Source organism: Helianthus annuus, chromosome 16, assembly GCF_002127325.2.
Source record: "Helianthus annuus cultivar XRQ/B chromosome 16, HanXRQr2.0-SUNRISE, whole genome shotgun sequence".
Taxonomy (NCBI): Eukaryota; Viridiplantae; Streptophyta; class Magnoliopsida; order Asterales; family Asteraceae; genus Helianthus; species Helianthus annuus.
In genome coordinates this window covers 162003607-162075695 of record NC_035448.2, presented here as the reverse complement: position 1 = coordinate 162075695, position 72089 = coordinate 162003607, and the positions used below count along the sequence as shown (strand labels likewise).

The 72089-nt window shown below is 41.9% G+C and overlaps 4 protein-coding genes and 1 long non-coding RNA gene across 6 annotated transcripts; 3 read left to right on the top strand and 2 right to left on the bottom strand.

Annotated features, from left to right (window-relative positions):
- Positions 1 to 2591: 2591 nt before the first annotated feature.
- Positions 2592 to 3223, bottom strand: LOC110876786. Its single transcript, XM_022124948.1, has 2 exons — positions 2690 to 3223; positions 2592 to 2617 (listed from the first exon to the last, which is right to left on the bottom strand). Exons 1-2 carry the CDS (start codon positions 3171 to 3173, stop codon positions 2592 to 2594), a joined length of 510 nt encoding a protein of 169 aa, XP_021980640.1. The 5' UTR covers positions 3174 to 3223.
- A 17805-nt stretch (positions 3224 to 21028) lies between these two features.
- Positions 21029 to 21724, top strand: LOC118488289. The gene has a single exon (XM_035985616.1). It carries the CDS (start codon positions 21029 to 21031, stop codon positions 21722 to 21724), a length of 696 nt encoding a protein of 231 aa, XP_035841509.1.
- A 25257-nt stretch (positions 21725 to 46981) lies between these two features.
- On the top strand, positions 46982 to 58555 carry LOC110876787. Its single transcript, XM_035985615.1, has 9 exons — positions 46982 to 47711; positions 47782 to 47925; positions 48004 to 48162; positions 48238 to 48365; positions 48708 to 48836; positions 48969 to 49418; positions 49503 to 49667; positions 49736 to 49882; positions 58526 to 58555. Exons 1-9 carry the CDS (start codon positions 47537 to 47539, stop codon positions 58553 to 58555), a joined length of 1527 nt encoding a protein of 508 aa, XP_035841508.1. The 5' UTR covers positions 46982 to 47536.
- Positions 58556 to 59538: 983 nt separating this feature from the next.
- LOC110916875 (RING-H2 finger protein ATL51) lies at positions 59539 to 60763 on the bottom strand. Its single transcript, XM_022161528.2, has one exon. The coding sequence runs from the start codon at positions 60652 to 60654 to the stop codon at positions 59608 to 59610; it is 1047 nt and encodes a 348-aa protein (XP_022017220.1). The 5' UTR covers positions 60655 to 60763; the 3' UTR covers positions 59539 to 59607.
- A 6202-nt stretch (positions 60764 to 66965) lies between these two features.
- On the top strand, positions 66966 to 70898 carry LOC110915970. 2 transcript variants are annotated; one of them, XR_002579396.2, is made up of 9 exons: positions 66966 to 67148; positions 67331 to 67384; positions 67621 to 67739; positions 67884 to 67988; positions 68093 to 68166; positions 68304 to 68361; positions 69960 to 70239; positions 70350 to 70474; positions 70553 to 70898. It is a non-coding gene; the product is annotated as an uncharacterized LOC110915970 (long non-coding RNA). The 2 variants fall into 2 exon arrangements; XR_002579394.2 differs by lacking the exon at positions 70350 to 70474.
- The last annotated feature ends 1191 nt before the right edge of the window (positions 70899 to 72089 follow it).

Sequence of the window (72089 nt, the reverse complement as noted above, 5' to 3'; positions counted from 1 at the left end):
CAGAAATGGTGTCACCTACCGTTGGGTCTCGGGTGTGTATTGATGCAACAGGATAAAGTTATCGCCTACGCTTCGCGGCAACTCAAGAATTCATGAACGGAACTACTCGACGCACGATTTAGAGCTGGGAGCTGTTGTTTTCACGCTTAAGATATGGCGACACTACCTGTACGGTACCAGGTGCACGATTTACACCGATCACAGGAATCTCGAGCATATTCTTAAGCAAAAGGATTTAAACATGCGTCAACGGGGATGGGTTGAACTTCTGAACGACTACGAATGCGCCATCAAGCATCATCCAGGCAAGGCCAATGTTGTGGCCGACGCCCTCAGTCGAAAAGACACTTTACCTAGGCGTGTACGAGCTCTGTAGCTCACTATTCAGTCTGATCTTCCTGCACAGATACGACGACGCTGGGCGGCAGCACGCGACCGTCAGAAAGCCTACGCGGTTAAGCGTAGCAAACCTTCGGAATTTCAGGTCGGGGACCGGGTGTTATTAAAAGTCTCACCCTGGAAGGGTGTGGTTCGATTTGGTAAATGAGGCAAATTCAATCCACGGTATGTTGGACCGTTCGAAATCACTGAAAGGATAAGGCCCAGTAGCCTACAGACTGAACTTACCAGCTGAACTCAGTGCAGTTCACAATGTATTTCACGTGTCGAATCTGAAGAAGTACCTGTCAGATGAGACCCTCACAGTTCCTTTTAAGGAACTCACTATCGACGAGCGGTTGCAGTTCGTCGAGGAGCCAGTTGAAATCACGGACCGGGATGTTAAGGTCCTCAAACACAAGAGAATCCCTCTTGTTCGAGTTCGTTGGAACTCCCGACGTGGCCCAGAGTACACCTAGGAACGCGAAGATCAGATGACAGAAAAGTACCCCCAGTTATTCGAAACCAATGCAACCACTACTGAGGCTGAAGCTACTACTACTGAATTTCGGGACGAAATTCCAAATCAACGGGGGGATGATGTGACACCCCAGGAAAACCAGTGAACGATATAACTTACCTAGCTTCCTCAGTGAGTGCGTACCAAATTTCGGGACGAAATTTCTTCTAAGTTGGGGAAAATGTGACAACTCGAGTTTCCGACATTTCACCTTCGCAATTATTGCGCGTTGACTGGTTAGTTGTTGATTTGTTTCGACCAGTACACCGTTGTAATATGTTAAACCGTATTGCGATTGATATGTTATATACGGTGTGTATTAAGTGTGTTTGTAGATTTGTGGTATGCATGATATCTATATATGTGTTATATATATATTGTGTATTGATAGTATGAGTATGGGAGTAATTATATTCAAAACAAATTTTCAAGTCTTGGCCGAAAACCCTTACCCATGAAATACCCCACCCGAAAACACCCTAGTGGTGAAAACACTAAGTGTTTTCGTCCAAAAAAAAAATGCCCAGCGAAATCAAGTTGGGCTTTGGCCCAATAGCTGTTAGTTTTAAATGTTAGCTTCCAAACTATACGAACAGTTTTGCAATCGGCAAACCCTAGAATCTTGGAACACGACGGCAACAATTCTTTTCGTGAAGCTTTTCCATATTCCTTCTCTATTTTCGGCTACGGATGACTGCTTTGTTGTGAACAAGAAACTTATCATACCGAGCAAACCAAGGTGAGTTCACACAGCCAAGGCATGGGGTTCCCAGGGTGGGAATGGGATTTGATTATTTACTGGTACTTGTCTATAATGGAACGTAGTGATGTAATTTGATGAACTATGGTACATACTCCACTGTTAGAACTACTACTAGACTAGTAACACTTATTGAACTGATCTTCGCACACCTGCCAAGGGTTGGCCGCGATATTATGACTGACTTCGCACACCTGCCTTTGGAAGGCCGCGAACTGTAATTTACTAATCTTCGCACACCTGCCTGGTAGGCCGCGATACAGATAAACCTAGTCTAGAACACTTGGGAGGAACATCCCCTAATATCTTCGCATACATGCCTGGGAGGCCGCGATGGAAACGAATACGATACATGACATAACGAACGAACATACTACTACTCACACTATACTATTACTGAACTGTTAACTGTGAACTCGCTCAACTAGTTGTTGATCCTCTGTTACATGCCTTGCAGGTCGTTAGATACTTATGGAGCTTGCACAGGGAGGAGCAGGTCGTTGTGGAGTAAGGATTATGTTTTGAAACTTATTGAACTTATGTTACACATTTGGGTTTTTGTACTTATGCTTCCGCTATACTTTAAAACTGTGATTATGTTTGAACACTTATCATATTGAATGACTGGTTTACATTTATTACATTTGGTATTAATTACATGTTCGATATGATTGGTGGCTTGATCCTGGTCAGTCACGCTCCCAAGCGGTGACACTCCGCAGGTGAATTTTGGGAGTGTGACAAAAAGAGAGAAGAATAAAGCCTAGGAATAAATCTGAAGATGTTAGTTAATTAAGATGAATGTCTCCGCTTGTATATTAATCTTAATTTTAATGGTCGTGTGGTTGTATCCTTATCAAATAAATAAATGGAATTATGACTTTTGTTTATGTTATCGTTATTGTGACACGTCAGCCCTTCCGGGTTGGGGTGTTACAGCGGTGCTTCTCCCACAGTCCCTAAAAAAAGAGATAAAGACTTATTATTAATCAATAATATAAAAAATTGTATGATTTTTATCATATTTTTACCATCAGCAACTTGTTTCTTCAGACATTCCAACTCAAGCTTCATTCTTTGGACTTCAACATTCTTTCTCATAATCGAATACTCCAAACAACTCTTCGCTTCCTTAAAAACTTTCAACTCTTCAGTTAAGGTCATAACTTTATCTTCAAAGTGTGCCAGCTTCGTCTTCAACTCATAAATCTCAGCTGCAAACTGCTGATTCCGATGTTCCAGCTTCTTATTCAGCTCAGCTTCACAGCCGCCGCCGACTGGAAACTCATTAAAACATCTGATTGCATAGAAATAACTTTCAAGGTAAGCATTTTGTTCATCGACCTCCAAGCACAGCAGCCTACGCCGAACAGTCTCCACATTAGCATAATCTTGAATAGTCCGAAACTTCCTTGCTCCTTGAGGCCCTGCCGGGAAATGCCTTTTGTAGGCACATCCTGGTTTGCAATCTGCCATTAAGACCATGGGGTATGGTGGGCGTGGGGTTTGGGGCATGGGTTGACACGTGTTATTTCAAAACTCAATTCTCAAACCCTCTTTGGATGGGGTATGGTGGGCGTGGCTTGGCTGGCGTGGCCAAGCCACATCAGCTTTATATATATATATATATATATATATATATATATATATATATATATATATATATATATATATATATATATATATATATATATATATATATATATATATATATATATATATATATAACCAAAAACTACATAAATATACAAAATAATTATTAAAATAAACATAGAAAATAATCATTTTTCGTCGCCTTCGTTGGTTTCGAACCCAGGAATCGTTGAAACATGATCCACCAAATCAGATCGAAGGTTGTGATGTATATCTCTTGACTTGATCAAAAATTCATTTGCCGTTTTATCTTCCTCTGTTACGTTACCTGGTTGGGGGTCATCGTCATCATAGTAGGTAACGACCGCTCTATCTTCATCCTCCAAAATCATGTTGTGAAGAATGATACATGCGTACATCACGTTTCCAATCTGATCCTTGTCCCATAGTCGACAAGGCATTGCCAATATTCGCCACCTTTTCTTCAAAACACCGAATGCTCGCTCGATAATCTGCGTGATGTTCCAATATTTGTTGCATGTCGCTGAACGAGGGCTTTCTTAAATATATTTTCCTATAAAGTTCTAGAATACACGAACAAAAGGTGTGAAGACTTTCTCTAGCTACACGTGCAGACATTTTTAAATAGTCATCCATAATGTCCGAACTATTGCCGTACGCTAACTGCCTAAGTGCGGCCGTGACCTTTTGCCACATACTAAATCCTAGTTGGCCGGTTACATCCGGTTTTTGTTGGAAATAAACATACTTCTTCTCAAGATCTCTAGATATCCTTAAAAATAAGTTTCTACTCATACGAAAACGACGCCTAAACATTTTTTCATCATACTTAGGTTCCGCTGAGAAGTAATCGCTTACCAACAAATTGTTAGCGGTGTGCTGTTCACGAGCGATGTACCTTCTCCTTCGTTTAGGTTGTTGAGTCTCTTCCTCATCGTCTTCGTCTTCCACAATAGTTTTCACCACCGCCGCGATCGTTTGTATAAATATTTTCGCACCATCGTCAGATGATCATGATGACGATTCACTATAACTTGAATAACTCATGGCAAGATTGTGTTTTATGTGTTTGATATTGTGTGAAAAAAAATATTAAATATGGTAAGGTATTTATAAAGGAAATTAAAAAAAAAAAGCCCCCAACGGCTACTTTGGTTTGGCCATTCACAGTCCGCCATTTCAGCTTGCTAGACCCGCCCCACGCCCGGCTTGAAACCCAAGCCCCAAGGGCCACACCCTAACCTAAGCCCACCCGAGGTGGTGGCTTGGGCGTTTTCCCCCAACCCACGCCCAAAACCCCGCCCCATACCCCATATTCTAAGGTTGTACAAGCAGCGGATGGTTCTTGAGACATTTTGGGGTTTTTGTGAAATTAGGGTTATGGAATAGGATTGTTGGGGTTGAGAAGGAAATAGGTGCTTTTATAGTGCACTTTGCTTATTCTAGAATCTTCCTCACCCAATGTAAGAAATGTATTTCAAATTGTGTAATAAATAAATAAATGAAAACAATAAACAATGATTAAACGGCTTTGTTAGATAATTTATCTATTTATTCATTAAGTAACCCATTATTTTTATCACATAATCCATTATGGCCCAAATAAAATTGATTTTGTCCAGCAACAACACTACATAAGGAAATTTACGTTCGTAGGCATACAACAACAATTGTCATTCACAATCGGGTATGTTAATTCTTACGTGTAGTGTCATTCACAACAACAAATACTTCTTTCACGACAGTCTCATATATTCATGCAGTCTTGCAAGCGTTGTAAAAGTTTGATTCATCTATTCACAATACGTTTGAGTAGAATAATAATGAAACTAGTTGTCCTAAGAATTCATTGTTGTCACTTTAACCCCATTCAAGCCTAGAAGTCCACCTTTTACTTTGTAGCTCAAACAGCTCGGTATCGGTCCGTCTAGTTAACCACATTGGCACATTGACCGTACCCAAAACCTACCGAAACCTGATTGCACTACTTGGTCTGGTCCTCACATCTAGTTTTAGAGGCTTTCTAGGTTTTGGTCAAGTCCGGTCTATTTTTTGGTCTATGATCACTCCTAACAGAGGCATTTGTGTCCATAGTAGAGGTTAACAGGTTCCTTAAAGCAAGTATGTTAGTGATTTTCTCCAAAGCGTAAGTTTATTTTAAAGGTTAAATCACCAAAGAGACAAAAAAAGTGTTACCTAATTTATATAAGTTCTGCATATATGGCATATAATAAACAAAAAAAGCTACTTATATAATATGGTGGAACCTTTTTATTTATTTTAATACTCATGTACTATTCTGTAATTAAGTTTTTAAAACTACTTAATTATCTAAATAGATAAGTATATCCCTATAAAGGAAGACAAGGTTAAGAGTATATCGTGTAGTTGCTTTATTTAAAACTTCGTTAGTGTCTTGAAAAGCATAGGAATAATTCCGGATGAATTAGAGGAGGTAGAGTTACCGTCAACATGTGATGTGATGCGCCAGCGTGCAGTGTTCTTGCAGAATGCTTGTTGTAGTGTTAGAAAGAATATCATTCCTGTGTTTGGATTCAACGGTCGAAAATGGGTGAGTTTGTGAACAAGTATCCGTAGGTGCTTCACGCTAGTGTGGTTGTGGAGCTTGTGTCACCTGTCGTTAGGTTTCTTCGCGGGTTAGATGTTGAGAAACAGGATATTGGGTATGTGCTAATGAAGTATCCCGAGCTGTCAGGGTTTAAGTTAGAAGGAACGATGAGTACTTTGGTTGCGTATTTGGTGAGCATTGGTTTCAATGCAAGAGATATCGGTCCCATGGTGACACAATATCCGTACTTTTTGGGGATGAGAGTTTCTTCTTGGACGAGGTATATCAGTAGAAGACGTCGCTAAGATGATCGTGAAATGCCCGCATTTACTTGCTTTGATGAAAAATAGTTTTTACTTTTTCAAGAGTGAAATGGGAAGGCCATTGAAAGAATTGGTTGAGTTTCCGGAATATTTCACTTACGGTCTTGAATCAAGAATTAAACCGAAGTACCAGAGATTGCAGCATAAGGGGATTGGGAGTTCGTTATCTTGGTTTCTTAATTGTAGCGATCAAAGATTTGAAGAAAGACTATATGCGGATTATATTGAAATTGAGGTTCAAGGGCAAAAGTACAGGTTCCCAAAAGATGGTCTGCTGTCTCAATATGAATACTACATGGTGGACATAGTACATCGCCGAAAGCAATGCTCCGGGCAGCCAACGCCATCGTTGTCGGAATCTTACCGCTGTAAGCACACCACACAAAACAGTTCACCTTCGAGACAACGATTTTACTTGACTACAACTGAGGTTGCTGCCCAACCTTAACCATCCGATCTTCGATATCAAGTCTGACCTGTTTTGACTGCGAAATTATCATTATTTTTTAAATGTGTTTTATATCCTAATTTATAGGCCAAAAATTAAATATAAGGTTAAAAAGAGAATATGTCATTAGATTATATAATTAAAATGCAAGTATTTTGTATGCATATGTATTTTTGGTTGTAAAATTGTATTATTATGTAAAAAACAATTGGATTAAACATCTGCTGTTCATGTCGATATGTGAATATTCGTGTCGTGTTTGAGTTTATCTGTTTGGGCTCATAAGTGTCAGAGACGGCCCTAAAGGAGGGCAGGGAGGACAACCGAACAGGGCCCGTGATTTCATAGTCCTGGTTTGTTAGAATTTGTTAGAATTTGTAAATGTCCTATTGGGTTTACATCAAGTTTATCATTGATTTCCATTATCTTCTCCATGTAGTCCTGGTTTGTTAGAATTTGTAAATGTCCTATTGGGTTTACATCATCTGCTGATAAACTCTCCTGTTCGGTGTTTATTACGCTGTTTACAAACGTAGATTCCGACGAATCAAATGGCAGTCATAATGTTAGAATTTGGTATCTAAATGCAGATCAAAAGAACAGAAATACAGGGTATGATTGAGCCGAAAGCTTATAACTTTATTGAATAACTGGAACAATAATCATCACAGATTTTACAAGCTTTTTCGACTGATTGAAATTGAGGAAAACTGAATAATAAAAAACAAGATGTCTGCTGCTATAAATACTAGAAAACGAAACTGAATATGCTGAAGAATTGGTCATCAACGTTCACCATAAAAATCTGGGACCCACTTGCTGCAAACGTTTATTATTTTCTTTTTCTCCAACGTTTATTTTCTGAACTGGTCTTCCCTTTTATCTGGTCAAACACTAACCAACATTCACCCCTTTCGTGTTGACCACAGTCTTCAAGTCTTCAACTCCTACGAGCTCTCTCATTTCTGCAAATTTGATCTTTGCCAGTGCCTTAGTAAGCATATCTGCCTTCTGAAGATCTCCACTAACATGTTCAACTCCAATCTGATCCCGTTCCACACATTCGCGTATGAAGTGGAACTTAATATCTATATGCTTACTCCTCCCATGGAACACAGAATTTTTCATCAGTGCAATTGCAGATTCGTTATCCACTAAGAGCTTTACTTTTTGTGCTTTTTCACCACTTAATTCACTGATTAAGCTTCGTAGCCATAAACCTTGACAAGCAGCCGATGTTGCAGCTAGAAATTCAGCCTCACACGAACTCAAAGCGACTGTTTGTTGCTTTTGTGAGGCCCAAGTTATTAACTTTCCAGCGTAGTAGAACACCATACCAGTTGTTCCCCTTCTATCGTCCAAGTCTGTACCATGGCTGCTGTCACTGTAACCAACGAGCTTGCCATCACCACCTCTGTTGTACTTCAAGCCATGACTAACAGTTCCTTTTAGATACCTTAATACTTGTTTAAGTGCAGCATAATGGCTTTCTTTTGGATTCTGCAGGTACTTGCTTAATGCACCCACAGAATAACTTAGATCTGGGCGAGTATTTATCAAATACCTAAGACTTCCAATGATGCTCCTGTACTTAGTTGCATCAGTCGGCTTGCCACTATCATCCTTACACAATTTCAGTTTGAACTCCATAGGACATTTTGCACTGTTACAATTTTGCATTCCAGCAGCTTCAAGAATACGTTTTGCATACCCTTCTTGACATATAATTATCTCATTTTCCTTTTGAGATACTTCAATACCCAGGTAGTACGTCAAAAGGCCCAAATCACTCATTTCAAACAATCTTTTCATCTTTTCCTTAAACTCCAGAATTTCACTTTCGTTTGACCCGGTGACTATAAGGTCATCTACATAAACACCAACTATGAGTACTGAATCAGCGTTATGTACCTTATAGACAGCCTGGTCATGTGAGCATCTAGTGAACCCCATCTTCTTGAGTGACTGATCCAGCTTCAAGTTCCAAGCTCTTGGCGCTTGCCTAAGCCCATAAAGAGCTTTATTCAGTCTGTATACCTGAGTTTCTTTGCCTTTAATCTCGAATCCAGCTGGTTGTTGCACATACACTTCTTCCTTGAGATCGCCATTCAAAAACGCCGACTTGACATCTAAGTGATGTACAAGCCATCGTTCCTTTGCTGCCATAGCCAACAACAATCTAACAGTCTCTAACCTGGCAACTGGTGCGAATGCTTCATCGAAGTCCACCCCTTTCTTCTGAACATATCCTTTCGCCACCAATCGAGCTTTATGCTTCGTGATTGTACCGTTTGGATCCTTTTTCAACTTAAAAACCCATTTCAACCCAATTGCTTTCTGGCCTGCAGGTAAATTAACTAACCTCCAGGTTCTGTTTCTGTTTATTGAATCCAGTTCTTGTTCCATTGCTTTTCGCCAGCACTGGTCTTTTGCAGCTTCATCATAACTCATGGGTTCATTGTTGAGTAATAACAACTCTGGGTTTCTATCATACAGATCTCGAACTTCATCATCAGTCATTGCTGTTGATCTCTGCTCCACGTCATGCATTGATCGAAAACCTTGGGGAGGTGTGTCATCAAATGGAGCCGATGCAGTTTCAGACCTGGTTGAATTATTGCCTTCACAATTTCCTGCAGAATTAAACACAGGTGACACAAAATCTTCATTATTAACTTGTGAATTAGGGCTCGCGTTGTTGTACTGGGAACTTGGGCTAGAAAAGTTATCAGTGTTTAAATGTGGTGTTGAACCCGATTCTTCTCCATCTACAACAAAAGATACACCAGTCCATTTAGCTGCCAGACCTGGTGGTTCTTGTTGAGGGACCGGGTCCCAATTCCAATGTTCAACCTCATCAAACACCACATCCCTTGCAACCACTATCTTGTTCGTTTTAGGGTTCAATAACCGGTACGCCTTACTCCCTTCTTCTATACCCAAATGAACCATAGGCTCGCTTCGATCACTAAGCTTGGTTATTTCGTTTAGCTTCTTGACATAGGCCACACACCCGAAGATTCGAACATGCTCAAGGGTTGGTTTAGAGCTCTTCCAGGCCTCATACGGTGTTCGATTCCTCACTGACTTTGTTCCAATCCGATTGAGCAGAAAAACTGAGTGCCGAACAGCTTCGGCCCAGAGTTCATCAGGTACTTTCATACTCTTCAGTATAGTTCTTGTCATCTCTACAATCGTCCTGTTCCGACGCTCCACTACGCCGTTTTGTTGCGGCGTATACGGAGCCGTCAACTGTCTTCTAATCCCTGCTTCACTACAAAACTCACTGAATTTGTGTGAATTAAATTCACCACCACGGTCAGTTCGTAACATCTTAATCCTGAATGAACTCTCTTTTTCAACTTTAGCTTTGAATTTTTTAAATCTCATCAAGGCTTCGTCTTTGGACTTTAATAAGTAAACCCACATGAATCGAGAATAATCATCAACCAACAAAAAGAAATACTTATTACCTCCCTTTGAGCAAGGTGTAATTGGTCCACAGAGGTCCGCATGAATGAGCTGCAGAGGTTCCTTTGCCCTCCATGTTGACTCTGCTGGAAAACTTTGCCTCACCTGCTTGCCTATCAAACACCCTTCACAAACTTTTGATGGATGGTCGATATAAGGCATTCCGTCTACCATTTCCTTTCTCGCCATGCTTTGCAAGACTCCAAAGTTAGCATGTCCCATTCGAGCATGCCACACCCATTCTTCTTGGTCCAAATTCATAGCCAAACAAATTGGTTTTCCTGGTGTTAACAAAATTTTGTACAATCTGTTTGCAGATCTTTCCACCTTCATGACCAATCTTCCTTTGGCATCGTACATCCTTAGATAGTTTTGCCTCATTCCCACATTGTACCCGTCTTCTGTCATCTGCCCTAGGCTAATGACATTGCTATGCAGTGCTGGAATATAGTACACATTTGGCAAAATGAATTGGTCACCATTCTTGCAATTAAAAAGAATTGTACCTCTGCCTTTTATTTCAACCTTTGAACCGTCTCCAAATCTGACTTGACCTGTTATCTTTTCATCCAGTTCGGCAAACACTTCGTTAAGGCCCGTCATGTGGTTACTTGCCCCGTTATCCAAGTACCACATGTGTTTGCTTGTGTTTGGTTCTTGATACCTACTTGGTACCACCTTTTCTTCATTCAGCAAAACCATATTCAGAGTTTCTTCGCCACACACGGACAGTAACAATGTGGCTTCATCTTCTTGCTCTTGAGCCAAGTTCACCTCCTCATCATGTTTCTTTCCCTGTTTACATTCAGAGGCATAATGACCAAGGTTATTGCATTCAAAACATTTTATATGGCTCTTATCTTTTGGTCTTCGGTTTGTGTTTCCAAAATCTTGGCGTGACCCGCCACCCCAGCGTCCACCCCTGCCTCTAGATGCACCTCTGCCCCTTGATCCGCTTCTGCTGCCTCTACTTTGGTTATACCCACCTCTGCCACGACCAGCTGTCGGATGTGTTTTACTTGAGCCTTTTTGACTTCCCACACTATCCGATTTGGTGAGTAAAAGAGTGCTCTCTTTACCACAGTTCCCTTTCCGAAGCTTTAATCTGTCTTCGTATGCTTTTAGATGCCCAATTGCTTCTTCAAAAAGCATACTTTCTACATCCGAGCTTTGTTCAATTGAAGCCACCAGGTTGATAAATTTCTCCGGCACAGTGTCGAATAGCTTTCGAACCAACTCCTCATCACTCAGTGTTGCACCAACACTGGAATACCTTGAGATCATGCCAGATAACTTTGCAGTATAATCATCAATTGACTCCCCATCTTTCATGTATAGCCCTTCGAATTCACTCTTTAAAATCCGTAATCTGGCCTTTTTAACCCGCTCAGCACCAACATACCTGGATTTCAAGGAATCCCAGACCTCTTTAGCCGTTTTCTTCTTCGCTGCCTGCGATAGAATTTCTTCTGGTATGGACTGAAAGATGAAGGCACGAGCTTGCTTAGATTTCTTCTCATCCACGACCACACCGGTCGGTGGCTCGACGGCATCCCACAACCCGTGGGCATCCATTATTGCCTCCATCTTTATTGCCCAGGTGTTGTAATTTGTGGCTGTAAGGATTGGGGATTGAAAAGTGATTGGGTTATCTTTGGGAGGGTTAGGGTTCGTATTGATCACTGACATGGTATCTAATCGGAGAATTTTGGGCATACAAATTAGGGTTCGTATTGGCTCTGATACCAAATGTTAGAATTTGGTATCTAAATGCAGATCAAAAGAACAGAAATACAGGGTATGATTGAGCCGAAAGCTTATAACTTTATTGAATAACTGGAACAATAATCATCACAGATTTTACAAGCTTTTTCGACTGATTGAAATTGAGGAAAACTGAATAATAAAAAACAAGATGTCTGCTGCTATAAATACTAGAAAACGAAACTGAATATGCTGAAGAATTGGTCATCAACGTTCACCATAAAAATCTGGGACCCACTTGCTGCAAACGTTTATTATTTTCTTTTTCTCCAACGTTTATTTTCTGAACTGGTCTTCCCTTTTATCTGGTCAAACACTAACCAACACATAAATCATTCAGTTTTTAGAACTCAAAATAGAAATGGAAAACCAAGTCAAAAGGAATTAAAGAGTCATACAAGTTCAATCAAAATAGGAAGCTATCGAACGGGCATTTCGAACCTGACTGCTAGATGATCACTAATAATGCAAGGATCCGAGTCATCATACGATGCAGCTGAACCAACAACCAGTGCTTTTTTGTTTCTGCAGGTAATCATAATTTCAAGAAAACTTCATGTCAATTCGCTTTTAAATTCAAAAAAGATAATCCCTTTTTGTTTTACGATTCTTGTTAGGTCATACCCAGTTCTTGTTTCTCCAAATTATCAATTTAAGGTCCATGAAACGTCAAAAGTCGGAGTGTATAATCAAGCATATAAACAAACAGCTGGTGGGTGTGTTCATAAAAGCAATCGACGAGCAGACCCATCACATAAAATGTATAGATAATGCAATTGGGTACAGAGAATGAGATAATAAAGAAAGTTTACAGCTATGATACAGGAGTTTCCATCGCCATAGTTGGTTCGTGACGAAGATAGCATTTGGATCTTGTTTTAGTAACGGGGTAGGGGCGCTCATCACTCACGGCTCATTAGGGCTGTTCACGAGCCGAACCGAACCGATCAGACATTTGCTCGTGCTCGGTTCGTTTACAAACCAATCCGAACCGAACCGAGCGTTTTTTCAACCGAGCCAAAGTCGAGCGAGCATCTTTCGGTCCGAGCATTTTTGAACGAACGTCGAGCGAGCATCGAGCGTCGTAGAACAAACAAGGAAAGTGACGATGGGAGTGCTAGTTATTAGAATAAAGTGCAGTTTTCGTCACTTATGTTTTGTCCAATAGAACACAAGTAAAAATTTAATTATTAGACAATGGACTATTGGTATTTTGTTCCAATTCTAATTATTTAAATGAGCTCTATTGGATCTTGGACCAAACATTGTTGATGTTGGTCTATAGTTATTTCATTAAAAATGATACACACACAAATATATATACATATTAAAAAATAAATCGAGCCGAACCGAACTGAGCGGACCTTTGCTCGTGCTCAGTTCGCTTACAAACTGAACCGATCCAAACCGAACATTTTTTCAATCGAGCTGAATCGAACGAGCAAATTCCGAGCATTTTTCGAGCGAGCATCGAACGAGCACCGAGGAATTTGAACAGCCCTATGCTCAGTTCGTTTACAAACCGAACTGATCCGAACATTTTTTCAATCGAGCTGAATCGAACGAGCAAATTCCAAGCATTTTTCGAGCAAGCATCGAACAAGCGTCGAGCGCTGAGCAATTTGAACAGCCCTATGGCTCACCACACACTTATCACTCACAACATCCAATCAAGTTCCGTCATGTCATCAAACATTATTCGATCACTAGTGATGGATTTTAGTGGAAATGTCAATCACTCACTGTCACACCCCAACCGATGGCGGAATCATCGGGGCATGGCACTGAGCGAAACAGATTGTCCAGAAGTTTCCATAACAATTATCATTACTATCCAATTTATATAATACGTCCCATACCGTACCTTAAATAGCAAACAAATTATTACAGATAATCATCCAGGCAAATATTCCGTTTCGACAACTTAGGTTTAAATATAAATATTGTTTATCTAGGTCTAGGGACTCAAACTGCAAGATCTACAGACAACTATGCTCTAGACTTTTATTCTAGCTTCGCCTTCCTAGCAGATAAGCATCTTAAACACCTGTCACATACGTTAAAATGAAGTCAATACATAAAATGTAAAGGTGAGCATACAAGTTTGATATAGCATATAGAGTTCGAAATAGTTTACGCATAACCAGCACGTACACAGAGGAAAACGAAAACATGTTAATTATCGACATGGATCTATCGACACCAATGACTGCAGGTTGACTGCCCGAGGCAGTTCGCAATACATGATTACCACTGTAATCCATGCAAGTAATTGTCCTTAACAACCCCCGTGTGAACGGGTGTTGAGTCCAAACTATAGTACTATCGTCGTTAAGGAAGGTAAACAGCATTCCACGTGTAAACATAACAACAAGCATTCATTTAGCCACGTAATACATGCGGTAACAGTTAGCATTTAAAATAATTGAGTAGTGTGTTCGATTGTGATTTTTGAATATGTAACGTATGTAACTGATGTACTGTAAAGTGCATATGTTTATAGTGTATATTTTGGTCAGTTTTCAGTCGTTTAGAGTCTAGTTTAGGTTAGAACTTCGATACTGCTGACGTTAAGCTTTGATTTCAGGTTCCGTAGCTTAAAGTGATGAAAAACGAGTAAAACCGAGCAGTTTAGAAGAAAACCGGGATTCGTACGCGCGTCGGAGAAGCTGGAACTCGAAGCTGAATAAAAAAAATAATAAAAATCAGGCAAGGAGGCGCCGCGTGACGCGACACCCCCTTGGCGTCACGCGAGGGCCTTGATTTTCCGGGAAAAGTGTTCTCTAGCTAGGGTTTTGATGATGATTTTCCAAGAAACTTAACACAACTCTCTAATTACGAATCAAGAAACCCTAGGGCGAATTTTGAAGGTGATTTTGAGTATTTTGGAGTGCTTTAGCTTGCGGGAATCATTCGGTTAAAGCTTGGATCGTGAAAGTGAAGATTGTTCGGGTTTTATCTCTCGGTGTTCTTTAATTTCGTGTTTTCGATACTTTTTGATGAATTCTTGTTTTGAACTTGCTTCGTTTATTTTAGACATCATGTTTCTTGGCTAAACCATAAATACTACCTAGACAAGATGATAGTTTGACTTATGTTTGGATCTTTTAACGGTTTTTATTGATTGATTATGGATTGATTTCTGAAAGTAAAGTGTTCTAGATTTTCTGATTTGGTGCGTGTGCGTATTTACTTTTTGATTGTGGATTGTTTACTGTTTCACATAGATTTTGGTGGATGTCTTTCACATAATAGATCTGTGTTGATCATTTGCATCTTTGCGGGTTCGGGTGATCTTTGGGTAAATCGGCCGATAGCCTTAGAAACAGTAATTAAAATATAATTAGAAGTAAATATTCTGCTTAACTTGTCGCTGAGAGGCTCGAGTTAGTTATTAGGTCTCGGTGCAGTATATAGCTAAATTAGATTTTGAGAGAAGTCGACTTTAGTTCCCTAATTGCATTTGTGTCTAGTAAACCAAGTCAGAACCTAGAATTGCCTTAGATTGTCGCTCTGAGAGGTAGATAGTCGTATTAGGGCACTTTTAGAGTTGTTAGAGGACTGAGAGGAAGTCTAACAGTCGGTATTCATAACAGCCTTGTAGGGTTTCCTAGGTTTCTTCCTGAGAAGGGTCGGGAAGTCTTAGCATTGAAATACCTTAAGGTTTAGTATTTTACGATCCCGGCACCATACAACAATAATACCGTCAGAAGTCCATTCATAGTTAAACTGGATTCAAGTCTAGGTAGTCCTTAATCTCATCTGAATTAAAACCCTAGTCTTCGTTCGTAATTTAGTTTAATTTCATTTTAATTGCAATTTTAGGATTTTAGTAAAAAACCCCCCTTAAAACACAACAATTGTTTAATCGTGTCAGTGTCTAGTCTAAATAGAGTCGTTAACGTAATTCATTAGAATCCTTGTGGGTTCGACATCCGGACTTACTTTTCTGTGCTAGAGTCGACCGGTATACTTGCCGGTGAGTAGTTTAGTCAGGTTAAAGAGTCTAGAGTTTTATTACTTGAGTCTTAATTTAGGGTAATTTTAGTTTAATTAGTTGAACTACTTTTTCCACATCAAGTTTTTGGCGCCGTTGCCGGGGATTCTTGGCAATTGCGTTAACTGCTTTGTTTGGATTTCAACTGATATCGTTACGTGCTTTTTGTGTGTTTGTGAGTCGTAGGAGTCCAAGTAATTTTAGTGTCTTTTTCGTATTTCTTTGAGTCTTTTGTTGGAGTTGACTTACTTATTTTATTCTTGGTTTTGCAGTTCATGCCCCACACGCGTTCAGGGACCAGTGAAGCCGCCAATTGACAAGTCTTCTTTCTCCACACCAAACCCTCAGGTTCGAAAACCCCCAACTTCATCTTCAGCCCTTTCTGACTCTACCCTTCCATCTAAACCACCGAACTACGACTTCACCCCGAAGTCATCACCCCATAATTCCCCACCACCCTCCCGTCACCCTAGTCCACCACCAGTTTGCCAAATGGCCGAAAACCAAACTGTCCACCAGCGTTCCACCGCGGGTTTTACCGCAAACTCACCCATCACCCTTCCTGAAATCACCAATGATAAGTCTTGGCAAATTCCTTCATACATCATGACTGCCATTAACAACTCTTGTCAGTTTCATGGTCGTGATGATGAGGACGCGCCAGCACATATCAACCGTCTCACCCGTCTGTGTAGCACCTTCGGCATCGAAGGTGTAAATCTTGATGCCCGCTATCTCCAAGTCTTCCCCTTTTCGCTTGCTGGCCGCGCAGCCACATGGCTCGACTCGCAGCCAGCAGGTACTTACACTACTTGGGCTGGACTTAGAGATGCATTTCTTGCTAAGTATTTTCCACCAGCGAAGGCCTCTCGCCTTCGAGATCAGATCCATTCCTTCAGAATGGAGCCTGACGAACCTTATCACTTAGCATGGGAGAGGTTTCAAACATTGCTCTCGCGTTGCTCCCAACATGGACTGTCGGATTGGGCCTTAGTAGAAAAATTTTATAATGGTCTTACCCCTGAGTGCAAGGCCCGATTCAACACATCCGCAGGAGGCCACCTAATGGGAAAGAAAACTATGGCCGACTGCAACGACCTCTTTGAGAGCTTCGCTCATGCTGATATAGATCATAGTGCTACCGGCAGGAATTCCAATCCTGTGATTACTTCCTCATCTTCTCGAGGAGTGAATCAAGTCGTTTCAGACTCAAAGGTAATATCTCAGTTTGACTATATCACCAAAGAGTTGCTAGAAATTAAGAAGAAGGTAGATAGATGCGAGGTTTGTAGAGGTGGACATGACACCATAGATTGCCCAACCCTTACCCTAGAGCAGGTCGAGTATATAGCAGGTCAAAATAGGGGTCCAACTAACCCGTTTAACAATAGTAACTCTAATTGGCGTGCTAACAATTATCGCTCATCAGGTAACCCCCTGGGTTTTCCGTCAGGTCAATATCAAAGCAGGGGGCCAGGTTTTTATTCTAGTGGGGGGTCGGGTCAAACAGGTCCATTTGCTAGTTCAGGTTCAGGTGGGCAGTTCAGAGGTGAGGGGTCAAACCAAGAGGTTCAACCTAAGAGTGAGGGGTCAGGTGGTAGTTTGTCTAGGATAGAGGACCTTCTTTCCCAATTATTGGTTAAGGATCAGGCTACCCAACGTACCTTAGAGGACCATGCTACGCTCCTAAAGAATAATCATTCGAGTTTCTTAGACCTTCAGAGGCAAGTTGGGGATATTGCACGCCAGTTGCAAGAACGACCTCCCGGTCAATTTTCGGGCAACACAAGGCCCAACCCATCTGGTTCTTTGAAGGCAATTTCGACCCGTAGTGGTAGGACCCTAGGAGAGGTAGTGAGACCCGAGAGTGTTGAGATAGAAGATGAGGACCCCGTAGATGAGGAGATTGAAATGGAGGCGCCCGGTAAAGTGCAACCTAGGTTAATCCCAGAAAGTACCGCACACACCGGGGGTACTTCGAGTGAGAAGAGTGTAGGAAAGAGACCCGTTCAAGTTGTCCCATCACCCAATGTTGATATTTCCCGTGCTCCGTTTCCTTCCCGCCTTAAAAATCAAACTTATTCCAAAGAGTAAGGGAAATTTTTAGAGATCTTTAAGCAGCTTAGGATCAACCTTCCTTTTATAGAAGCCCTTCAATCAATGCCGAAATATGCAAAATTTTTAAAAGATCTTCTAAAACGAAAGGATATGTTAGGAGAGGTTTCTAACATCCCCCTTAGTGGAGGGTGTTCCGCTGTAGTGTTGAACAAGGTCCCGGAAAAATTGACGGATCCGGGCCTTTTTCCCACCCCGTGCTTGTTTGGGAGTGATACCGAGTGTAGGGCCCTAGCCGATCTAGGAGCAAGTATAAACTTAATGCCATATTCCATGTACGAGAGGTTAGGCCTAGGAGAGTTGTCACCTACACGCATGTCTTTGTCTCTGGCCGATAGATCCGTTAAGTATCCATGTGGCATTATCGAAAACCTTTTAGTCAAAGTGGATAGGTTCGTCTTCCCCGTAGACTTTGTCGTTCTTGATATGGAAGCCGACGAAAAGGTTCCTATCATTCTAGGACGGCCATTCTTGTGTACCGCCAAGGCCATCATTGATGTCTTTGACGGGAAAATCACACTTCAAGTCGGTGAGGAGAGGGTCACTTTCGAGATAGCACGCTCCATGGAACACCCTAGTGGTTCCGATGACCTTAGTAGCCCTTGTCATTCGGTCTATTTCATAGAGTCTTTCTTACCTTGTGTCGACCATTGCTTTGACTATATTAGTGGAGCCGACCTAGTTGAGAACAGGATAGACGAGGTAGTTGAGAAGGTAGAGGAGGTTGCTAGTGAGAGTGAGGAGGTAGAAGAGGACGAGTGGGTCCCCGAAGTGCTAGAATTGAGTGAGATCAAAAGTGAGAGTGAGAGTACACCTATAGAGAAACCCGCCCCATTAGAACTCAAAGTCCTCCCGTCCCACTTAGAGTACGCTTTCTTAGGTGAGGGTTCCGAGTTTCCCGTCATTATTTCGTCTAAGTTAGAGGAGGGAGAGAAGGGTAGGTTATTAGAGGTGTTGAGAGTGAATAGGGAGGCCATTGCATGGCGCCTTTCGGATATTAAGGGCATAAGCCCCGCCTATTGTACCCACCGGATACTCATGGAAGATGACTATAAGCCGGTGGTGCAACCTCAACGGCGGCTCAATCCGAACATGCAAGAGGTCGTTAACAAAAAAGTGCTTAAGCTATTAGATTCTGGGGTGATATACCCCATTTCCGATTCACCATGGATTAGCCCGACCCAAGTCGTCCCAAAGAAGGGTGGGATGACGGTGATCATGAATGAAAAGAACGAGTTGATCCCTTCCCATACCGTTATCGGTTGGCGTGTGTGCATAGACTATCGAAAGTTAAACGACGCCACCCGGAAAGATCACTTCCCCTTACCATTCATTGACCAAATGTTGGAGCGTCTAGCGGGTTAACAATTCTGTTGTTTTCTCGATGGATTTTCGGGTTATTTTCAGATCCCCATCGCCCCGGAGGATCAAGATAAAACGACGTTCACACACCCTTACGGCACTTATGTGTATTGCTGCATGCCTTTCGGGTTATGCAACACTCCGGCAACTTTCCAAAGATGCATGGTCGCTATATTCCAAGACATGCTTGAGACTTCCATGGAGGTCTTCATGGATGACTTCTCGGTTTATGGCACCACTTTCGAACAATGTCTTTTAAATATTGATAGGATGCTTAAGAGGTGCATAGAGACAAATCTTATGTTGAATTGGGAGAAGTGTCACTTTATGGTGACGGAGGGGATAGTTTTAGGACACAAGGTGTCGAGAGAGGGTATAGAGGTGGATAGGGCCAAGATAGATACCATAAGTAGATTGCCTCCACCTACTAGTGTCAAGTCTATTAGGAGCTTCCTAGGTCATGCGGGCTTTTATAGGCGTTTCATAAAGGATTTTTCCAAAATCACACGCCCCAAGACCCGACTTTTAGAGAAGGATGTACCTTTCATCTTCGATGAGGAGTGCATCAAAGCGTTTGACTTCTTGAAGGAGAAACTCGTGAGTGCCCCGATACTTGTTTCGCCCAATTGGAGCTTACCTTTCGAGCTCATGTGTGACGCAAGCGATTATGCCGTAGGTGCGGTCCTAGGACAAAGAGTCGATAAACACTTTCATCCAATCTACTACGCGAGCAAAACTCTAAATGATGCTCAAGAGAACTATACCACAACGGAAAAGGAACTCTTAGCTGTAGTGTTTGCGTTTGATAAGTTTCGCTTAAATCTCGCGCTTTCCAAAACCACCTTGTTCACCGATCACGCCGCTTTGCGATTTCTATTCCAAAAGAAAGACGCGAAGCCGCGTCTCATTAGATGGATTCTTTTGCTCTCCGAGTTCGATATAGAAATTAAGGATAAAAAGGGAGCGGAAAACGTGTCCGCCGACCACTTGTCATGGTTAGAGGATCCAAAGAGAGAGGAGGTTCGTGAGGATTCCATAGGAGACACTTTTCCCCACGAAACCATAGATTTTGTTAGTGCCGAGGTAGAGGGTTTGCCATGGTTCTCGGACTTGGCAAATTATTTAGCGACCGGTGATCTTGTGAGGGGTATGTCTTTTCAACAAAAGAAAAAGCTTCTTAGGGAGGCTAGGAAGTATATTTGGGACGACCTGTACCTATTTAGGATAGGGGGAGATCGAGTGCTTAGGAGATGTGTTTCAAAGGAGGATGGTTTAGACATCCTTAGACACGTGCACGAGGGTTTAACGGGAGGCCATCATGGAGCAAATGTGACGGCACAAAAGGTATTTGATAGTGGGTTTTATTGGCCAACGGTAGTTAAGGATGCCGTAGAGTTTGTTAGGACATGTGATCGTTGCCAACGTACCGGCAACATCTCATCCAAGGATGAAATGCCTCAAAATCCCATCCAAGTCTTGAAAATCTTTGACGTGTGGGGCATTGACTTCATGGGACCTTTTCCATCTTCAAGTGGAAATAGGTACATCCTCGTGGCCATTGATTACGTTTCAAAGTGGGTCGAAGCTCAAGCTTTGCCCACCAATGATGCCCGAGTGGTGGTGAGATTCCTCAAAAAGTTATTCACGCGTTTCGGAGTCCCTAAAGCTATCATAAGTAACCGTGGCATGCATTTTTGCAATTCCGCCATGGAAAAGGCACTTGCACGCTACGGTGTCACTCATCGTCTTTCCACCGCGTACCACCCGCAAACTAGTGGCCAAGTAGAGAATGCTAACCGAGGGGTGAAGAGAATCCTAGAGAAAACGGTAGGTAAAAGTAGAAAAGATTGGTCGGAAAAGCTTGACGATGCTTTGTGGGCTTTCCGCACCGCCTTTAAGACACCGTTAGGAACAACACCCTTTATGATTGTGTATGGCAAAGCGTGCCATCTTCCGGTAGAGTTAGAGCATAGAGCTTTATGGGCATTGAAAACCGTTAATCTCGACCTTACCGAGGCCGCTAGAAGGAGGTTCTTCCAAATTCACGAGTTGGAAGCATTGAGGGATGCCGCCTATGAACGATCTTGGAGTATCAAGGAAAAAACTAAGGCGTTGCATGATAGGAGGTTGCGAGGCGTGAAAGAGTTTAAGGTAGGTGATAAAGTGCTTTTGTTCAATTCGAGGTTGAAATTGATAGCAGGGAAGCTAAAATCGAGATGGAGTGGACCGTATGTGGTGAGAGAAGTGTTTCCATACGGCACGGTTGAATTATACGACGAAGTCGACAAAGGAGTATGGAAGGTAAATGGTCATAGATTGAAACATTACTTGGGAGGTCCCATTGATACCACCGAAGAGGAAGAAATTCCTCTAGAGGACCCACCCACCTTCACTGACCAGTGAGTGCGAAAAGCTTCGTGTGTAGAGTATGTACCGTTTGTAAATTTCTTAATTTTTCGTATTTTTCGTTGTTTGTTTTGTGTCGTTGAGAATTTTGCAGGTTTCATCACCGCTACGGAATGGAAAAAGCATGAGAAAAGAGGTCCTAGGTAAGTGTCTTGGACACTTAGAAAAAATTTTGTGGGTTTTGGATGGTTTGGGAAAGTGTGGAAAATTTTTCTAAGGCATGAAACAAGAAATTTTTCGGAACATTTTGTGAAAAACAGCCCTTGGCGTGACGCCAAGGGCCTTAGCGTCACGCGACGCCTAAATGTAACACCCCGTGTTTTCGAATGTCAAAGTCAAAGTCAAAGTCCAAGTCAATTTTGACTTCTTTGACTGTTAGTGTTCTTTTTACTTTTGTATTATGTGGAGTAAGTGTTGTATAAATGAAATGATCGAATATTTAATCAATGCGACCGATTTACGACTGTGAATAGTAGGAAGTAACAATGCGATAAAGTTAATCAATCAATAATCAAGTTAATCGATTCATCAATCAAGCTCGAGACTCGAATTATGTGAACTCTGGTATTGTTATACATGTGTGTGTGCTTTATATGTTACTTGTGCGTGCTTTACTTATATGTTTGGTGTGGTATTCAAGTGAATCAATCGAAAATAAAATCGAAACTCGAAAAGCAATCGAACTCAATCGAAACCGACATCGAAACGTGACTTGTGGAAGATTGTATGTTAGATATAGTGATTGGGACTGAAAGTAATTTAACTAGGAACTCTATCGTGTTCGTATCATCGTCCATCGAAATCGAAACGTCGAAAATCGTCGCAAAATACTCAAAGTGTGTCACGGAATCGAACAGGAGGCATCCTGATCGAACAGGCCAGCCGATCGGCTAGCATCTTGCCAGCCGATCGAGCAGCCCATTCGATCGGAGCTCCTGGCCGATCGGCTACCACTTTCCCCTTTTGGAAGCCTATAAATAGGGTTGTCCTTGTCTTCATTTCCACTTTTGGAAAGTTCTGACCGGCCAGCTCCTATACTTCACCTTTTCTCAGATTTCTCTCAACTCCGGTAAGTTTTCACTCTAATTCTTGTACGTTTTTTATCATTGCATGATTCTACATCTTTCTATCTTTCAAAACTCGATTTCTAACCGCGAAATCATCAAGATCTAAGAGTTCTTGGGTGATGTCATCATAGTGTTCTTCAAGAACACAAAACTTTGACCTCATTCCACCATGAATAGCTTAGATCTGACCGATTTCCACATAAACAAACTAAGACTTGCAAAGAATCTTAACATTTTATGGATAATTTCCAACATTCTTCAACCTTTTACACTCGAAACCTTAAAACCGGTAGAAACGGAGCTTGAACCGGCTAACTAATCATTCTAACAGTTAAGAGGTTCAAGGTTCGGATTCTATATACTAGGTTCACCGATTCCGGGTTAAACTCTAATCGACGTTCCGAACCGTTCACCGGCCGGACTTGGGTGATTCCTGTCCGAGCCAAGGAAACAAGTAGGAACGGAGAATATCATAGTTCAACTTGTTATCAAAACTACCTCGATATGACGACAAGTAATTAAACAGCCAAGTGATAGACGAAAGGCTGACCAGATCAGACTTGCTGGCCGAATGGCTAGGCTGTTCGAACAGCCCAGCCGATCGGACATGCCAGCCGATCGACCGGGCCAGCCGATCGGCTAGCACATGGCCCCACACTCTTCGAATTTTATGAAGTATGCTATTGACGAAGTGATGTTCGATCGAATACGCTACTCGATTGGTAAACATTACTCTTCGGATCATGAGATACTATGCTTCAACACTTAATCGTTTTCACAACTCGTTCGTAGTAGGGAATGCCAGCCGATCGAACAGACTGTTCGATCGAGCGATATTCTGTTGAGAATCACTCTAAGGTTCCTAGCCGATCGATTAAGCCGGCCGATCGAACGGACCGTTCGATCGATCGACCTGAAAGGTAAGGACATTTTTGTGTTCTCATATACTACAACGAAAACTTCAAAAGTTCAAATCCTCAAACACAAATACACCAGAGGAAGAAACAATCCACTCGAATGGCCCCGCCGATCGATCCTACCGGCCGATCGAACAGGACTGTCCAATCGGATACACCAGCCGATCGAACAGACCGTTTGATCGAACCTGCCGTTCGATCGACCAGCCTATTCAATCCATCCGCATTTGTTTGCATTTCCACGTTACTCATTGTTGTACTATCGAACTATTCAGGCTAACCCTACTCTCAGCGCTCCCTTCAATCCATAATCAATCACTATGAGTATACTCGATCCCTTTTTGCTTTTAGCACTTTTGGGTGTTACATACGTTGCTTATATCAAAACACAAACGATCACACTACACAAACTATTTGAACGCCGACCAATATGCATGTATTACGTGACTTAATGAATGCTTGTTGATTGTGTTTACACGTGGAATGTTGTCTACCTGCCTTAACGACGTAGTACTATAGTTTGGACTCAGCACCCGTTCACGCGGGGGTTGTTAAGGACAATTACTTGCATGGATTACGGTGGTAATCATGTATTGCGAACCGTCTCGGACGGTCAACCCGCAATCATTGGTATCGATAGGTCCATGTCGATAATTAACATGCTTCGTTTTCCTCTGTGTACGTGCTGGTTATGCGTAAACTATTCGAACCCTATATGCTATTATCAAACTTGTATGCTCACCTTTACATTTTATGTATTTACTTTATTTTAACGTATGTGACATGTGCTTAAGTTGCTAGGATGCTTAGGTGCGTGGTGATGAAATCGAGGCTAGGGAGTCTAGAAATAATAAACAATTGTCTGTAATAATAATTGAATCTGAGTTGTCGGAACAGTGTTTCTTGTTTGGATGATTATCTATAATGACATGTTTGTTTATTCGGGATACGGTATGGGATGTATCTTTAACTGGATTATATAAATAGTTGTTATGAAACTTCTGAACAATCTGTTTCGCTCAGTGCCGCGCCCCGATGATTCCGCCATCGGTTGGGGTGTGACAGATTGGTATTAGAGCCATAACTATAGGGAATTAGGTTAGACACGACCTAGTCCGGGTCGCTGTCTTAGAGACCTAGACTATATTTAGGAACCAACAGACCTAGTTTATGCGTCTTATTCTGCAATTCTTCGCTATCATTGCACCCGAATTTCCAATTAAAGTTCAGCGATTTGGTTGGGAATAGGTGTGAAAGCCGCAAACTACTGACCAAATTGCCTGACTAGTGTTGATTTTATTCGTTTATTCATGCTTATCTCACTATTTTTCACCAACAAAGGAGGAGAATTATACCAAAACAGGTGTGAAACCCCCATTTTGACGAAATTTCTCCTTGAATTTTCTTAAAACAAGGAAGAGATTGCTAAGCCAAGGGGTGAAACCCTAACCTTGGCAGTTTGTTCTGGATTTTATTTATCTCACCAAGGCCTCGACGGACTCCAACGACCTGAACTCACAAGTATGACCTAGGGAACGCGTGTGGAATGCCCAAGAATCGAGGCAGAAACATGACCTCTAGAGTCGAAAATGATGACAAGTCTACTGTGAATAGTCGAGTTGCCTTGGGTAGTCGATGTCTAGTAGCCGCAGACAATCTATCTTTCAATTTTATGTGTTTCGATTCTGAGAACCGCAACCGTGTACTCTGATGACTCGTTGACTTTTATGTGTTTATGTGTGCATCCTCTGTTTTTATATATTTTGGGATGTTATTCGATTTTGCTATCATTTCAATCGACACACACGACTCGCAATTGCTGTTCTATCTCAATTTCGATATCCAGTTGTCGCAACTCTGGATGATATCATACTATATTATGCTATACGACTAAGTTAGGCTAATACGATACTATTCGACATGCCATTCGAACGACACGCGAGCTTTGAAGAATAGGTTTCTGTTTTCTGACTACCTCTGTGGTTGAATGCGTATGTGCCTTTATGACTATGTGCTTCTGTGCTCTACATGTTTACGTGCTTTTGTGTTCACATGACTCTGTGCTTATGTGCTTCTGTGCTTACGTGCATTTGTGGTTATGTGCTTAAGTGTTTATGTGATATGTGTTTCGACGTGATTCTAAGCTTTAGACAATAGTAGACGTGTGAGGTGAGATTCGATTTCGTTGTGTTGAGTCTCGTGACGATGTCTAATGTAGACCATGTCGTCGTCCGGACACCGAACCCCACTTACTCGCCAAGAAAAGAGAGACCGACGCCTCGCTGCTATCATCTGCAAGCAAGTGGCGAAAGCCGTGAGTGAGGTGTATGAAAATGCCAGCAAAACGTCTGAAGAATCCCGAGCTGAAAACCCTAAGGATTCAAGCAAGGCTGCTTTCAGCATCAAGCAGTTTAAAGCATGCGGACCAAAAGAGTTCACTGGCGAAGATGGTCCTACAGCCATGTTTCACTGGTTCGACTCAGTCGAAGTCACTCTGCGCCAGAGCGGATGTCCTAAATATCTCCGCACTCTCAATGCTACAGGCGTCTTCCAGTCCCGTGCTCTAGACTGGTGGACGGCCGAACGAAACAAGCGCAGAAATGATGCAGCTTACGAGCTAACATGGGAGGAGTTGAAGGCAATTATGATCGACGAATTCTGCCCTCCTCATGAACGCCAAAAGCTGGAGGACGAGTTCTGGGGAATCAAGCAGAAGGATGGAGACAACGCTGCTCTCACCGCTCGCTTCAAGCAGCTTAGCATCATATGTCCCGATCAACTCAAGACCTCAGATCAAGCCATCAAGAAGTACATTCGAGCTCTACCCGACTGTGTAGCCGACTTTGTTCACGCCGCCAAGCCAGCAACGATCGAAGAAACTTACCTACTCGCCGCTGAGATTAATGACAAGCGGGTAAAGTCTGGTTTCTGGGATAAGCAAACCAAGTCTCTGCACCAAGCCACTGCAGCACCCACCGACTCATCTGCTCAACCCTCCAAGTCATCGAGAAGGAAGAAGAAGCACAACAACAACAGTTCCAGCAACAAGAACTGTGCTGTGACAACTACTGCTGCTCCTCTACAAGCGATACCAGCTCAACAGCAACAGCACCCTCGCTCAGCTCCAGTGATCAATGCACCGCCAGCAAAGCGTGCATACACAGGCCCTCACCCACTCTGCCCGACATGCTCTTATCATCACCCAGTGGGTCTGGCTTGTCGTTTCTGCGCTCACTGCAACCCTTACGGTCATTTCACTATGAACTGTCGCTATGGTCCCCGTCAAGCCCAGTTCAAGCTACTGTCAACCAAGCTCTACTCCCTGCCCCTCAAGGCCAACAAGCAGCTCCAGCACCTGCAGTCAATGCTCGAGTCTGCTTTGCATGTGGTGACCCTAACCACTTTGCAAACAGGTGCCCGAACAGGGTGGTTAAGCAAGAGCCCCAGCAGCAACAACCACAACAGCAGCCTCAGCAACAGCAGCAAGCAGCCCATGCCCGAACCTTCAACATCAATGCCCGTCAGGCTCAGGCGGATAACAACGTGGTTAATAGTACGTTCCTTGTGAATGGTATTTATGCATCATGTTTGTTTGATACTGGAGCTGATAACTGCTTTGTGTCATTTGAATTCGAGAAGCTCCTTAGTCGTAAGCGCTCTTATCTGTCCTCGTCATTCGAAGTCGAAGTCGCTACGGGAAGAACTATTGCCGTTAATTCAGTACTCCGTGATTGTACTCTCAAACTCAACAATCACATTTTCCCAATCGACCTTATTCCAATGCAACTCGGAAGCTTTGACGTCATAATAGGCATGGACTTTCTTCGTGAAAACCATGCCGAAGTTGTGTGCTTCGAAAAGATGATTCGATTCTCGCTCGCGAATGGTGATCTATTGTGTGTGTACGGTGAAACAGCGTCGAAAGGTCTCAAGCTCATGTCCTGTATTCAAGCCAGCAAGTATCTCTGCAAGGAATACCGAGCCTTCCTGGCCAACATTGTAGTAGCGGAGAAGGGAAAGAAAAAGAAAGTTGAAGTCAAAGACGTTCCAGTGGTTCGTGAATTTCCTCAGGTGTTCCCTGACGATCTTCCCGGACTACCACCAAGTCGTGATATCGACTTCCGCATCAACCTAATTCCTGGAGCTAACCCTGTTGCCAAAGCCCCTTATCGACTCGCTCCATCCAAAATGCGCGAACTCTCGAACCAACTCCAGGAATTACTCGAAAAAGGCTTTGTTCACCCAAGCACCTCTCCATGGGGCGCGCCAGTCCTTTTCGTCAAAAAGAAGGACGGGTCGTTCCGGATGTGCATCGATTATCGAGAATTGAATAAGCTAACCATCAAGAACCGATACCCCTTGCCCAGAATCGACGACTTGTTTGATCAGCTACAAGGTGCATCATGTTTCTCGAAGATCGATCTACGTTCAGGATATCATCAGCTACGGATTCAAGAGGAAGACATTCCTAAAACCGCTTTCCGAATCCATTATGGCCATTACGAATTTGTTGTTATGCCCTTTGGTCTAACCAATGCACCCGCGGTTTTTATGGACCTGATGAATCGCGTGTGTAAGCCTTATCTTGACCGTTTCCTCATCGTGTTCATCGACGATGTCTTGATTTATTCCAAATCGAAAGCCGAACACGCACAACATCTACATTTGGTTCTCGAGTTACTTCAGGGGAACCAACTCTATGCCAAGTTCTCTAAGTGCGAATTCTGGTTGGAGGAGGTTCAGTTTCTGGGTCACATCGTGAATAGTCAGGGTATCCATGTCGATCCTGCGAAGATTGAAGCTGTCAAAAGCTGGATTACACCTAAGAACCCGTCCGAAGTTCGTTCTTTTCTCGGACTAGCGGGCTATTATCGACGATTCATTGAAGGATTCTCCAAGATCGCTGTGCCACTTACCGCTCTTACTCATAAGGACAAACCTTTTGTGTGGGGAAACACACAAGAGACTGCCTTCCAAACCCTCAAGCATATGCTGTGCAACGCTCCAATTCTTACGCTGCCCGACGGAAGCGACAACTTCATTGTCTACTGTGATGCTTCTAACCTTGGTCTCGTCTGTGTTCTCATGCAGCGAGACAAGGTTATAGCCTACGCATCTCGTCAGCTCAAGATCCACGAGAAGAACTATACAACCCATGACCTCGAGCTAGGCGCGGTTGTCTTTGCATTGAAGATTTGGCGACACTACCTGTATGGCACTAGGTGTACAATCTACACTGATCACAGGAGTTTACAACACATCTTTAATCAGAGAGAGCTTAATATGCGTCAACGCCGATGGGTAGAACTTCTCAACGATTACGACTGTGCGATTCGTTATCACCCAGGCAAGGCGAATGTGGTTGCCGACGCACTCAGCAGAAAGAGTTACGTGCTCAGTACCCGAAACATCCAAGCCCAGCACAACCTCGAAACCCTTATTCGCGAAGCCCAACATGCTTGCTTTAACGAGCGTACATTGAAGAAAGAGAGGATCTATCACGATGGAGCTCAGTTAATAAGCAAATCAGATGGGATATTCTATTATCTGGATCGAATTTGGATCCCTAAGCGGACCGATTTGCGAAAGATTATCATGAACGAAGCCCACAAATCCCGGTATTCTATTCATCCCGGCGCAGACAAGATGTACCAGGATCTTCGTTATAAGTACTGGTGGCCGGGCATGAAACGGGATATCGCTCTCTATGTTGGAAACTGCTTAACTTGTGCAAGAGTCAAGGCTGAACATCAAAGACCTTCTGGCTTACTCGAACAACCGCCGATACCTATATGGAAGTGGGAGAGTATAGCTATGGATTTCATAAAAAAACTCCCGCCCACGCCATCAGGTCACGACAGTATTTGGGTCATAGTCGATCGTCTAACGAAATCAGCCCACTTTTTGCCAATACGGGAAGACTACAAGGTGGAGCGACTAGCCCCAATCTACACCGACGAAATCATTCGTAATCATGGTACGCCTCATGACATCATTTCAGATCGTGATGCTCGGTTCACTTTGCGATTGTGGGAAACGTTTCAAGCGGCCATTGGTACGTCGCTTAATCTGAGTACTGCATTCCATCCTCAAACCGACGGACAGACTGAAAGAACGATCCGTACTCTTGAAGACATGCTCCGAGTGTGTGTCATAGATTTTGGCGGTAGTTGGAACAAACACCTGCCGTTGGTGGAATTCTCGTACAATAACAGCTATCATGCCAGCATCCAAATGGCACCTTTCGAGGCTTTGTATGGTAGAATATGTCGATCGCCTATTGTGTGGCACGAGATCGGTCACTCGCAACTAACCGGTCCCGAGATTCTACAAGAAACGACTGACAAAATCCACCAGATTCGAGACAATTTGGTAAAAGCTCGGAACAGACAGAAAAGTTACGCCGATAAAAGACGCAAGCCCCTTGAATTTGAAGTTGGTGACTACGTACTCCTAAAGGTATCACCTTGGAAGGGTGTAGTCCGATTCGGCAAGAAAGGGAAACTCGTGCCTCGATATGTTGGACCTTTTAGGATTCTGGAAAGAATCGGAAAAGTCGCCCACAGACTCGAACTACCGGAGGAACTCAGTAACGTCCACCCGACTTTCCACGTCTCTAACCTCCGAAAATGCCTTGCTGATCATGATCTAATCGTACCGCTCGACGATCTTCAGATCAACGAAACATTACACTTCGTGGAAAAGCCTGTCGAAATCATGGATCGCCAAACCAAGCAACTCAGGCGCTCTCGCATCCCGATCGTGATGGTCTGATGGGAAGGCAAACGAGGCGCGGAGTTAACTTGGGAACTCGAAAGCGACATTAAGGCCAAGTACCCGGAGTTGTTTGAATAAATAGATCTGAAGCATCAAATTGGTAAATCACGGCGTTGTGTAGCCTTCGACCTAATTTCGGGACGAAATTCCCTAAACAAGGGGAGGCTGTAACACCCCGTGTTTTCAAATGTCAAAGTTAAAGTCAAAGTCCAAGTCAATTTTGACTTCTTTGACTGTTAATGTTCTTTTTTACTTTTGTATTATGTGGAGTAAGTGTTGTATAAATGAAATGATCGAATATTTAATCAATGCGACCGATTTACGACTGTGAATAGTAGGAAGTAACAATGCGATAAAGTTAATCAATCAATAATCAAGTTAATCGATTCATCAATCAAGCTCGAGACTCGAATTATGTGAACTCTGGTATTGTTATACGTGTGTGTGTGCTTTATGTGTTACTTGTGCGTGCTTTACTTATATGTTTGGTGTGGTATTCAAGTGAATCAATCGAAAATCAAATTGAAACTCGAAAAGCAATAGAACTCAATCGAAACCGACATTGAAACGTGACTTGTGGAAGATTGTATGTTAGATATAGTGATTGGGACTGAAAGTAATTTGACTAGGAACTCTATCGTATTCGTATCATCGTCCATCGAAATCGAAACGTCGAAAATCATCACAAAATACTCAAAGTGTGTCGCGGAATCGAACGGGAGGCATCCTGATCGAACAGGCCAGCCGATCGGCTAGCATCTTACCAGCCGATCGAGCAGCCCATTCGATCGGAGCTCCTGGCCGATCGGCTTCCACTTTCCCCTTTTGGAAGCCTATAAATAGGGTTGTCCTTGTCTTCATTTCCACTTTTGGAAAGTTCTGACCGGCCAGCTCCTATTCTTCACCTTTTCTCAGTTTCTCTCAACTCCGGTAAGTTTTCAATCTAATTCTTGTACGTTTTTTATCATTGTATGATTCTACATCTTTCTATCTTTCAAAACTCGATTTCTAACCGCGAAATCATCAAGATCTAAGAGTTCTTGGGTGATGTCATCATAGTGTTCTTCAAGAACACCAAACTTTGACCTCATTCCACCATGAATAGCTTAGATCTGACCGATTTCCACATAAACAAACTAAGACTTACAAAGAATCTTAACATTTTTATGGATAATTTCCAACATTCTTCAACCTTTTACACTCGAAACCTTAAAACCGGTAGAAACGGAGCTTGAACTGGTTAACTAATCATTCTAACAGTTAAGAGGTTCAAGGTTCGGATTCTATATACTAGGTTCACCGATTCCGGGTTAAACTCTAATCGACGTTCCGAACCGTTCACCGGCCGGACTTGGGTGATTCTTGTCCGAGCCAAGGAAACAAGAAGGAACGGAGAATATCATAGTTCAACTCGTTATCAAAACTACCTCGATATGACGACAAGTAATTAAACAGCCAAGTGATAGACGAAAGGCCGACCAGATCAGACTTGCTGGCCGAACGGCTAGGCTGTTCGAACAGCCCAGCCGATCGGACATGCCAGCCGATCGACCGGGCCAGCCGATCGGCTAGCACATGGCCCCACACTCTTCGAATTTTATGAAGTATGCTATTGACGAAGTGATGTTCGATCGAATACGCTACTCGATTGGTAAACATTACTCTTCGGATCATGAGATACTATGCTTCAACACTTAATCGTTTTCACAACTCGTTCGTAGTAGGGAATGCCAGCCGATCGAACAGACTGTTCGATCGAGCGACATTCTGCTCAGAATCACTCTAAGGTTCCTAGCCGATCGATTAAGCCGGCCGATCGAACGGACCGTTTGATCGATCGACCTGAAAGGTAAGGACATTTTTGTGTTCTCATATACTACCACGAAAACTTCAAAAGTTCAAATCCTCAAACACAAACACACCAGAGGAAGAAACAATCCACTCGAATGGCCCCGCCGATCGAGCCTACCGGTCGATCGAACAGGACTGTCCAATCGGATACACCAGCCGATCGAACAGACCGTTCGATCGAACCTGCCGTTCGATCGACCAGCCTATTCGATCCATCCGCATTTGTTTGCATTTCCACGTTACTCATTGTTGTACTATCAAACTATTCAGGCTAACCCTACTCTCAGCGCTCCCTTCAATCCATAATCAATCACTATGAGTATACTCGATCCCTTTTTGCTTTTAGCACTTTTGGGTGTTACATACGTTGCTTATATCAAAACATAAACGATCACACTACACAAACTATTTGAACGCCAACCAATATGCATGTATTATGTGACTTAATGAATGCTTGTTGATTGTGTTTACACGTGGAATGTTGTCTACCTGCCTTAACGACGTAGTACTATAGTTTGGACTCAGCACCCGTTCACACGGGGGTTGTTAAGGACAACAATTACTTGCATGGATTACGGTGGTAATCATGTATTGCGAACCGTCTCAGACGGTCAACCCGCAGTCATTGGTATCGATAGGTCCATGTCGATAATTAACATGCTTCGTTTTCCTCTGTGTACGTGTTGGTTATGCGTAAACTATTCGAACCCTATATGCTATTATCAAACTTGTATGCTCACCTTTACATTTTATGTATTGACTTTATTTTAACGTATGTGACAGGTGCTTAAGTTGCTAGGATGCTTAGGTGCGTGGTGATGAAATCGAGGCTAGGGAGTCTAGAAATAATAAACAATTGTCTGTAATAATAATTGAATCTGAGTTGTCGGAACAGTATTTCTTGTTTGGATGATTATCTGTAATGACATGTTTGTTTATTCGGGATATGGTATGGGACGTATCTTTAACTGGATTATATAAATAGTTGTTATGGAAACTTCTGAACAATCTGTTTCGCTCAGTGTCGCGCCCCGATGATTCCGCCATCGGTTGGGGTGTGACACTAAACGTTCAAAAACAAATAAAATGAGACCCGCCGCGTAACGCGAGGCCCCCCCCCTGAGCCTTAGCGTTACGGGAGGCCCCCTTTGACCGAATTAAAGCTTTTAACGTGAACCTGTTAGCTGCAATGCTTTGCTTTCCCCTTTTCCAAAACCCTAATCGCGAAATTCACTAAAATCACCATAAATCACTCGTTTTTCCACCAAATCACTCCGTTCTTTTTCCTAAATCACCACAATCACATTCCCCACAATCTTAACCATCAATTTCACCCGAATTCGCGCTCCATTTTCGCGTTTTTGGACAAATTCGTGCACCACAAGTTCAAGACTTCATTTTTCTTGCTAAATCCGAATCCAAGGTATGATTTCTGTGATTTCTCGCTAGTAGGTAACTTTATTGCTTAATTGTAGTGTTGGGTCAGTCATGTCTTAGATCTAGGGTTTGTGTAGGTTGATAAAGTTAGGATTTTTGAGCTTTAGACATGTTAGTGGTATGCGGGTGGTCATGTTTGGGATGTTTACATACAATGGGGCTTGCGGATGGTTCGGGTTGGTTTGCTTGAGGTTGTTTGAGACGTGTGGGATATGTTTGGCCAACTAGACAACATGTTTAAGCTTTACGGGTTTGTTTGGCTATCACTAATGAATTTTTGCTAAAAAAAATAGGTTTTGAACTGATTTTTGCAAATGTGATTAGTTTTCTAAACGGATTTTGTTGCCACCAACGTTGCTTTAAGGTTTAAAAAGTCAAACTCTCACGTGTTTCGCCTCAAGTGTGGGGATATTTTGGCACTTATGCTTAATTGAGGACAATTAAAGTGCCGGGAGGAGGTAGTGTACATTGAGTCTTATTTCGTTCGAGTCATTGAGTCTAGTAGTTTCTTTAGAGTAGTATTTCGAGTCTAGTGTCGGGTTTACTTATATGCACGTACAAGTTCACAACATTTTGCCCGTACTCAATCTCCATTCGGGTAGAATGATGTGTAACTTAAGCTTTTGTAAACGGTAGCCCATGTTTTCGAAATTAGCCGCGAATGAAATGCTATACGGCTATTTCTTAAAAAAAATTAAAAAAATTAAAAATACCAAAAATAGCTTGTGATTACTAACAGTCTGCATTGTTTATCTTGTCAAATCTTTCTTGTTTTGCAGAACATGTCGGGTGAAGGTTCGTCGTCAAACCCAAGAAAAAGGAAGATCAAGTATCGCGGAAACGATAGGAGGGTGTATTCCTGAATTGAGAGGTTGGTCGATCACCCGGTATTGGATTTTGAAGAGGCTACTGAAGAGAGGGTAAAGCTCAAAAAGTATGTGGTAACTCAGACATTGGAGCATCGTGTAATTGATTGGGAGTGGTTACAAGGCATGGGAGCGAGTGAGCGTGTGGCAGAACTATTGGGGCCGAGGTTGAGAGCGGCAATGGATTATTGTGATGGGCCGCAGTATACCGAACTTACAATTGAGTTTCATTGTACCTTCCGTCACAAAGAGGGTACTTTTGCTGAAAAGGATGCGGTATCGTTCTCATTGGGTAGAAATCTTTATGAAATGAATATGGCTCAGTTTGGAGTAGCTCTGGGTTTTTACACACCGGAAGAAGTGGAGACGGATGAATTTGTGAATGGGTTAAGGGGTGTGTACAATCACCCTCGGCCGAAGTGTTTGAATTCGGTGGACTTGGAAAGATTTTGGGATACAATTGCGTCTCAGCCGTTCGCTCAAACGAACCTCATCACATCGGTTCGTGATCCAATATATAGTTATATTTTGAAGGCATTGGCGACGACGGTGGTAGCGAGGAAGTCGGGCGAGAATAAAGCGAATTGGTTAGATATTTTCGCGTTGATGTGTATGGTTGAAAAGCGAAATTGGAACTTGGCAAGCTTCTTTGCATGGTCGTGCAATAGGCCTCGTCGGGGAGGAAAATGGGCCGTAATGGATCTTGGGCCTTACATAGCTCGGTTGGCAAGGAATATTCGGGCCCTTACAAAATACAAGCTTGAGCAGATGCATGAGGGTATGCCAACGGTTCGTTGGGATGTGGCGGATTTACGATTGGCATGTATTCTTACACATTCGGACCCGCCAGAGTGGAACTTCGAGGTTGGTGCTCCTCCGCAACGACAGCCGGCACCTCGACAGAGGCGTGCAGTTCCACCGCCACAGTAGCCAGTTAGACAGCCGAGACCTGACCCGTTCACTCCTGAGGCTGCTCTTGACTACACACAGCAGAGGTTTGCTCAGATTGAAGATAGGATGCGGGTTGACCACCAGTGGACCATGCAGAGCCACCACCGACAGGACGATATGCTCAGGTACATGATGTCGGGTATGTCACTAGGTCCACAGATACCTCCACCCTTTGCGGGACTATTACCTCCACCAGTTTATGGAGGCGAGCAGCAGACCCCATATGTTTATGGTCAGTATCCAGGGTATGACCAGTGGGGGGGTTAAAGTTGTTATGCGTATAGTGGTCAGTTCGGGTGGCAGCAGGCTGGAGGTTCGGGACCCAGCAGATGGAGGAAGATTCAGAGGAGGAGTGATGTAGCAGACTGCAGCAGCATATATATCCTTTCATGTTTTATTTTATTTATGATGTTTCAGTAGTTCGATGTGGTTGTATCCGTAGGACATATATTTTATTTTCTGTTTGAATTTCGGATGATGGTATGTTAGACACGTGGTAGTGGTATGTTTGGTATGGTATTTATGCTTTAGGTTGATGATTTGGAGCCGCTTTCCGTTCGCGTGTGAGAGAGTTTGGTATTGTTTGTTGAGCACGTTCGGTATTGGAGGGCTCATGTGGAAACGACAGGCACTTTGACATTCTCACATATCAGTTAAGTCGTTTTCCTTTTTGTTGTTGTTGTACTTTTATTTATTTCGTCGTCTAGTTATTTAGTAGTTCATTAGTAGTCTAGTAGTTTTTAGGTAGTGTCGAGTCGTGTTTTCGTTCTTGCATTAGGGACAATGCAATCTCTAAGTGTGGGGATGGGAATACATGTAAATAATCGAGTCTTTATTATTAAAAAAATACAAAAAAATTAAAAAATTGAAAAAATCAGAAAAAATGTCTTTCGAATAAAAAAGAAGTTTGCATTTTTGAACGGAAAATGATAGAAAAGAAAATTTTTTGCTCGGGTTCGAATAATAATAATATGAGATTTAAATAAATCGAGCTTGCGTCTAGTTAGGGATATGTGGATAGGCCCGGGTTTGGTTTTAAGTCCCTTTGAGCTAATATACATTAATTGTCGGTCTGCTAGTGGGTTTTCGCCTGGGAGATATGGGAAACTAAAACCGCCAATAATAGTATAAGGGGCACTGTTATAAGTTAAAACCGTTAGAGTTTGTGATCAGAAAAAAATAGAATAAAAAAGTGAGCTAGAAACTAAATGAAAGTAATGCATTCCTATGTAGTTTGGGTTGGGGATAGCGACTCTATAGCCGAATTACCTCTAGGGTGTGTGAAATCGACCGTGCTAAAAAGAAAAAATAAATAAATAAGTACCGAAACCTAAGTAATCTGTGGTTGGGGATAGCGACCCTACAGCCGGATTGCCTCTTGGCTAGGGAAAGCACCGTCTAGACTCACGAAAGAAAAAAAAAAGAAAAGCGAAAAAAAATGGAGAAAGAAAAAAATTTGATTGTAAACTCTCTTGGTTTTGATATAAGACGGTTGGGAATTGGTCAAATGATCGTTCTTTTAGTCCTATAAGCTTGAGGCGGGAGTAGGTGGACTGTTGATTCTAGTGTGAGACCCTAGGTGGATTGACCGCACTTAAATTAAAATCACATGATAAGGGCTTAGGATTGGGTTCGGGTTTAAAGTGGACAAAGTATATTCGCAATCGCAGCTAACGCAAGCCTTGGTTTTAATTAATTATACCTATAATTTTCGACCCAAGTGAATATTTGTCTATGATTCCGTTGCATAATTCTTTTTCGAGGACGAAAAAAGAGTAAGTGAGGGGATGTTTGATGTACTGTAAAGTACATATGTTTATAGTGTATATTTTGGTCAGTTTTCAGTCGTTTAGAGTCTAGTTTAGGTTAGAACTTCGATACTGCTGACGTTAAGCTTTGATTCAGGTCCCGTAGCTTAAAGTGATGAAAAACGAGTAAAACCGAGCAGTTTAGAAGAAAACCGGGATTCGTACGCGCGTCGAAGAAGCTGGAACTCGAAGCTGAATAAAAAATAATAAAAATCAGGCAAGGAGGCGCCGCGTGACGCGACACCCCCTTGGCTTCACGCGAGGGCCTTGATTTTCCGGAAAAGTGTTCTCTAGCTAGGGTTTTGATGATGATTTTCCAAGAAACTTAACACAACTCTCTAATTACGAATCAAGAAACCCTAGGGCGAATTTTGAAGGTGATTTTGAGTATTTTGGAGTGCTTTAGCTTGTGGGAATCATTCGGTTAAAGCTTGGATCGTGAAAGTGAAGATTGTTCGGGTTTTATCTCCCGGTGTTCTTTAATTTCGTGTTTTCGATACTTTCCGATGAATTCTTGTTTTGAACTTGCTTCGTTTATTTTAGACATCATGTTTCTTGGCTAAACCCTAAATACTACCTAGACAAGATGATAGTTTGACTTATGTTTGGATCTTTTAACGGTTTTTATTGATTGATTATGGATTGATTTCTGAAAATAAAGTGTTCTATATTTTCTGATTTGGTGCGTGTGCGTATTTACTTTTGATTGTGGATTGTTTACTTTTTCACATAGATTTTGGTGGATGTCTTTCACATAATAAATCTGTGTTGATCATTTGCATCTTTGTGGGTTCGGGTGATCTTTGGGTAAATCGGCCGATAGCCTTATTAACAGTAATTAAAATATAATTAGAAGTAAATATTCTGCTTAACTTGTCGCTGAGAGGCTCGAGTTAGTTATTAGGTCTCAGTGCAGTATATAGCTAAATTAGATTTTGAGAGAAGTCGACTTTAGTTCCCTAATTGCATTTGTGTCTAGTAAACCAAGTCAGAACCTAGAATTCCCTTAGATTGTCGCGCTGAGAGGTTGATAGTCGTATTAGGGCACTTTTAGAGTCGTTAGAGGACTGAGAGGAAGTCTAACAGTCGGTATTCATAACAGCCTTGTAGGGTTTCCTAGGTTTCTTCCTGAGAAGGGTCGGGAAGTCTTAGCATTGAAATACCTGAAGGTTTAGTATTTTACGATCCCGGCTCCATACAACAATAATACCGTTAGAAGTCCATTCATAGTTAAACTGGATTCAAGTCTAGGTAGTCCTTAATCTCATCTGAATTAAAACCCTAGTCTTCATTCGTAATATAGTTTAATTTCATTTTAATTGCAATTTTAGGATTTTAGTAAAAACCCCCCTTAAAACACAACAATTGTTTAATCGTGTCAGTGTCTAGTCTAAATAGAGTCGTTAACGTAATTCATTAGAGTCCTTGTGGGTTCGATATCCGGACTTACTTTTCTGTGCTAGAGTCGACCGGTATACTTGCCGGTGAGTAGTTTAGTCAGGTTAAAGAGTCTAGAGTTTTATTACTTGAATCTAAATTTAGGGTAATTTTAGGTTAATTAGTTGAACTACTTTTTCCACATCAGTAACACCCAAAAGTGCTGAAAGCAAAAAGGGATCGAGTATACTCACAGTGATTGATGGATTGAAGGGAGCACTTGAGAGTAGGGTTAGCCTGAATAGTTCGATAGTATAACGATAAGCAACGCGTAAAATGGAAACAAGTGTTGGGGGTCGGACAGCTGATCGATCGGACGGTAGTCCAATCGGACGGCTGACCGTTAGGTTGACTGTCCGTTCGGACAGCTGTCGGGTCGGTCGGTAGGCCGATCGGATGGCTGTTCGAGTGGGTTGTTTCTTCCTTTATGAAGGATGTGTTTGTGTACGATGGCTTGACTTTTGAAGTTTTTGTTGTAGCATTTGAAAACATTGAAGTATCTCTACCTTTCAGGTCGATCGATCGAACAGTTGTCCGTTCGGCCGGCTGCCCGATCGGTTAGGTACTTCAGCAAACAAGTTCTCGGCAGGGTGTCACCTGATCGGACGGCTGTTCGATCAGGTGGCACTCCAAACGCGTTAAACATGTTGAAAATCGACTAAGTGTTGAAGCATAGTATCTCATGATCCGAAGAGTAATCCAATCGGACAGTGGTCCGATCGAACATCAGTTCGTTCAATACTCTACTTCAATAAGTTGTTCAAGTGTGGGGCCATGTGCTAGCCGATCGGCTGGCCTGGTCGATCGGCTGACTGTCCGATCGGCTGGCTGTCCGTTCGGACAGCAGTCCGATCGGTCAGCATTCTGACCTGATCAGCCTGTTCGTCTAACACTTGGCTATTCTGATTGTTTGTCGTTATATCGAAGTGTTTTGACAACAAGTCAAACCATAGAACCCTCGTCCTTACTTGTTCCTCCTGCTCGGACAGGAATCACCCAAATCCGGCCGGTGAACGGTTCGGAACGGGGTTTAACGTTTAACTCGAAATCAGTGAACCTCGTGGATAGAATCCGAACCTTGTACCGCACACTACTAGGATGATTAGTAAGTCGACACAAGCTTCGTTTCTATCGGTTTTGAAGGCATTGAGTGTAAAAGAGTTGAAAGAAAGTTGGAAAACCATCTTTCAATCCTTTTCACCGTGTAAATGTTTAGATCTATGAAAGATCCTTGTTTGTTTATGTGGAAATCGGCTAGATTCAGGTGATTCTTGGTGGATTGAAGCCAAAACATGAAGTTCTACAAGAACACCATGATGACATCACCCTAGAACACTTGAATCTTGATGATTTCACGGTTAAAAGTTAAGATTTGAAAGATAGAAAGGTGTAAGAGTGTGTATAGATCAGGAAGTACAAGATTTAGGATGAAATCTTACCGGAATCGAGAGAAATCTGAGAAAAGGATGAGAGCACGAGCTGGTAGGTCAGAGGTCTCCAAAAGTGGTAAGTGTGACAATGACAGGGGTATTTATAGGCTGCCTAAAGAGGAAAGGGCTGGCCGATCGGCCAGGCATCTCGATCGGACAGCCTGTCCGATCGGACAGCAGTCCGATCGGCTGGCTGTTCGATCGGCTGGTAGCCTGATCGTTCAGCTACACGATTCGAGTGTTCGATGCGATGATTCTTGATATTTCGATTTCGATTGAGGACGATGCGAATACGATAGAGTTTCCTATTCAAATTACTTTTAATCCCAACCACTATATCTAACATACAATCATCTATATCTCGCGCTATCTCTTCTCCACTAATTATCGTGATTCGATTTTGATTCGAGTTTCGATTGATTACCACACGTAACATTAAGTAGGCACGCACAAATAACACATACGGCACACATACGTATATTAACACAAAATTCGCGTAATTCGAGTTTCGAGTTTGATGATGATTAGATTAGCTCGATTACTGATTAGTTGGCTTTATCGCATTGTTACTTCCTACTATTCACAATCGTAAAGCGGTTCGCATTGATAAATAAACTTCGATTAATTCGATTAATTACTCCACATAATACAACTAACGTAAACATAAACATAAAATAGGCTAACTACGGTCAAAGGAGTCAATCTTGACTTTGACTTTCGAAAACACGGGGTGTTACACTCACCACACCCAAAAATTTCCCTCACAACCCAACAATTTCCCTCACACATTATGCAACTTCTTCAAGCGTGATAGTGGCCACACGTTGTCGGATTCACGCATGAAAAAAACCATCGGCGGCAGTGTTCCACGGTAACCAATGCGTGGTGGATGGATGAAAACGGGGCGCCCCGTCCCCCCTAAGACCAAGTTTGTACCAAACCTGTTGTGAATCTTCTTATGTTCTTTTCTGTCCGAATGGTAATTTTATAGGTATTCTTTTCATTCCCAAACTAGTTTAATACCCGTACACCGGACGGGTATTGGATAATAGCATAAGCGCACAACTGTGTAAGCTAACAAAAAAGATGAACACTAATTAGTGTAAAACAACCACTAAGTGATAAAAAAGGTATTACTGAAATGTATATAAAAATAGAAGATTTGTGGTTTAATCTGACTTGGTAGCTCTAATAAGTTTTTAGAATTCGGTTTTTGGAGGGCTCGTTTATTTCATCTTATCAAGAATTTTAGTGGTTGATGCCTTCATGAAAAAGGTTAATGGCTTGTATGTAGGGCTGTCTTTTTTAACCGAAACCCGAAACCCAAACCGAAATCGAAGTCACCCGAACCCGAAGTAGACAAAACCCGAAGAACTAGTAACCTAATAACTGTAAACCCGAACCCGAATATAGTTCTATGGATTGGTTAACGGGTTGAATAAAGGGTAAACGGTTTAACTCGAAAAACCCAAAATGATTTAAGGAAAACTTATTTAATAACTATACAGTTACATTCGAAATGATGATTGAAAAACTAAATATAATATATAATGTATGGAATTAAACATGTTACAATTAATAATTTGTTTCTAATTAAAAGACAGGATGCATTTTACAATTTATAATCTATATTAAATTACTATAGAAGAGTTGTTTTATAAAATTATTTTTGTAGTGTTCGCTAATAACTAATATTGATATTTTAAATTTTAGAAGGTTGTATTTATTTGTTAACCTAGTTCATTTTCTAACCCAAAATCCGATGTAACCCAACCCGTTCTAACCCAAACCATTTAACCCGAACACCGAAGAAACCGAACCTAGAAAGGTTTGGTTATCGGGTTAAATATTTAGTTTTGAAAACCCAAGAAACCCGAACCGAAAAACCCGAAACCCGATTAAAAAACCCGAAAAACACCCCTACTTGTATGCAAGCAATAGTTTGTGTGTGTCAAGAAAGAAAGATCGAGAACACTGTGATGAAAATTCGAGTAAGGCATCTTTAAGAACACATTTCTCAAGGTTAGGATGTTGCCTTTCATCGTAAGCAACAACATTACGCTATCATTTGGAAACAAATTAGTAACAATCTTGTAATGGAGGCAAACTCTAAGTGGTAATAATTATGATAACAAAATCATAAAAAATTTCTATGTTTTAGTTTATAGTAAGGGTGGAGAGTGTGTCCTAATCGGCCACCCATGTGATGGTAAACCAATTTATATTTTACTTTTTATCGGGTATGTTTGGGTTAGCTTATTTAAGTTGACAAAGACTTTTTGTTAAAAAAACTTATTAACTTATAATTTTTTGAAAAAGAGTTTCTAAAAAAGTGTTTGGGTTAGCTTATTTATGTAAAATGACCAAAAAGGACATCTTTTTAAAATCTTTGTTCAAGTGATAACCACACATGTAAAATATTTGATCGTTAATTTTGTAAACAAACAAACATAGCTGATAAAATACCACTTACAACATAAGCTACCTACGCGTATGGTCTTTGTTCGATATTTAGGAAAACATAGACGACTAAACGTAATTCATCGAGTTATATAATAATTCTGTGAAATGGTTTAACAACAGCATTTGCAAAATCATGGATGGCTTTCAACCTCTTTTAGGCATGTGCTAGTATTAAAATTATTCAACTAAAGAGTTATATAATAATTCTGTGAAATGTTGGATGATAAATATTGTCGATGATTGGGTTAAATATTGTTGGAGGCAGCAGGGGTGTAATGGTAAAATATACCCCAAAAGTCCTTTTTCTTCTTGAGAAGTTACAAATCCTAATTTCTCAAAATTGCTTATTTCCTATACAAGTTATAAGTTATTATAGAAGGACTTATTCATTTGCCAAACACTATGAACCTAACTTATTAACTTATAAAAGTTAATAAGTTAAAAGGAGGTGGAAAATAAGGAATCCCAAACACCTCGTTAATTAGAAAAAAGTTATAGATGTATGTGTTCATCTATAAAGTTAGCTTAGAAAGAAAACAGGTGAAAGTGTATTTTGCATGCCTAAATTTCCTAACATAGTTTATTAAGGAAAACAAAAGTTTATCAAAATAATATAAATTTGTAAACAGTTCCCATTTCCTTTTTAGCAAACTTTCAATATGTAAGTTAATTGAGGCATTAGGTCGAATACCTGGAAATGGTTATATGCCGAAGGAGCATTTGAAACCATACACATCCCAACTGTTGACTTTTGACCCTTCTTGTTCCTATTCGTTGAATCCAGCCCTTCAAATCAAGAAAAAAATCGAAGATTAGAGTGAATAAAAGATAACAGTTAATAGTTTCATGATTGATTAACTACTTAGTGATGATGAAATCCTCACTATTTAATCGAGGAACAAAGCTCCACCACGATCCTCCATGTCACTCGCGCTACACACGACGCCATCCGCAACCGAGACGACGCACTCTCCTTCCGTCAGTCTGTCACATCGATCTCTTTAAGCTAAAAAAGTAAGACCTCATCCGGATCTCTAGTTGAGAGCCGGTGTGAAAACGGGTTTTTCACCAAAGAGACGTGTGAGGACCGGTTGGTTCGGTTCTAGATTGAACAACTCAGGTCGGATCGATCACTGTAGAAGTGCGGAATCCATATACAGTGTAGAAGTAGAATCAACAACGAGATCAACGTTTAAAGCTTCCATTCTCATTCAAAGATGTGCAATTACAAAGTTCCAAGGAGAAATGAACAGAGCTCCTCCTCAGAGACAACCAAGCAACTACTTACAACTAAGACCCAAGTCTCCTATTTATAGGCGGGTGATGAAACAATGGTTAACCGGGCAGGGTTAACACACTGGTCTCGTCAAGAAGGGTTAATCCCTTCCTCTCGAAGATCGCTGGCTGGGTCACCGGTGGATGATCTCCTGCACAAGGAAACAAGCCGTGACTCGTAACAAGGAGGATGGGGTGGGGGGTGCTCCTTGTTACCACTCTCCGGCGTGAGAATCAGTAGTTTGCTTGGGAAGCAAAGCAAGATAGTAGTAGTAGTGAGAGAGTTGTGAAGAGATACCTCAAACCTGGTTTGGGGTTGGTATTTATAGCCGAGGAGTGAAGGAGGAGATTGATGGATGGGCTGACGACGAGCTGCACCGTTGCAGGTGTGTCAGTCTCGCCGGCCGTGGGGGTTACGCCACGTCAGCCCATTGCTTTAATAGCTCTGACAGGGGACTGTCGCCGGCGCCACTTGCCTCGTGGTGTCAGCCACTTGCCTGGCGTGTCAGTCCACTTGTTGGATATGCAGGGTGCGGTGCGAGCCGCATCGCTGCATGCGGTAACGTCTGAAGTTACCGCGTCTCCTACTTGTGATCAAGAAATACGCGAGATGCGGTGTTGGCCGCATCATCGTATGTGGAGACTATTTGCTCGCTTCCCTTGTCGTGACGAAAATGGCCATATGATGCGGTGCCAGCCGCATCGATATGTTTATCTTCTTTCGTACTTGGGTCAAGCTATTCATCTTCGAACCGAATGGGTTCGAAGGATGTGACCGCATGGGTGCGGTTTGCTTACTGGTAGGGGTTTGTTTGATGCGGGTAATGGTCGTTTTGGGACCATACCCCTTCAAGTCCCCCCAGTCTAGTGTTGCTACCTTGTGCAAGTTGCACGTGGGAGGAGTACTGGACTTATGGTGTAGGAAGGTAGTGTGGCAGTCTGGAGAAAATTTTAGGCCAGATCAAACTGGTGATCTGGTAAAAAATCCGGCTATGCCTCTTCCGTACCGGTGAAGGGGTTTCGCTTGATGCGAAATTCTCAGCCGTTGCATGTCATCAGGTGGGTTGCCACCTGTTGTTGTGTTGAAGGCCTGTTAGGGACCTTCATAGTAATGCTGCACAAACTTCGAACCAACCTCTTGGATGGTGGTTCGAAGGTTTGCACATGTTTCGAACCTCTTGGAGGTGGTTTCTTCTTCGAACCATTTGCCAGAATGGTGCACGAAGAAGAAAAGAAAAACTTGTAAACCAACCTTTGCGGTCGGGTTTGAAGGTTTTGGATGTTGTGTTAGAACTTTGCTCAAGTTCTATGTTCAGCATCCTATGATGAGATGACCATCCCTTTTTTGTGGGGTGTTCATGTTCGTCTTGATAGCTCTCAAGTAACCGTACGTTCTTTGCGGTTACTTCGTTGCGTCATTGTTGGCCCTGTTTGGTCGAACAATGTGGATCTAAACTATGGGTAAATAAACATGGTCATAGGCAAGGGGATGCCCATCGTTGTTTATTCCATGCGATCCATTGGTAGGTAAGCAAAGTCCTAAGCAGACTTGTTACCGCGGTCCGTTGGCAGGTAAACAAAGTCATAGGCAGACTTGTTACCGCTGTTCGGACACTTGCTGCTTGATAAGTGCTTGTTTAGAGCACGTATCTGCGTTCTTTCTGGATCCACTTACCTTCACGCTCCAATACCGAGTTTATAACGAGGTAGCCTCGTTCGGTGATGTGGAGTGAGCTTTGCTCTTCCGTAGCAACCACTCTGCGGAAGCTATGGTTATGTCTGTAGCTCTTTATGGGTTTCTGCGATGTTGCAGTCCCATATTCGCTCAAAGTGTGCTTGTTGCACGGATGTAACTCTTGAAGGTTCAGGAGTCAGGGCTGCTGATGTGCGGGCGCGTAGATTCCGTTCCTTCTTTTTTCTGAAGAAGTTGTTCATGCACCCTCTGTGGTTGTGAACCGGACAGGAGGGATTTGAAGCTTGAAGAAAAGGAAGGCAATGCGCTTTGCCTGTTCCTGAGATGCGGTTCAGTCCAAAGAACAACACTGGTTCTGAGCATCTGACACATCTGAATGGGTTCATGTGTGTCAGTTCCGCATATTTCACGTGTGCTCGTGAGTGATGCGGAAAAGGTAATATATCCCTTTATAGTATAGATAGATATATTTCTACCTATTTTTTAGGGTATATAAAAAAACGACATGCGGTATGGGTTATGGTGCGGTAAACCAGAAAAAACCGCATGCCGCTTATGGTTTTTGGATAATGTTGTCGCTTTTTCTTGCCTACGTGGCTTGATCGCACGTGTGAGTTGGTAGAAATTGGTGAGACGTTTCTGCATGTGCTGAAATGAAAGGACATTTGCACTGCCCGAGGCATTAAATGCACTGTAGCAGGGAGTGTAAACGTCTTCTTTGTCAGGCGCGTGGGCGGCCACGCGCGCGTGATAACCGTCAGCTAAAACGGCGCTCGACACGTGTTGTTGCAAGATACGCTCTTTTTGAACGTGATGATTTGCTTTCTCCCTCCGCATTAATTGCGATGGGTATATAAGGGGATAACCGTTTGTGGTTTCCTCTCACTTTGTCGAAAATTCAAAAAATTTGCCGTTTGAGAGAGAGTTGTCATCTGTCTTCTCCGACGATTTTTTCTGAAATTCTGGTGAGGTTTCTAGTGTTTCTGTTCACCATCTTCTGTTTCTTTGATATTTTTGATGGCTGAACCATCGAATCCACACAATGTGGAGGGTGAAAACCCTGAACAGCCGATAGTGGCTGAGGAAGAAGACGAGGATGATGACGTTGATGTTCCCGGTGGTGGGTTACCGGTGTTGAAGTGGACAAAAGGTAGTTTTAAAACCCTGATGGCCACTGTTCAGATGGCCAAAGACTGGGATGCTACTTACCCACAAGTGGGGGACACCGGTGCCGATGCTCCGGCCGGTTATATAACCTTGTGGGGGGATTTTTTCACCCACGGTAACCTTAGGTTGCCGGTGACGGTGTTTGTGGCGGAGGTATTGGAGTATTATCACCTCCATATCTCCCAGCTTAGTCCTTTCGGAATGTTCCGAATTCGGAATTTTGAGTACACATTCCGTGCCCATGGCCTGCCCATTTCAGTGGAGAATTTCCGGCGTTTCTACCAGTTGACGGTGAACACCGGTTTTTTCTCGTTCACTCAAAGGCATGGGAGTCTGAAGTTGATGACACCCCCTAAGGGTGTGACAGGCTGGAAGAAGAGGTTCTTCTACGTGAAAGCCTGTGCGGTCTATGCTAACATGTCTTTCAGGAACGTCGATGTTGGAGTTTCCGATGAAGATATTCCTGTTGCTTCCGCAAAGACCGCGGACTGGTTCTCTAGGCTGCGGCCTATTGAACTCAAGAAGTTGGATAATGACCAACTATGGATATTGCGGATGATGCTCTCGAGACCGGATAGGAAGGAAAGACCCGTGTTGCGGGAACAGGGTGGTGGTAAGTTCGTTACCCTTTGTTATTTTCCTTATTGCCTAAGCCTTTGTGATAACCTGCATGCATGTATCAGCGGATGCGGTTGGCTTGTGGAGGATGTTTGAGCCTGATTTCAAGGGCCAGGTTGAACTGATCGCGGTTGAGCTGAAGAAAGGTTTCAACCTTGAAATTCTGAAGAACTTCCGCGTACCATCAAAAGCGGTGCTGGAAGCCCCGGTTCCGGGAGACGCAAGAGGTACGTCTTACGTGGCATTAGTTTTTTCAGTTTATCTTTTTGACTGGTTCTGTTGATTGTGTGAATCCAGGTGTCCTTGCGGATTTGGGGAAGTTTGAGAAACGCGTCCCCAAAAAGACTGTGGAGAAGAAAACGGTAAAAAAGACCGTGCGGGGTCGTGGTAAGGGGAGTGTTGAAGGCTCAGCTGCCCCTTCTTCCGTTTTCGAAGCCGCAGGTACCTATCAATCTTGTTCTCGGGGATATACCGATTACGTCGTAGTATCTGACACCCTTGAGGGTTTGGGTGTTATAGGTAGTGGTGCGGCCGCGGGTGGAACTGCTGTGGTTCCCCCCGTTGTTGGAGAGAAAAGGGGGCCAGAGCAGAAAGCTGCTGGTGGTGGTGAACCGAAGAGGCGGAGACTGCAGACCAGGAGAGTTGCTCCGGTGCAGAAGAAACCTGCAGTTGTTGCTGGTAAGTATATCCCTTTTCTTTGTTTTGTATGTACCATGGGTGGGAAATACTCATTGAATACTCTTTGTATTGCAGAATCCCGAGATGCGGGGTATTCTTTTTTTGACATTCCTGCGTCTCCTCCGCACACCGCTGCCGCGGGTGCGGGTGTATTGAAGGAGAAGGTCGCGCCTAAGGAGCCTGCGGCCCCTTTTGCTGGGCCAGTTCGTGATCCCCCTTTGGAGAAGACGGTGGAGGCGACTGCTGACCGGATTTTTGACACTGTGGACTCCTCGGACAATCTGATCTCTCCTGATGAGGGTGACGGATTGAACTTGAGGTTTTCAGATGCCGGTAAGCAGAAGTCTGATGCTGAGGTGCGGCAGCAGGATGCTGAGCCGCAGAAGTCTCCTGCTGGGGAGAAAGGTAGCGGCTCGTCTGCCGGTGGTGCGGGTTATGACGGGCCTCCAATTCAGCCTGGAGAGTCTGAATTGGAGTATTATTACCGCACCTACTCCCCGGGTCGCAGTATGGTGTACCACCGACCCCCCTGGACTGTTATGCAGGGGGACGATATCTCAAATGACCCTGCGGCCTGCAAGGAGATTCTGGGTGGTCTGGGCACCCCGTTTGAAGTTGAGCGTGCCCGTGCCGCACCCCGAGAGCTGCGTGTAAACCAGCTCTCGTCAATGCTGGTAGGTACTTCCATCGTGGCTAATGCCATTTTGGAAGATTATAAGGTGCTGGGCCGCCGCGAGGAGGAGGCCGCTCGTATGCGGGCGGAAGCCGAGAAGTTGGTCGAGGCTGCTCGTGCGGGTGCGGAGCAGCTCGAGAAGGACAAGGCTACTTTTGAAAAGCAGAAACAGACTTCTGAATGGGCTGCCGCTGCCCAGCTGAAACAGGTGCGTACCCTTGCTAAACTTCTTGCTGATGAGCGCAAAAGTTGGAATGAAAAAATGTCCAATGAGCGCAAGAAGTGGAATGCATCATGGGCTAAGCAGAATGACATTCTGTTTCATGCTCGGCAGGAGCTGACAAATGCCAAGGCAGCGAATGCTACCTTGAGCCAAGAGAAGGCTGCTGCTGAGGCCATTTCTGTGAAGGCGCTGCAGGCGAAGGCCGACGCCTTGAAGGCCCTTGAAGAGGTCAAAGAAGCCGGGGCTCGTGCCTCAAAGGCCCATGAAGAGGCCGCAGAGAAGGAGAGCCGTGCTTCTAAGGCTCTTGAAGAGGCGAATGCGGAGCGCATTCGTTTAGGCAAAGTTGTTGAAAGCCTGCAGGTACGTTTCTTTAACGTTGTTGCTTTCGTCTTTATTTTTTTTGAAAATATTCACCGAGTGAACTGTTTGCTGTTCTTGTAACAGGCTGAGGTTCAGGCCCGGGAGGTCGTAGTTACGGACCTTACTACCCGCGTGTCTGCTGCGGAGAAGCGGGCTGACGCTGCTGCTGAGGCCAAGGATGCCTTGGTGTCCTCTTTTAACCAACTGGAAGCTGACCGTGAGTGGCTGCGGACTTACGGCATCGCGCGTGTAAGTGTCCTTTGCCTTGACACATTTGCTTAGATTAGCATTCAAGACTTATGATCTTTTTATTGCAGATTGTCGAGGCTATCATGAATGCTCCTAAGACCTCATCTGGTTTGGACCTGGTTAAGGAGCGTGCGCGCGAGGCTGGCTTCAAGGCTGGTTTTAACCGCTGCATTGGTCACATCAATGTACTATCCGCAGGTGGTTATACCGATCAGGCATCCGGGTTCCGTGATGTGGATACCGAGGGTCGTCTGAAAGCGGCCGTAGCCTCCTTTTATGACACGCCCCTTGCCTGTGTAGGGGAGCTGGACGAGTGTTTGGAGGTTGCGGACTATGTTGACCGCTTGCGGATGCTTTATCCTGATGTGGAAGAGGAAGAACCCGCTGGTGGTGCCGGAGAAGATGCGGGGACCAGCGGTACAAAATAGGGTTTAGGTTGGCGAGTGTGCCTCCTTTTTGTATTCCTCTTGTATAGAATAGGAACTTTATGTAAATTCAGTAAGCATCATGTGGATACTTGAATTTTTTGAATATAAAGTTTCTTTGTTCAGTTTGTACAAGTGTTTTTAATTCTTGCATGTCTGAACGTGTGTATGCGTAACTTTACCCATTTATGAACGGGGTCAAGTATGCTCCATACTTTTGTTGTATGTGTATGCATCAATTCTGTTAATTACCGTGTGAGGGTTTTAGAATTGCTTTAAGCTTTGTAAAAGCTTATATTATCGGAACTCTACCCATTTGTGAATGGGGTCGAGTGTACTCCATACCTTTGTCGTATGAGTCCGCGTCAATTCCATTGTTTGCCTTTTTGGGGCTCAGGAATTGTGTTTAACAAAAACTTGTGTATCCGGCCGGATAAAACATGCAAGTCTGTTTGTCTTTTGCTGGCCTATTACAATATTTGTGTGTGGTTACCACTTTGTATGGGTATCATGAATGAAGATTTTGCCAATCTGTTTTTGGGATACCGCAAAGTGGAAACACGCATTTGTAATAGTAGTAAACAAACAACAATGTATAAAATGACGTTTATTTATTTGCAAATGACCTGCGGTCCGATAGGTTACATAGAGAGTGTAGGAACATAGCTTACATATAGCAGCGTCTAAGCTGTTGTGCGTTCCATGTTCTGGCGATAGGTTCGCCCTCTAGTGTTTGTAACCTGTATGCGCCCTTCCCTAAGACCTCGCTGATGAGGTAGGGTCCCTCCCACTTGGGGGCAAGTTTTCCTGGGCGCTCGGCATTAGATGCCTCGTTGTCACGTAGGACGTAGTCCCCTGGAGTGAAAGTACAAACGCGGACTCGCGCGTTGTAATACTTTTCCAGTTTGGATTTGTATTTGGCCTCGTTGATGGCGGCGTTCTCGCGCCTTTCTTCTAGGAGGTCCAAATCGATCCTACGTTCCCTGTTGTTGTCTAGCTTTTCGATAGCCAACATTCTAGGAGATGGGAGGCCCATTTCCACGGGTATCACCGCTTCAGACCCGTAGACGAGGCTGAAAGGTGTTTCCCCGTTGCTTGTTTTTGGGCTAGTGCGGTGAGCCCATAAGATGCTTGGGAGTTCATCGACCCAGCCACGCCTGGCTGTTCCCAATCGTGCTTTGATTCCTTCGACTAGGCCTTTATTTATACTCTCGACTTGGCCGTTCCCTTGTGGGTGTGCGACTGACGAGAATATGTGTTTGATGTTCAGCTCTTCTAGCCATTTTTGGAATTCGTCGGCAGCGAAGTTGGTGCCGTTGTCGGTAACAATGTACATTGGTAAACCGAAACGGCAGATGATGTGCTCCCAAATGAACTTTCTTGTTATCATAGCAGTGGTTGAAGCGAGTGGTTTCGCCTCTACCCATTTTGTGAAGTAATCAACCGCCACTATGATAAATTTAACTGCACCTGGTGCGTCCGGGAATGGTCCCACTACGTCGATCGCCCATTTTTGAAAAGGCCATGCAGTAGTGACGGGGACCAGATTGTTTTTTGGCCGCAAAGTTTTTGGTGCATGGCGCTGGCAGTCCATGCATTTGCGTAATTCTTTGACGGCGTCCAGGTGCATGCCGGGCCAGTAATACCCGGCATTCATGATTTTTGCCACGACCATGCGTGGTCCGGCATGTATGCCGCATATGCCCTCATGTATCTCTCGGATAAGGTATGTGGCATCTTGTGGATTAACGCATCGGAGGAGCGGTCCGAGGTATGACTTTCGGTATAAGATACCGTCTCCCATTTGATAGTGGCACGCTTTGTATTGCAACTTGCGTGCCTCTGTTTTGCTCTCGGGAGTCACACCTGACTGAAGGTATGCGATAATTGGTGTCATCCATGACGTTGTTCCGTATTGGATGACGCTGACCTGGCAGAGAGGAACCGAAGGATTTTGTAAAATCTCGATACGTATCTCCTTTGCCAAGTGTTGGAAGCTGGTGGATGCAAGTTTTGATAGTGCATCCGCAGATTTGTTTTCGCTTCGATTAATGTGTCGAATATTGAATGAAGCGAATTTGGATTTTAGCTGCAGGGCTTGCTCGAGGTAGAGGATCATGATATCCCCTTTGGCGGCATAGTCGCCGCGTACCTGGCCCGCAACTAACAAGGAATCGACGTGCGCTTCCAGATGTTGCACGCCGATTTTGACTGCTAAACGTAGCCCGGCTAATAGTGCTTCATATTCTGCCTCGTTGTTTGTGCTTTTAAAATCGAGGCGGATGGCATATGTAAGCTCTTGGCCGTCAGGGCTGACGAGTCGCAGACCTGCGCCCGCGCCTTCCTCGTTGGATGCACCATCGGTAAATAGTGCCCATACTTCTGAGGAGGGTGGTGGGGGCGCAGGATTTTGGGATTCCTCGCATTCTTGGATGCGATCCGCTGGTACTTCAGCGGCGAAATCAGCTAAGATTTGGCCTTTGATGGCAGGGCGCGGTTTGTAATGTATTGTATGTGCGCCCAGCTCAATTGCCCATTTTGCTAATCTCCCAGAGATGTCGGGTTTGGATAGGATCGGGCCGATCCTGTAATTGGTTAGCACTGTGATGATGTGGTTTACGAAGTAGCGTCGTAACCGTCTTGAAGCATGTACCAGTGCTAGTACCAATTTTTCCATTATTGAGTATCTCGTCTCCGGGTCGTTGAGCATTTTGCTAATATAATAGATGGGTGTTTGAACCCCCGCTCGTTCCACTATTAATACCGCGCCCACTGCGTTGTCTGCAGCGGATAGGTATAAGATGAGTGGCTCATCTTTGCATGGTGCGGTTAGTGTTGGGAGTTGTATTAAACACTCCTTCATTTCCTGGAAGGCCTTTTCGGCCTCTGTGGTCCACTGGAATTGTTCTTTCTTTGAACAGCTTCGCAGGGTCTTGATGAAAGGGTATGACTTGGCTGCGTGGTTAGCCAAGAACCTGTTGAGTGCCGCCAGCCTTCCGGCCAGGCGTTGCATATCTTTCATCGATGCAGGCGATGGCATGCGCTCGATCGCCTGCACTTTTTCCGGGTTTACCTTGAATCCATCTTTGGTGACGATGAACCCAAGGAATTTGCCTTCTTCCATTCCAAACGAGCATTTCCCTGGATTGAGCTTCATGTTGACGCTTCGCAGAGTTTGGAATGTTCTGTCTATATCGGTGAGCATGGTATCTTCCTCCATGCTCATGACGACCAGGTCGTCCATATAGATTTCGACACTTTTGCTTATTTGACCGCGGAAAGTGTCGTTCATCAGTTTCTGGTAGGTTGAGCCCGCGTTGCGCAACCCAAACGGCATTTTTGTATAGCAGTAATTTCCGGTTGGGGTCCGGAATGCCGTTTTGTCTTCATCCTCAAGTGCCATTTGTACCTGGTGGTACCCTTTGTAGCAATCGAGGAAACACTTCCACCTAAATGGTGCGAGGTTATCGACCTTTTCGTCGATTTCTGGAAGCGCGTAACAATCCTTGGGGCAGGCTTTGTTAAGGTCCTTGTAATCGACGCACATGCGCCAGCCCCCGGATGGTTTTTCTACCATGACAGGGTTGGATAACCAAGTCTGGTACTTGACTTCCCGCAGTATACCTGCGGAGAGCAGTTCTTCGATCTGCTCTTGCATCGCCTGATTTTTAGCTGACCCAAGGTGGCGTTGGCCTTGGATCACTGGTTTGATACATGGTTTGGTATTCAAAAAGTGCTGCGCTATTTCACGTGGGACCCCTGTCATGTCTGCGGGAGTCCACGCGAAGATGTCTTGGTTCCTGAAGAGGAGCTCCTTCAGGTGCGCTCTGGTGGTCGAGGATAAGGCATGACCCAATGTGACCTTTTGTTCCGGATGCGTTGGGTTGAGAACCCATTTTTCCGGTTGGTCGACGGGGGTGGGCCTTGCGACCTTTGTCGGACGTGCTTCGTCCGTCATCATGACGTCCTTGCGGGCGTAGATGATTGCAACCCCCGATGCGGTTGGGAAACCAACCGCGGAGTGGGGGACGGATGTGATCATATTGAAATCTCCTTGGGATTCTCTCCCAAGGAGGACGTCATAATTGGAGGTGTGGGGTAAAACCATGAAGTTAACCTCCTCTGTCCGCGTGTGTTTACCATTGGTAAGACGCACGGGAAATGTAATTTGACCTAGGGGAAAGACGGTTTCCCCTGCGAATCCGGCCAGCGGGTAATCTACGGCTTGCAACCGATCTTTGTCCTCTTGGTCAAATTGATTGAAGCATTGCTCGTAGATTATATCGGATGTACTGCCCGGGTCGATGAACAGACGCTCGGTGCAGTAATGGGCCAGCTGGCCTGAAATGACGACGGCGCGTCTGTCACGCGGTCCGCCTCGGACTTTTGGGAAGACGACTTGCTCGTCTTTCCAATCATTGTCCGGTCTTCGTGCCGCTTTGCGCGGCCTACCCTTGCCTCCGTAGATCATGTGGGTGGAAGCCACGTACATGGCTTTCTTTCCGGAGGAGGTACCTTCGTTGTGAGGGGTGATATGCTTGGTGGGCTTTTGTCCACCTGGTAAAAGGTGTTGCAGTTTCCCCTCTTTCAACGCCCGCTCAATCTCCAGTCGGAGACTGATGCAGTTGTTGGTGGTGTGGCCCGAGTCCTTGTGGTACTCACAGTATAGTGTGAGGTCCTGACTTTTCTTGGACTTCATTGGTTGGGCCGGTCGCAAGAATTGTTGGTCCGCGAGGAGGACCTCTCTTGGCGACTGGTTGATCTCGGTCCATTTGCGGTCCCGAGATTCTTTTCTTGGTGCCCGAGTGTCTCGGGCCGGGTTGTAGCATTGTGGGTCAAACGTGTTGGGTTGCGGGAAATAGGGTTTAGTAATATCCCGATTGCCCGCATCCCGGTTTCGTTTGTTGTTACGTTTGGACCCTTGGTGGGATGTTTCGGCTTGGGGTTTTGCCTTTTTGACGTGCGGTTCGAGCGACCGCTGCGTCTGGGCATATGTCTTGACTGCGGTCATGACATCCTCCCATTTTTTAGGCAAACCCTCCTTGCCAGAGATGGTCATGACCATCTCTCTGTCTTTGACGGCCCGAATAAAATGGTTTCGCGCCATTTGGTCCGCCACGTCGCCTATTTCTAGGCATTCTTTATTGTAACGGATGACGAATGCCTCGAGCGATTCGTCATCCCTTCGCCAGATGTTCATGACGTCCAACGAATCGCGTTCGTGGCGTCGCTGTTGGCTAAAGTGGGCGAGGAACTTGGCGCGCAAGTCCTCGAAAGAATCCAGTGATCCCACTGGCAAAGAATCAAACCATGCCCTTGCCAGGCCGATAAGGGTCTGGGGGAAAAAATTGCACCAGGTGGGTTCGTCCCACCTGCCATTGACGCCTGCGCCTGTGAAGATGTTCATGTGGTCGTCCGGGTCGGTCGAGCCACTGTATTTCCCAATGTTGACTGGGAATTTTGTCGTTGTGATATCGGCGTTGGCGATGTGCGGGACGAATTTTGAATTTTCGGCCGCGGCCCTTGGCCTGTATGGTTCGTGAACAGGGCGCTTTGCCGCCCTGAGGTATGTAGTGCGGGGGTGACTGGGAGGAACATAGTTGCGTCCCCCCGGTCTGCTGTTGGTGTCGTGAGACTCCCCGCGGTAGGTTTGATCGTCAGGGTCGGTATGACCGTACCCTTCCGTGTAAGGTTGCGGGCCCAGTCGGCTCTGGATGCCTGGGCCGCGCCTGGAGGCTGACCGCCTCCTATCTTCCCCATAGGGGCCCAGGCGGGTATGCACTGGCCCTCTGGAGCGGGACTCATATGAGGAAGTATCCTCATTGAGTGTATGGACCGAACAGTAAGATGATCCACGGTCGTCATGTCGGCTTCTGGAAGCCTGACGTGAGTGTAACCTGCCATCGTATTGGAGTATACGGTTGGCAGGTGTGTGTTGTATTGGAGTAGGCCCAGCTTGTACGTTTGCTTCCGTACAAGCGCGGTTGTAAGCCGCTATCAGCAGGTCAGTCTGCTGTTGGTACCAGGAGTGTAAGTCTACGCCTGGTGGAAGCACAGTTGGGGCCTGTGATAAGTCGTGTCCGAACGCAAAGGATGGGATCCTTTGGGTGGACGTGCCAATGTGTCCGGGTTGGGGGGTCGAAGGGTGGACCCCTGTTGGGACCGGGGGATTTGGGTTATCCGCATTGGTGTTTTGGTTATCAGTCATGATCTTGAGAGGGAGAGGGATGGATTAAAAAGTGCTAAGAGTAGCGGTGGGCGCCAATGATGAAACAATGGTTAACCGGGCAGGGTTAACACACTGGTCTCGTCAAGAAGGGTTAATCCCTTCCTCTCGAAGATCGCTGGCTGGGTCACCGGTGGATGATCTCCTGCACAAGGAAACAAGCCGTGACTCGTAACAAGGAGGATGGGGTGGGGGGTGCTCCTTGTTACCACTCTCCGGCGTGAGAATCAGTAGTTTGCTTGGGAAGCAAAGCAAGATAGTAGTAGTAGTGAGAGAGTTGTGAAGAGATACCTCAAACCTGGTTTGGGGTTGGTATTTATAGCCGAGGAGTGAAGGAGGAGATTGATGGATGGGCTGACGACGAGCTGCACCGTTGCAGGTGTGTCAGTCTCGCCGGCCGTGGGGGTTACGCCACGTCAGCCCATTGCTTTAATAGCTCTGACAGGGGACTGTAGCCGGCGCCACTTGCCTCGTGGTGTCAGCCACTTGCCTGGCGTGTCAGTCCACTTGTTGGATATGCAGGGTGCGGTGCGAGCCGCATCGCTGCATGCGGTAACGTCTGAAGTTACCGCGTCTCCTACTTGTGATCAAGAAATACGCGAGATGCGGTGTTGGCCGCATCATCGTATGTGGAGACTATTTGCTCGCTTCCCTTGTCGTGACGAAAATGGCCATATGATGCGGTGCCAGCCGCATCGATATGTTTATCTTCTTTCGTACTTGGGTCAAGCTATTCATCTTCGAACCGAATGGGTTCGAAGGATGTGACCGCATGGGTGCGGTTTGCTTACTGGTAGGGGTTTGTTTGATGCGGGTAATGGTCGTTTTGGGACCATACCCCTTCAGCGGGCTAGCTGGGAGAATATGCCGTCCGATTGGATGGCCATCCGACCGGATGATCATCCGTCCAAATGACGCAAGCCATCCGATCGGACGGGTTTAACAACATACATTTCCGTTCCGTTTTCTCCCAGTTATAATATACCATACAATCAAAATACAATCACACTAACAGGACAAAATATAGACTAAGTACAGACGGAAGCTACAGACATAGTACATCTACAAGACGACCGATTCACGGGTTGAACATGAAACTCCATCAAGAACAAATGAGTCCGATCGAATGGGGTGATTCCCATCCGATCTGAGCTGGACTTGGTACGGTTTCCGTTGTTCGACACGTCGTCACGCCGTCTCCGTTAAATCTCAAACTTTTAAACTTAGAAAATTTTAAAAGTTTTCAAAACATCAGGTCGTTCAATCAAATAGTCATCTGATCGGATGACCATCCGATTGAATGACTATTCGACCAGGTGACCTGTCCTTTATAACTTTCAACACTTAAACGATCTGATCAAAACTTCAAACTATCAAATTTTCACTCGAATGTCCATCCGATCGAATGGCCATCCGTCCGGATGACCATCCGATCGAATGGCCATCCGTCCGGATGACCATCCGATCGAATGACTTGATTTATACTACAACAAAAACTTCAAAAGTTTTGAAATGATTTACAAACACACTCACCCAATCGAATGACCAACCGTTCGAATGACCATGAATGACCATCCGATCAAATGGGTTCTCATCCGTTCGACTCACCATTCGACACTTATATCACCCAACGCACTGTTACACGCTGTTCAACATTTACGCTATCGTTCGATGATCAGCTAGCTCTCACGCGCTCCCTTCAATCCAATTCAAGCCTGTGTTTATTTACTAAACACATACTGTGAGTATACTCGAACCCTTTTTCGCTTAACGCACTTTTGGGTGTTACATACGTTACCTATATCAAATCACATCAACACATAACGCAAACACTTTTAAACGCTAACCGCTCTCGCATGTTATACATGATTCGATGAATGCTTGTATGTTATGTTTATACAGTGATTATTGCCTGACACCTTAGCAATGATAGTACTATAGTTTGGACTCAGCACCTGTCATGGACAGGGGTTGTTAAGGGTTTTACTTCACATGGTCACAGTGATGATAATGTGTTGCGCATTCTACACTCGCAGTCATGTCAGTTGCATAAGTCATTGTCGATAGCCTACTTGATTCACATTTCTACGTGTTACATGCTAGTTATGCGTAAACGCTTTCGCTATACTATATGCTACTCAAAATTGTGTACTCACCTTTACATTATATGTATTGACTTTATTTTAACGTATGTGACATGTTGATAGGATGCTAAGCTCGCTTGTTTGATGAATTGAGTAGGTGGTCTAGAAACTTCATTAAATAAATTTGAGTTGTCGTAACAACGTATTTGTTTTTGAGACTATATCTGTAATGACTGTTTGCTTTATATGTTTGATGGTATGGGACGTTAAACGTTAAATATAATGACATTAATAGTTGTTATGGATTCTCTTGAACAATCTGTTTCGCTCAGTGTCACGCCCCATTGTTTCCGCCATCGGTTGGGGTGTAACAATGTGCTTTTGGAATCCAAAAACCATGGCTAAAATAATGTTAGTATAATTGTTTTATATCTCATAATTAGAGTTAATTGCCCGGATGGTCCTAGGGCTGTTCATGAGCCGAGCCGAGCCGAGCTAGGGCAAGCTCGAGCTCGGCTCGATTATAAACCGAGCTGGCTCGGCTCGGATTTGAAACCGAGCTGAAAATCTAAGCTAGGGCTCGGCTTGGTTTTAAACCGAGCTGGCTCGACTCGGCTTGGTTTGGCTCGATTTTAAAAATAAAAATTAATACATAGCTCTCAAAATCTAGTATTCTAAAATATTATTCAATACTTTAAAAGAGCATATTCAAAATAAGTTCAACTTAATACATTACAAGCCAAAATTACGTTCAACAATGCAAAATAAGTTTTATATTTCAAGTAAATACAATATTTGTTCATTAGCACGACAATCAATCTTTAAATATGTCATAGATATCAAACTACAAGCCTAAATACATGTAAATAATAATCACTTTTTTGTAACAAAATGACAAATCATAGGGAGCATACCTGTTATTTCCAAACTAACTGACATCTACTCAGGGGACTATCCGAGTAACAAAATAACAAACCATAGGAAGCATACCTGCTATTTTCAAAAGGTGAGGACTAAACGTGAAAAAACGTGAAACCACAGGAACCATCCGGGCAATTAACTCTCATAATTATAATTTAAATACGGAAAAAATTACATATTTGGTCGATGGATTCAAGCATTGAGATCTTTCCACGTGTAAACATAATGCAAGTCTATATAATAATCTTATCTTTCTTTGTACACATAAAATTACAATTATTTCCTTACTGAATGAAATTTTTTTCTTTCTCATTCTTTATCAACACGAACCTCCCTGTGGAAACGGATCGCTTCATTGTATCATTTCTCTTTGACGAATTACTATTATACCCTTTGGATGGGCCCACTTGTTGATCATGATGCTCATCTTCATGATCATCATCAGTGCTTAGAATATCAGCAATCAAAAGGTTTTGATTTTGGCAAGACATTGATCCCAATGAAGTTGATCTTCTAACTTGTTGACCTTCTTGGCCCATGCTCATGGGGATCCTCATTCCATTGGCATTAATGTCATCTTGTTCATGAAAAGGGTATTCTGGTAAATTCTCATTTGTGATGATGCTAACAACAACTTCATCTCTATGATCATCTACTTCTGGCTCTTGAACAACAAGAACAAGATCATTACTCCTTTGGAATACAAGAGAAGAAACATTAAGGTTGGAATTAGATCGGATTTGTGATTCGGGAGGGCGTTGGAATGGAACTGGGATACCGGGCATGACGTGGGATCGACATAAGGGACAATTGGAATGAGACCTAAGCCAAGTGTCAATGCATGGAAGATGGAATGCATGGCCACATTTTGGTAACAATCTTACACTTTCACCATCTTGAAACTCACTAAGACAAACCGCGCAATCGGATCCTTCTACCACCTCATCACCTTTCATGTATGTGCATACCGCGATGGACTTGATCAATGACTCATCGAGTCCAGTGGCTGCATGTTGCCACTGGTCATGAGTCGTTGATTGATTCCTGTTTTCTGATTCTACAGGAGAAGTCAACTGGTTTTCTCTCCTTTTACAATATTTGTTGATGATAGTGTAATAACTTACTAAAAGGAAAGCGCTCGCTAAGATCCCAATCACGACGATGATGAGAGGGGAAAAATTCATGCTTGAACCGTCATCCTCGGATTGGAATGGGGGAGGTGGTGGGAATATTATGTAGCACCATTGTGGGCAATACATGCTACATATCCCTTGTGAACAATCTCTATAACCACTATATGGTGGCATGTTGGTGTTGCCCATAGAACCCATGGTGCCACCAATATGTGAAACAAGTACAAACCAACAATCAACAACCTATGTAGTTCCAAAAAGGGGAAAGACAGAGAAGAGTAAAGGAAGGGGTCTTAGATGAGAAGAGAAGTAAAGTAATGGGTAGGGTGGTGGGGTTGGGTGGTGATGTGTCTCCTAATATTCTTGTGTGTACTTTATCTTTTGTTAGTCTATCATCTTCATATAATACTTTAATTTTTGGGCTTTACTTTATCTTTTTATGAAGTGAAAATGATAGCTTGTTGACCACAAAGCTTGGGGGTTTGGGGTGGTTGAGTTGGTTGGTGATAACTCAACCTCCAAGTTCTGTCAAAACTTGTTAGTTGGCGAAATGTTGTTATGTGGGTTCACCAAACCATGGATAACTATAAACCAGAAACTAAAAAACTTATACATCTTTGATGATGTATGAAGATAGGATTTATTTATCGTTTATTCCTAGTTTATTTTCTTGTTCCAAATTAATATGTTCCTCATTTTCGTTAATTTAAATAAAATATGCTAATATTATTAAGGTGTAACTTATACATTGGGGACGTAATATTAATCATTTGATCTAATTTGCGGGGAGAGATAAAGTATGATACTTTTATTTTTTTACTATCGTTTTTTTTTCTTTAGAAATCCTACTTTATTTTTTTACTATCGATGTTATCTTTTATTTTAATTCGTGTTCTGTTTATCTTTTTGTTTGTATTTGTACTGTTTCTTGAGTGCCTTACTAGAGTTTTATAAAATTTCGCCCTTTCTAAAAAAAAAAGAAATCCTACTTTGTAGACACACAAAATTAATCTTGGGAGGACCACCTCAAAAACTAGGATTACACTATTTGTTTATGATATGATTCAATGGCAAAACTCTAAAATGAGATGGATATAATTTAGGGGTTGTTTGTTTACTTTTTAATGAGTCTCTTAATGGTTAAGACATCTTATTGGTTCAGCACTTAATGGTTGCACTTAATGGTTCAGACTGTTTGTTTCACGAGCAGATGTCTGAATGGTTCAGACATTTGCCTCTGAATGGTTAAAGATTTATACAGAGTGTGAATGATTAAGATCCCTAATCTGAATTGGTCAGACATTTGCTTCTGAACGGTTAAGCATTATACATGCTCTTAATGGTTCAGACATGTTACTGGTTCAACACTTAATGGTTCAGACCTCTTACTGGTTCAGCACTTAACATAAACCAAAAAGATTCTCACGAATGAACGTGTGAGAGAAATGAGCAGGAACAATGTGTTCGAGAAGGAGAAGTGAGAGGCGGTGTGTATATGATCCCAAGGCAGTCTCACTTTATAACCGAACAGCCACGAAAACCTAAAGCCCAACGCAAGCTCTGACTCTTGGACCAGCCCAGCTATATAACTCCGAGCCCACAAACACCGACCAAACTCGCACAAAACAAAATAAAGGCAAAGGGTTATAAGAAGATTTAAACTGAATAGAAAAATTATATAGGATATTTTGACATTAATTCTTATATGTTATTTAGGGTAAAGAATAGAGTTTGTAATATTCCATGTATTCCATTATTATTCATCCATAGGTTTTGAATTTTGATAATTATAGATATAGATCGACCACGTATTCCACATGTAGTCATTCTTTTACACAAGAAGAATTGTCCGGTAAAGTGAGTATCCTAAAAATTAAAAAGCAGCCAATGTTATTTTCATTAAATATTATATAAACAAGTTACATTTCTTTATATTTATTTATGTTAAAAAAGCAATGTGTATAGAGTATTGGGTTTGCTTGCAAATGACATCTCTTTTGGCAAAAACGAGTGGGTTAAGTTAATTAGTTGACTGCATTATGACTAGACTTTATTCCACTCTCATCATACAAATTAGAAATACTATTTATACTTCAAAATTATTTATCTCGTTTCAAACAATAAACATAACGTTTTCTCTTTCAGTCGTTCAACATAAATGAAGCATATCTTTATTAAGATGTTAAAAAAGCATTTTAATTATATTAATTATATATTTACTACGTTTATTTTACTAGACAAACCAAGTGATGTACTTCTTTTAATTGATAGATTTGTACGCAAATGTATATAATATATTCGGTTTTTTGGCCGTTTTTACCATTTTTGTTCACCGGACCAGGCCGAAAACCAAAAGAGAACAAATCATAAAATTGACAATTGGACCGAATGAAGTCAATCGGAATAGGTTCCGGTTTGGAACAACGTTTGGATCGATTTTTACACACCCTTAGTTATTATGTATAGTTACATATGTTATTTTAAATACAATTGATTTAAATGTTAAAATTATCCTACAAAGTCTCCTAAATCTAAGAAGTGTACAAAGACACAATGGATCGCAAAATATAACAGAAGGTCGAGTTAAATATAACACAATCCCGAAAAATATAACACAATTTCGAGGAAAAAAGACACAATGGTCGCAAAAAAGACACAATGACGCATATATAGAAAAGAAACAATGCTAAATAAAAAGACATAATGATATAAATATAATTTCTAATTCTACAAACTATAAATCCAAAAGATAAAACCTAAAATCTCATATCGTAGAATCCTATGAGACAGTTTCAATGTCATCTGAATGGAATCAACTTATGACTTATTATTTTTAAGAGACTTTCTACTTAGTAACCCTTCATTTAAATTTCATTGTTAAGAAGAGACAGTGGTAGCCATATGTTTATCTAAAGTATATATTTATCTTTTCTTAAGATACTTTTTAATATTGTAATTGAGTTTGATTTTTTTTTATAACACTAAAAATAACCAATTTGACAACAAAACCAAATTTGAACTTTTCAAAAGAAAGAAATTATTCGCGTGATTTTATTCTTCCTAATAATTATGCAAGACTCGCACTTTATGACTTAAAAGAAACGGATTGTGAATTCTTTCCTGTTCATTATTTTGTTTTCAATTGATTGACATATATGTAAAGGGTGCTGCTAAAAATGTAATATAGTTATGTGTGTCCATGTTAAAAAGTAAAAACCATAACGAGTTTAAATCAGAAATATCTAGTGTGGAGTAGGGGTGTTCAAAAAATCCGGATTCGAAACCGAATCCGAAATATTCGAAAATCCGTATCTGAAATATCCGAATTTTCGGATTTGGATGTTAATTTCCAAAATTTTGGATACTCCGATTATCCGATATCCAAAAACTAATATTTTTTTAAATATATCTATACTATATAATAAAAGAAAACTGTTTTGGAACACTTGTCATTATCTCATTTAATTGTATATAATTATTATTTTAATTGTATATAATTATTATTTAATTTAAATTATTAAATTTAATATGTTTCAAACATTTAAGAAATTACGGATAAAGTTCTATAAAATATCTTATTATTTGTTTATAAAGTTTGTTATAAAATTACTTTTGCTACCAACCAGCACTAACGTTTGTTATAAGATTCTTACGGTTATTTATTTAAAAGTTACTATGTATTAAACTTTACTTATATATTATAACTATTATAACTACCATTTAGACCACTCAAACATCTAACATGTATCATGTATTCTATATATAATAGAGTAAACTGTCATTTTAGTCCCTGAGATTTGACTACTGTCCCATTCAAACCTTTTAAATCTGTGTCTCTATGGTTTCACTTTTATTGTCATTTTGGTTCAAAAATGAAATCAGTTGATATTTTTCTAATAAAATCCTATTATTTTGCCATTTTCCTCAGGGGCAAAATAGTTAATATGATTTTATTATAACACATTATTAATTAAACTAATTAAAGTAAATATCCCTTTGACCCTTGACCTCATAAAGCTCAGATATTATCATCTTCCCCAAAAATCTTCTCCAAACCCTCCGTTCTACGATCATCTTCGTCAACGATCATCTTCTCTGGACGATTAGGAATATTTTAGTTGCTCTGTTCGAAAAGAATGCTCCACTTTTGATCATGATGTAAAATACGGTGAACAATAACTTGACCACAAAAATCATGACCGCAACACATATGTTTATGGTCCATTTACAAAACCAAAAAATCCATTTCAAAAACGGTGGTTCAGACTCGAGCTTTAAAGTTTTACGAGATTTATACTCCTAAATGGATCAATCATGAACATGCAAGAATAACAAATTAGCCACATTGGAAGTGTGACAAAACCAAAAAAAACAAATTTAAATGAAACCCCATCATTTTGATCACTAATCCGGCTAATAAAAAAAATTCGAACCAGAAACTGATGAATTTGTTGCATTGATTCTGTTAGAGGACACATGTCGTATTTCTATACATCCTCATAATTATTTTCCCGCTCATTTTTTTCTCTAAATTAGTTGATAACTTGGTATCTTTTATTATTATTTATAGATAATCTTTATCAAACTTTTAATGAATAAATTTAATAAACGTCACATGCTCCTAATGTATATCACCCTTTATTATAAATCGTCTAAAAAATATGGTTTATAATTACAAAATCTTCATTACTAACTATTTACTTTTTTTTTCTTTATTCAACCCGTATAATACACGGGATTATAACCTAGTATATGTATATGAGCACTATACTATGTTTGAAATATAATAAAAAAATAGTAAATAATCGGATTTGGATGTTGATTTATGAATGTTTTATGTTTTCAATGTTGAAAATTTGGAAAATCGAATAGAGATGTAGTTTTAATCTATGGACGATAAAGATTTTTTTGATGTTTTTTAATAATATCCAAATCCGTATCCGAAGTTTCAAAAATCCAAAATTTCGGATACGAATCACGATATTAATATTCACTATCCGAAAACCGGATAATCCCATTTTGGACGCCCATGGAATCACATATAATTTACATAGGCGGATTTACATAGCATCGAACGGCTTCATGAAAACCTATAGTTTAACTGCTAGATGTAACTAATCCTAACTAATGATCTCTCTCTTTGAGTAAAAAATATTGAAGAAGAGTAGTCGATGCTCTTAATCCCGATTGGTTATATTATTTTATGTAATATTCCACTCATTTGACCAGGGGCGGATCTAGGCCACTTTTGTAGGTTCCCTGGAACCCACTTGGTTTAGAAAAAAATGAGAAAAATTAGTGAGAATCTCGTATGATTTGGAAAAAAAATAGTGAGAAATTAGTGGAATCTATCAAAAAGAACCCAATGAAAAAATTCTTAGTTCCGCCACTACATTTGACCAACCACTTGATTTTGTGTTTTAGAAATGGAGATTGGTTTTGATGACACATTCCTTTACCATTGAATGCATAAAGATGCAAACTGTCATTTTTGGTCCCTGTGGTTTGATCACTTTTGTCATTTCAGTCCAAATCTTAAACTTTTTAAATCTGGTTCCCTATGGTTTCACTTTTATTGCCATTTTAGTCCAAAATCCAAAAACCCCATATTTTGACTGTTGAAAGCTGATTGTTTTGTCCTTTTGTTCAGCGGTATTTTGGTCATTTTAATTTTATCTATTATTATATCTAATAAACAAAAAAAATTGGGACACGTGTCAAACAATTAGGACAGCTATATTTGGAATTGGGTTTTGTCAGGAAATGGGATGGGTTTTTTTTAGCATATGGATTAGGTCCCTGTGTATTTGGGTTCAGTATTCGGATCCATATATATTCTTCTAGGATTAGGATCAAATACAAAGGATCCTAATGGTAAGAAGTGTAAGAAGGATTTATAGAGTGACAAGTGTCCAATAACCTAAAAAAACCCACTACACAAAAAAACTCCACTACAAAAAAAAAAAAAAAAAAACCTTAAACATCCACCACCACCAAAAACCTAAACCCCCCCCCCCCCACATCACCCACCCCAATTTTTTTTTTTTTTTTTTTTTTTTTTTTGCCGAGGGAGTGGGGGGGTGGGGGTTTAGGTTTTTGGGTGGTGGTGGGGGTGGGGGTGGGTGTTTAGTTTTTTTAGAATATTTTTTAGGTTTTTTTTTTTTTGGGGGGGGGGGGGGTGTTAGGTTTTTTTAGGTTTTTGGGGGGTGGGGGGGTTAGGTTTTTTGGGAGTTTTTTTGGTGAGGTATAGTTTTTTTTGTTGTTTTTTTTGCCCGGGGGGGGGGGGGGGGTTAGGTTTTTGGGTTGGGGGGGGGGGGGGTTTAGGTTTTTGGGTGGTGGTGGGGTGGGGGTGGGTGTTTAGGTTTTTGGTGGTGATGTAATGGGTTTAGTTTTAGGTTATCGGACACTTGTCACTCTATAAATCCTTCTTACACTTCTTACAATTAGAAGCGTTTGTAGAATAACTTGACCCTATTCTTCTAATAAATAATTCTTTGCCTTCTCTTATCATCAGTCACACCAACCTTTCATTACACTGTGTTTTCTGCCGACTTGAGATACGCTTCCGCCTCAATGATTCCCCTTTCATTCATTCATTCGTTCTTTTCAAAGATCCGCCTCCTTCAGGCACTTTAATCTTATCATTAACGGTGAGTGAAGATCCAATAGAATAGCTTGGATTCGTCAACAAGGTAATCTTTTTTTGTTGAAATTAGGGTTCAAGTTTTTTCAGATTTTAAGTTTTTTTTCCGATTTTAAGCTTGAATACATGTTTCCGATTGTGTTTACTCACCGTCCATTTCCGATTTTAAGTTTTTTGGTTGTTCAAATTAGGGTTTTTTTTTATTTTATCTTGATTTTCTTTCTAATTTAGGGTTAAAAATATCATCAACGGCGATATTGGAAGTGAAGATCCGATAGAATAAAGGTATAGTACTACATCCGATATAATCAACGGTGATATTTGAAGTTTGATGCTGGTATGACCTTTTAATCCTGTTTCGTGGTAATCTTTATAGGTCGAATGACATATTAATGTATAGTTTGATGTTAGTGTGATCTTTTAATCCAGTTTTGTTGTAAAATTTATAAGGCAAATGATATATTAATGTACAGTTTGATGTTGGTGTGATCTATTAACCCAGTTTTATTGTGATTTTTTAGGTCAAATGACATATGCAAGGAATCGAAGAGGCAAACAATTAACGCTGAAGACGTATTCAAGGCCCTTGAAGATATCGAGTTTCCAGAATTCATTGCACCACTAAGAGCCTATCGATTTGGTCGGTGTTTTTTATTTTTTATTTTTTTGTGCCCAAAACCCTTAAAAATGTATATTACATGTGTGTGTGTGTGTTTATAATCAGAAAATTTAAATGTTACACATTCGGTTATGATGTATTAACTCTTTAGTAAAAATATACCAGGACCACTAAAAAGTCGTGCTGCCAAGGCGATCGGTTTTATTTTTATTGATGTGATGATTGATTATTCGTTAGAGAATGCACCACTACAAAAAGAATTATCAGCAGGTCAGTGTGAATCTCATTAAGCAACTCAAATATAATGAATGCCAGCTGATCATTGCATCTAATTGTTTTCTTTTAAAATGATGGAAATTAATTTGTTGAAACAGAGGAAGTGGGAATTGTTGCTGCTTTTCAAATAAAGTTGTTTTGACCCGCGTATATAAGCATCTAAAAAACCAAGGTTAGGGTTTTCGCTCAACTTTTAGGACCAAAAAAACACATTCATATTCTATTAAATGTTTCTGTATTAAGTGTGGGAGAAAGTCTCTACTTTATGTATTAGTTGGTTTTTTCACATTGTATCATTTGTTGGCTTAGGTGGTGGTCAGTCGGTTGCCTCTGAGTAGTCAAAAAATTGAGGACTTCACCAATAGAGGTAAGTTATTCTCATGTTTGTCTCTATTGTACATGAAGTATTTTTGGTTTTAGTCTGCTTAAATTGTTTTGTATCAATTATAATCTATAAGTGATAAGAATTCATCTATGATACATTACTTTGAAGCCTCTGTATGAACTAAAATGGGAAGTGGTATTCTACACCATAAGTTGTAATGAACTGATAAGAAGGGTACAAAATTAACTGTGATATGAATCACAGTAGTCTGCCACTGTAATGTGATCATCTCACACCTAAGAATCACAGCTATAAATGTGTAGAAAAGGGGTAGAAAACGCAGTTATAAATGTGAGCAAAAAATGAAAAACACAGCTACAAATATGATTAAAAAATTGCCTAAAACGCAGCTGCAAATGTGATCAAAATGGACACAAAACGCAGATGCAAATGTGATCTAAAATGGCATAAAATGCAGTTGTAAATGTGATAAAAAAATGTTAATGTGATCTCCAAATTAAAGGAATTTTCTACTAATACGTGGAACAATGAAATTGAAAATTTTAAAAAATTATATAATGAAACAAAATGCGTTTTGATCTATGCTCAAGGGCGCAACTTTGTGAGGGCAGTAGGGCTTATGTGGCATTACATGAGGGCTTGGAAAATGATGTGGCATTAGCTAAGACAACCTACTTTTTTGGTTTTGGCTCCAAAACCATGGGTTTTTTTCTCCGGCATAAGTCGTTTTCCGGCGTGTGTGTGTGTGAGGGGGAGACATTGGATGTGGAGGGTGTTGATTGGAAGAGTGTGATGGTTGGGTTTTTTTATTACGATAAAACGAACTCTTCACCTTGCCTACCACCCTATGATCTTTTTATTTAATTTTTTTCCCTCTATCAGTGGCGAAGCTTGAGATTTCCGACCGGGAGGACAGAAGTCATCGTACCCGAAAAATTTATATAAAATCGCAGGGTCGAAAACGTATATACCAAAAAATTTCTTTACAAAAACTAGATACTCTCCACTACTAAGTGAAAAGTTCGGGGGGGGGGGGAGGGTCGGCCGCCCCCTCCCACCCTACTTAGGCTGCGCCCATGGATCAAGCTAGCCGGATTGGTTGGGTCGACTAGACTGGTTTGACTTATGTTAACTATTCCAAGCTAAAAACTTTTCAAAATACAGATTATAAGCAAAATTATATAAATCTCAAACCAGCCAATCCATCTTGATGCAATATTCAACAGTTAAATCGATTATCAAGTTATGAATATTCTACTAAAACCTTTGTATGTGATTTATAGAAATGAATATTTGGCCATTTTGTGAGATTTTATGTATAGAGAGAGAGAGATTGCTGACCATTACCAATCTTCTTGATGTGAGAGCTATTCCCTGTCCATAAGCATATGGCAAATTATGGCCATTTTTTGGGGCTTTTGTTACAAAAGCCATTATATCACGAATTTAATGGAAGATTCATTCATCAACATTTTAGAGCAGTGAACACCATCCCTTTCTTCAACTTTATCCAACATCTCCCATCATAATTATCCTTGAGTAACATGTTTGAGTGATCATAATTATATGTCTCTGATAATTGTAACTCTTGTATGATTTATTTCCTATTTTGGTTCCAGAAACTTCCTAGGTTGTCAACATCGGCACATCATGATCTACCTTATAAGAGAAAGAATACTAGAAGCGGGTGTAGGGCATTTAAAACCTCTATGGTCACCAAAGTGGGCTTTCTTTTTTTTCTTTTTTCTTTTTTTTTTTTTTTTTTTGCAGATTTGCTAGCTCTCATTGAGGTTCTTACCATCTATTATCCAAATAATCTTGTGGGGATCACACAAATTACTCAAGTTTTTCAAGATACTGACATTGGTTAATCAAGATAATGACAAAACTGCACTTCAGGTATATGTTTTTATCAAAATGTGATGCTATAATATAAAGAGTACAAAAATCTTGATGCACCAGTTTGGTTTGTTTAAACTGTAACCTGATACTTGATCGTTTCTTATTAGCCTTGTGAAAGACTTATAAATATAATTTAGGCGATATTGAATCTCAACTTATGGCCCGACTTTTGATTTGATCATAATATTAATGATGCTTAATCCGCTAATTCGCAATTACCGGATTTGTGAAGGTGAGAGAAACTTTCAGGTGTGTTCTTGTAACAAGAATCTTTGATTTCAAATTAACACGAATCTTTGTTTCCATTCAGACAATTGCTTCTTTGAAGAAAGGTGCATATATTTTGAAGTACGATTGAAGAGGATAGCCTAAACTTTGTCCTTTCAGGTACAAAAACTTTGATCTGATTTTCGGTCAAGCATCAATGTGGTCATTGGACAATAAGTGCGAAGAAAACGAACAAAAAAACATTCTTTCTTCATGTTTTTTGATAAACTTGGTAGCTTATAACTGTTGTTTGTTACTACATTGCACCACAAATGTTAGTTGAACTGTAGCAATGGTTCAAAAAGACTACAAGTGCAGTGCACCACATGGTGGTTATGTTGAGAAATTTTCATATATTGTCATAAAAGATTTCTATTTTTTTGGTTGTATCAGTACGTTGTTATTTGACCCGTTTGTGTTGGAAGTTGTGCCAAATTGAAAGGAATGGTAAATTATAAATTAAAGAAATTAGTTTAGATGTTGAATTAAAGTGAAGGCACCAGTACATATCTCATGAAATTGATACGTAAAGTGGGAAGTGATTGAATGTACTCTGTGGAATTGACTTGGACATGTTAGAAATGATGAGATGGGTCGAACTTTACAGATGGCGTTGCTTACACCATGTCTTCAAAAGTGTGGGTTTTTTTGCATTACTTTTATTCATACACGTATGATTAATGTAAACTAAATTTTCCTACCCGGGTTGCCACCCGGGTGATAACCTAGTTATAACATATATAAAATCCCAAACACCCCTAAATCTCTGCACTTTCTCTCTCTCTCTAAACACCCTCTTTCTCTCTCTTCTCTCTCTCTAGTTCTTCAATTTCTTTTCTCTTCTTCACTGTTTCAATCAAACTCAGGACTGATTTACAACTGAAAGCAGCAGGCTCGAAGACCCCTGGTTCTAGAATTAATCAAATCTCATTATTCTATATGTAACATTAGTTCTAAAGTTGAAAAAAAGATGAAAATAACATATCTTGATATGAAGATGTTGATGAGCACATCGCAGATCTGAAAACAAATCATATGATTTGTTGTATCAAATCTAAATCTGAGAATAACGACTGACTTGTTAAACGCACGCTCTGAGAACATACAATTTATGTTTCGGATCTGAGATAAGGACGACTAGATATTGTTGTGTAAAATAATAATTTTTCTGTTGTGAATTCAGAAAACGAAGAAGATTTTTTTTTTGATTTGTTACTGCAGATTGATATTGTTTACGGCTAAATCTGAATTTGATATATAAAACTCCTATGTATTCTTTATGATCGATTGAAGGGACCTATGGATATCAACCATACCTGCGTTCAAATGGGTGGTCGATTGTTACCTGGTGAAAGATCGAACCTGTGTATAAAGGGTGAGATCAGAACAGAAGTTTGCGGCGAAACTAATTCAGATCGGAACAACTCTCGCCTGAACTGCAGTGGCTCATCGGAATAGAAGTAGCAGCGATGGAGATTAACCACCACCGCTGCAAAATCCAACAAACAAACAACCCCTGCCACCATCTCAGATATGCACCATCTGTCTCTACCTTTCTTTCAGATCGGTGGTGGTAGGTT

Coding starts and splice junctions, on each gene's coding strand:
- LOC110876786 (XM_022124948.1), bottom strand. CDS start 3,173: ATGCCCCAAACCCCACGCCCACCATACCCCATGGTCTTAATGGCAGAT. Junction 2,618..2,689: donor GAAGAAACAAGTTGCTGATG/GTAAAAATATGA, acceptor CTCTTTTTTTAG/GGACTGTGGGAGAAGCACCG.
- LOC118488289 (XM_035985616.1), top strand. CDS start 21,029: ATGGAAAAGGCACTTGCACGCTACGGTGTCACTCATCGTCTTTCCACC.
- LOC110876787 (XM_035985615.1), top strand. CDS start 47,537: ATGCATGTATCAGCGGATGCGGTTGGCTTGTGGAGGATGTTTGAGCCT. Junction 49,419..49,502: donor AAGTTGTTGAAAGCCTGCAG/GTACGTTTCTTT, acceptor TTCTTGTAACAG/GCTGAGGTTCAGGCCCGGGA. Junction 49,668..49,735: donor GGACTTACGGCATCGCGCGT/GTAAGTGTCCTT, acceptor TTTTTATTGCAG/ATTGTCGAGGCTATCATGAA.
- LOC110916875 (XM_022161528.2), bottom strand. CDS start 60,654: ATGGGTTCTATGGGCAACACCAACATGCCACCATATAGTGGTTATAGA.